This window comes from Mobula birostris, chromosome 2, assembly GCF_030028105.1.
Source record: "Mobula birostris isolate sMobBir1 chromosome 2, sMobBir1.hap1, whole genome shotgun sequence".
Taxonomy (NCBI): Eukaryota; Metazoa; Chordata; class Chondrichthyes; order Myliobatiformes; family Myliobatidae; genus Mobula; species Mobula birostris.
In genome coordinates, this window is record NC_092371.1 from 53,940,285 (window position 1) to 54,012,373 (window position 72,089).

Below are 72,089 nucleotides of genomic sequence, written 5' to 3' on the forward strand. Positions count from 1 at the left end.
GGAGACAACATTCACCTCCCTCCAATCCTCCAGTACCATTCCCGTGGACAACAAGGACATAAAGATCCTAGCCAAATGCTCAGCAATCTCTTCCCTCACCTCATGGAGCACCCTGGGGACTTACCTGTCCTATGTATTTTAACAACTCCAACACTTCCTCTCCCTTAATATAAACATGCTCCAGAACATCAACCTCACTCATATTGTCCTGACAGTCATCAAGTTCCCTCTCATTGGTGAATACCGAAGAGAAGTATTCTTTGAGGACCTCGCTCACTTCCACAGCCTCCAGGCACATCTTCCCACCTTTATCTCTAATCGGTCCTGTCTTCACTCCTGTCATCCTTTTGTTCTTCACATAATTGAAGAATGCCTCGGGGTGTTCTTTTACCTAACTTGCTAAGGCCTTCTCATACCCCCTTCTTGCTCTCCTCAGCCCCTTCATAAGCTCCTTTCTTGCTACCCTATATTTCTCAATAGACCCATCTGGTCCTTGCTTCCTAACCCCCATGTATGCTGCCTTCTTCCACCTGACTAGATTTTCCACCTCACTTGTCACCCATGGTTCCTTCACCCTACCATTCTTTATCTTCCTCACCAGGACAAAGTTATCACTAACATCCTTCAAGAGATCCCTAAACATCGACCACATGTACAGAGTACACTTCCCTGCAAAAACATCATCCCAGTTCACACCCGCAAGTTCTAGCCTTATAGTCTCATAATTTTCCCTTCCCCAATTAAAAATTTTCCTGTCCTCTCTGATTCTATCCTTTTCCATGATAATGTGTAAAGGCTAGGGAGCAGTGGTCACTGTCCCCCAGATGCTCACCCACTGAGAGATCCGTGACCTGACTCAGTTTGTTACCTAATACTAGATCTAGTATGGCATTCCCCCTAGCTGGCCTGTCAACATACTGTGACAGGAATCCGTCCTGGACACACTTAACAAACTCTACCCTGTCTAAACCATTGGAACTAATCAGGTGCCAGTCAATATTATGGAAGTTAAAGTCACCCATGATTACAACCCTATTATTTTTGCACCTTGCCAAAATCTGCCTCCCAATCTGCTCCTCTGTATCTCTGCTGCTACCAGGGGGCCTATAGAATACCCCCAATAGAGTAACGGATCCCTTCCTGTGTCACGTGTAAGAATGTGATTGGACAGAGTTCTGAGCATGCACAGATATGAGAGAATGATCTAGAAAGCATGGCTGTAAGAAATGTGGTTGCTGTTTGCTGTTGTATATAAAGGTTCTAGTTCTTATTCTTCCAGAATATGGTTTGTTCTGAGTAACCCACGGTACGTATAAAGAACACGAGTCAGCAGCTATATCTGAATAAAGTGCCATTGACTAGCAGCATTAACTCTATTTCTTCCTCCACAGATGCTGCCTGATCTGCTGAGTGCTTCCAGCATTTTCTGTCTGTAGGTTGAGATTTAATTTCTACAAAGTTACTAGCCACAAACCAATCCAAATTCTTTCATTGCTGAAGATTTCCTCCATGGTACTTTGAAAGATTGTTCTTTGTGATGCTTTACTGTGCTCCAAATATCCACTGTACACTAAAAGCCTCCATCACATCCAGCATTTGCACAATATTTTGTATTTAGTCCAACTTTCTTATCTTTACAGATAAAGAATTTCTTATCTTTGTTGTTTTCTTGCTGATTAATTCCACTGTATTCATTCTAGTTTACAAATCCCTGCCATGATTTAACATGGGTTACACTTGAATCCTAGGGGGACCAATATCCTGGCGGGGAGATTTGCGAGGGCTACTGAGGTGGCTTTAAACTAGAATTGTTGGGGGGTGGGAATCAAATTAAAGAGATTAGGAGAGAGGAGGCTAGTTCACAACAGGGGGATGGGAACAAGTGCAGAGAGACAGAGGGGTGTAAAATGAGAGTAGAAGCAAAATGTAGTAAGGTGAAAAGTAAAAGTGGCAGGCCGGCAAATCCAGGGCAAAAATCAAAAAGGGCCACTTTTCAGCATAATTGTAAAAGGGCTAAGAGTGTTGTAAAAGCGAGCCTGAAGGCTTTGTGTGTCAATGCAAGGAGCATTCGTAACAAGGTGGATGAATTGAAAGTGCAGATTGTTATTAATGAATATGATATCGTTGGGATCACAGAGACATGGCTTCAGGGTGACCAAGGATGGGAGCTCAACATTCAGGGACATTCAATATTCAGGCAGGATTGACATGAAAGAAAAGGAGGTGGGGTAGCATTGCTGTTTAGAGAGGAGATTAACGCAATAGAAAGGAAGGACATTAGCCGGGAGGATGTGGAATCGATATGGGTAGAGGTGCATAACACGAAGGGGCAGAAAACGCTGGTGGGAGTTGTGTACAGGCCACCTAATGGTAGTAGTGAGGTTGGGGATGGTATTAAACAGGAAGTTAGAAATGTGTGCAATAAAGGAACAGCAGTTATAATGGGTGACTTCAATCTACATACAGATTGGGTGAACCAAATTGGTAAGGGTGCTGAGGAAGAAGATTTCTTGGAATGTATGCGGGATGGTTTTTTGAACCAACATGTCGAGGAACCAACTAGAGAGCAGGCTATTCTAGACTGAGTATTGAGCAATGAGGAAGGGTTAATTAGCAATCTTGTCGTGAGAGGCCCCTTGGGTAAGAGTGACCATAATATGGTGGAATTCTTCATTAAGATGGAGGGTGACATAGTTAATTAAAAAAAAAAGGTTCTGAACTTAAAGAAGGGTAACTTTGAAGGTATGAGACGTGAATTAGCTAAGATAGACTGGCAAATGACACTTAAAGGGTTGACAATGGATATGCAATGGCAAGCATTTAAAGATCGCATGGATGAACTACAACAATTGTTCATCCCAGTTTGGCAAAAGAATAAATCAGGGAAGGTAGTGCACCCGTGGCTGACAAGGGAAATTAGGGATAATATCAATTCCAAAGAAGAAGCATACAAATTAGCCAGAAAAAGTGGTTCACCTGAGGACTGGGAGAAATTCAAGGTCCAGCAGGGGAGGACAAAGGGCTTAATTAGGAAAGGGAAAAAAGATTATGAGAGAAAACTGGCTGGGAACATAAAAACTGACTGTAAAAGCTTTTGCAGATATGTGAAAAGAAAAAGATTGGTTAAGACAAATGTAAGTCCCCTACAGGCAGAAACAGGTGAATTGATTATGGGGAGCAAGGACATAGCAGACCAATTGAATAACTACTTTGGTTCTGTCTTCACTAAGGAGGACATAAGTAACCTTCCGGAAATAGTAGGGGACAGAGGGTCCAGTGAGATGGAGGAACTGAGGGAAATACATGTTAGCAGGAAAGTGGTGTTGGATAAACTGAAGGGATTAAAGGCAGATAAATCCCCAGGGCCAGATGGACTGCATCCCAGAGTGCTTAAGGAAGTAGCCCAAGAAATGGTGGATGCATTAGTGGTAATTTTTCAAAACTCTTTAGATTCTGGACTAGTTCCTGAGGATTGGAGGGTGGCTAATGTAACCCCGCTTTTTAAAAAAGGAGGGAGAGACAAACCGGGGAATTATAGACCGGTTAGCCTAACATCGGTGGTGGGGAAAATGCTAGAGTCAGTTATCAAAGATGTGATAACAGTACATTTGGAAAGCAGTGAAATCATCGGACAAAGTCAGCATGGATTTGTGAAAGGAAAATCATGTCTGACGAATCTCATAGAATTTTTTGAGGATGTAACTAGTAGAGTGGATAGGAGAGAACCAGTGGATGTGGTATATTTGGATTTTCAAAAGGCTTTTGACAAGGCCCCACACAGGAGATTAGTGTGCAAACTTAAAGCACACGGTATTGGGGGTAAGGTATTGATGCAGATAGAGAATTGGTTGGCAGACAGGAAGCAAAGAGTAGGAATAAACGGGACCTTTTCAGAATGGCAGGCAGTGACTAGTGGGGTACCGCAAGGCTCAGTGCTGGGACCCCAGTTGTTTACAATATATATTAATGACTTAGATGAGGGAATTAAATGCAACATCTCCAAGATTGTGGATGACACGAAGCTGGGCAGCAGTGTTAGCTGTGAGGTGGATGCTAAGAGGATGCAGGGTGACTTGGGTAGGTTAGGTGAGTGGGCAAATTCATGGCAGATGCAACTTAATGTGGATAAATGTGAGGTTATCCACTTTGGTGGCAAGAACAGGAAAACAGATTATTATCTGAATGGTGGCGGATTAGGAAAAGGGGAGGTGCAACGAGACCTGGGTGTCATCATACAGCAGTCATTGAAAGTAAGCATGCAGGTACAGCAGGCGGTGAAAAAGGCAAATGGTATGCTGGCATTCATAGCAAGAGGATTCGAGTACAGGAGCAGGGAAGTACTACTGCAGTTGTACAAGGCCTTGGTGAGACCACACCTGGAGTATTGTGTGCAGTTTTGGTCCCCTAATCTGAGGAAAGACATTCTTGCCATAGAGAGAGTACAAAGAAGGTTCACCAGATTGATTCCTGGGATGGCAGGACTTTCATATGATGAAAGACTGGATCGACTAGGCTTATACTCGTTGGAATTTAGAAGATTGAGGGGGGATCTTATTGAAACATATATAATCCTAAAGGGATTGGACAGGCTAGATGCAGGAAGATTGTTCCCGATGTTAGGGAAGTCCAGAACGAGGGGTCACAGTTTGAGGATAAAGGGGAAGCCTTTTAGGACCGAGTTTAGGAAAAACTTCTTCACACAGAGAGTGGTGAATCTGTGGAATTCTCTGCCACAGGAAACAGTTGAGGCCAGTTCATTGGCTATATTTAAGAGGGAGTTAGATATGGCCCTTGTGGCTAAAGGGATCAGGGGGTATGGAGGGAAGGCTGGTACAGGGTTCTGAGTTGGATGATCAGCCATGATCATACTGAATGGCGGTGCAGGCTCGAAGGGCCGAATGGCCTACTCCTGCACCTATTTTCTATGTTTCTATGTTTCTATAATTTTCTTGCAATGAGGTCTCAGTTCAGATCTTCTAAGCTAACAAAGAAATCTTATAGAAACTCTTAAAGCATTTATCTTCTGCTATTAGGAATAATACCTAGGATTGAGCTATTTTGTTGAATTTAAATATCCTTTTCAATTTTGTGTTGAGTCCCAAACTAATATCTTTTGTTTTGCCTGTATGAGCAATATAGTGTCAGTTCAGTCTGTTTTCAATATATTGATTAGACACAAATTAATGGAAGTTACAAAGTAAGTAGAATACAATACTGCAGAATTAAAATACCAAATACCTTAGCAGTAAATACCTCAAATACATTATATGTCTTAAATTTCCTCAGGGGTTGATCTGATCAGCCCCGATTTGCTATGTGCCCTAGAAATGCCTCATAACAAAGCATCTGGTGAATTCAAAGTGTACATAGAGAAAAGTCAGAAATTAATCATTCCAGAAATTTCCCAGCACTGACATATTCTTTAAATAATTGTTTCCTTCAAATTTTAATAATTTAAAAATTAGGTTAAATAAAATTTTAATAATATTTTCTTTAATTACCCCTTCTCCAAGCAATACTGTAATTCCATTTTTAGAGAATGTATGAATTGATTAATGGATGTTAAATCCATACTTTAATTCAACTTGTGTAAATAAAATTTATTCTGCCCCTTAATATGTTTTCTGTCTAGTCATATTTCTATTTGCTTGGTGTTTGCACTAAACAATGAAATCATTGACCGCTCATTATGCTTATTTAAGAAGATATCAGCTGAAACACCTTTCTACTGATTCCCTCTTATGAAACAAATCTTAAGCTACTGGCCTGAGAAAGCTATAGCACCATGCCATGACTCCGAAAAAGTAGTCCACAAGGGTCAAGCAATTTCTGTAGTTCCCATCTTCCCAATATCATATGCATCAGGCATCAGAAGCACAGCTGATAGAACTGCTGCTTCACAACCCCAGTGATTAAGATTCAATTTTCACCTCTAGTACTATCGGTGTACAGTTTACGTGTCTTCCCTATGACTGCATATATTTCTCCCAGACATAACAGTTTCTTCCCACATTCCAAAGATATGTAGTTTGGTCACAGTAAATAATTGCCCCTTGAGTTTGTGCAGTTGGTTGGTAGAGCACAGTGTTGTCTGGTGTTGTGGTGAGAATAAAATAGAATTAGGGCGATAGAATGCTTGATGGTCAGCAAGAACTCAATAGGCCAAAAGATGTTTTTCCCTGCTATTTGATTCTCTGATCCCTTGATAGAATCTTGAATATCCTGTGCTGATGTCGACCAGTGATTAACAAATTCTTAAAGATAGGAAGAAGGTATAAGATAAAATACTGTATGTACTTATTAAAATTAAAAACAAACTTACTCTTTTAAATAGCAAGGAATTTCAAAATATTTATCAGAGATATAACTTGGAGATATAACATTAGTTCTTTAGGGATAAACAGTTTGTTAAACAGTAATAATACTTACTAATTTAGTTACATATTTTCAATAACATGTAACATCTACAGGATCACTTACAGCAGAATTATCTGGTACATGGTTTAAATTATTGTTAGTTTCTAGCTTCTGCTGATTACTTCAAAGAAGACTCCATTATACGAGGGGTGACTGATAAGTTCGTGGCCTAAGGTAGAAAGAGTCAATTTTAGAAAACCTAACACATTTATCTTTCCCACATTTATACACACAGTCCTGCAGTTGTGGAGCATACGGATCCCTTCTTTGTAGAAGTTGGCGTCCTGGACCTCCAGAGTGGTCTCCCACAGCAGGGGTGATTGATAAGTTGGTGGCCTAAGGGAGAAGGAGATGAGTTATTAACTTCAAACCTTCTGCATTTTCAGTCAAAGAGATGAACTGCACGTGCATGTAACGAGAGCTGTATAACTCATCTCCTTCTACCTTAGGCCACGAACTTATCAATCACCCCTGGCTGTGGGCCACCTGGAGGTCCAAGACGCTCTCGTTGCATACACATGCAGTTCAACTCTTTAAGTGATAATGCAGAAGGTTTGAAGTTAATAACTCATCTCCTTCTACTTTAGGCCACAAACTTATCAATCACTCCTGCTGTGGACCACTTCTACAGAGAAGGGATCCGTATGCTCCATGACCGCTGGACTAAGTGTGTAAATGTAGGAGGGGACTATGTTGAAAAATAAATGTGCTAGGTTTTCAAAAATTGACTCCTTCTACTTTAGGCCACAAACTTATCAATCACCCCTCGTACGAATGGAGGAGCAAGGCCTATAGCTTTCTGCAATTAACGAAGCAGTAAATACCTCAGATTTTTGCCAAGTGATGAAATGCTCACAGAATACTCATCACAAGCTGCAGGATTTTTAGGTAAGTTATGCTTTCCAGACAATGGGTTCCTATGTTAATTTCCTAGACTGTTGTAAATCAATTACTGGTAGTTATAGCAGTAGTTGAAAGTAATAAATCTCTTCATCATCCTGGACGAGAATCTTTGGGTGTCCATGGAAAATGTAGCTCAAGACTAATTTGTTGGTAGTGTATGATGAAAAATGCTGAATTGAATAGAGAATTTTTTTTTGGTTATTGAAAGAGGGTCATTCCAATTTAACTCAAAATTTTGCACTAACTATTAGTCTATTTTGTGCATTTGGTAGGAAAATGAAAAGACAACTGTGGCACCTTGCACATAGGTTTTGTGAATGCTGCTTTCAGTCCATAGTTTGCCAATTGTTGTATTCAGATAGCTTTCTTACTTAAAAAAATGTATTTTTAAAACTATTGAACAATGAATTGTTAATTCAATTTTTGTGAATTATTAGTGACCGTTCCAATATTACAGGTTAATTCTGTTAAAGACAATATGAACAAGATTCAATGAAACTGACTGCTTTTCAACAGTTTATTTTAAGGAAGTTTAAAAAATCCTTGCTGCCGCCTAATTATTGTACAGAAACTTAGGAAGTTGCATTTGCAGCCACCCTTTGTCAATATGTTACAGATTACAATAGATACATTGATAAGTACATTAACAACAAAACAATAATTAGGCACTCTTTGATTTGAAAAGGTGATGCAGAAGGAGTATAATATTCACTAGATTAGACAGCATATTTAGGTTAAATTAATGCTATTGCACTGCATTGATGAAATTAAATAGCAGATATTTGTTATTGTCTTCAGTATGATTGGGACAGAAGATTGTTAGAGGAAGTCAATTCCCCCAATCTTTCAATGCTCTGGAAATATCCTATAAAATTCCCTAATATACTAACGAGCTTTTTTCAGTATACTTTTTTTATGAAACAACAGATGAAAGAGCATTTTTTAAGATTCAAGAGATAATAGTGACTCTGAAACAGTAATTTAAGAAAAAAACACATCTTCAGACACTATTTTTCCAGCTTCACTTTAAGTTAAAATTGCCTATACTGAAGACCAATAGTCAAACCCTTAAAATTGTCTTTAAAAAAACTAGCATAACTTCATCATAATATCCATATAAACATGACGATAGTCAATTTCTAGTACTGTTTCAGATGTTCTATTTAGCATAATCCTACCATCTGTAGATAGTATGGTGCTTTATAAGCTTTTAAAGCTTCATTGCAAAATCAATTAACAGACAGAATTTCAATAAAGCATTATCCTCAATATTAGTTGGGACACGGCATTAGGAAAACCTAAGCAGACCTGTGTATGATTCAGGAGGCTAATACCAGTAATGACCAACCTTAGAATCCACTTTTGTACTGTTTTAGGTGATGTGGAGAAATGCAACGATCAGTTGTTTCAATATAGTGTTTAGCATTTCTGAAATATATTTGTTTTAATTGCTGTCCAAAGTTACAAATAAGTTCATCATTTTGTGATCGTCCGATAAACAATACAATTAATTCCATTATTTTTCATTTTTAAATGAATCCAAAAATCCAGAGATAAAAAGATAGAGGATTATGATACCTTCATACAGTCATAGAGTAATACAGCATGGGAAACAGGCCCTTTGGTCACCGTTTCCTAGCCAACTATTGAAATGCTTTTTTTTCTAATCCTACGCTGAGACCCTTTAGGAGTCAAGCTTTTGAACTGCCTGTACGACCTGTCATTTTTGTGGTGTGAACTGAAATCTCAAAGGTGCAGGATGGTCCAATGTAACATGTATGGACTGAATCGGGGCAATGTGGTGCAGGCCCAAGAACACATCAAAATGGGAAGGCCCAAGCTCGAGAGCAAGGATTGACCTGCTGTTTGGACAATTTAAGAGCCAGGCCAGATTAAAAAGGACAAGATGTTGGGACCAGAGGTGAGGGATGGGCTGGTGCTCAGGTCACTGCTACACAAGGTTTACTCAGTTCTCTGCTGAACTGAGGCTGTGGCCTACAGCTAACAGGCTCCTGGATCGGCTGCAGTATTAACTGGCTTCGTGGCTGTGGACTCACTTTTGTGAACTTCAGTTGTGAATGTTATTTGCTTAATTTTTATTGTTTGCATGATTTTTTTATGCACATTGGATGTTTGATGGTCTTTTTAAAATTATTTCTATGGTGTTTCCTTGTTTTGTAGCTGCCTGCAAGGAGATGAATCTCAAGGTTGTATATAGTATACATACTTTGATAATAAGTGTACTTTGAATTTTGATTTTGTTTCTCCATATATAATATCAGGGGAAATTTAGAATGTACATTTAAACTTCCCATCAGCATGTCTTTGGGATGCATAGAAACCCAACGGATCTGGACAAAACATCAGTCAAAATGGCGCCACCTACAGCGGCCGTGTTGCAAGCTCCATACCAACTTTACAGTGTACTGCTAATTTCTGCAATTTCCTTCACATTTCTTGTTCAAGAAGCTGACAGTCACATCAGATATGGTAGACTGACTCTTCTGAACATCGGGAAAATGGCATTTACTCACAATGTGCTGCCTTTTCTACACTGTGAACCCCTGCTTACGTAATCCATGGGAGGCTCATTAATTACACCGCTGCTACCTTGGAAATGGCACCAGAGTTGAGGGAGAAGGGCCGGCATCCTGGTAAGGTTACTCCTGCTAACGTTCAGTCCCTGGACAATAGGCTGTGCAAACTGAGAGCCAGAATTTCTTACCAGTGGGAAACAAAGCAATGTAACCTTTTTGTGCTTCGTGGAGAACTGGCTGACGGAGAAGATCCCGGATCACACCATCGAACCCTCTGGATTCACCCCGTTCCGGGCAGACAGATCTAAAACCCTCTCTGGGAAGAGTAAAGGAGGTGGGGTATGCTTCATGGTCAATAATGCTTGGTGCGACCAACGGAATGTGCATGCCCTCAAATCATTTTGTTCCATAGACCTGGAGTACTTTGTGCTGCTGTGTAAACCTTTCTGTCTACATAGTAGTTCATGGCTGTTATTATCACAGCTGTGTATATTTCACAGCAGGCTGATACCGCCCTGGCTCTCAAGGAACTGTACGAGACCATCAGCACCCTGGAGACTGCACACCCAGAGGCTGCCTTCATCGTTGCCGGAGACTTTAATGGAGTGTCGTTGTCTAAAGTTTCTCTGAAGTTTTGTCAACACGTCCAGGTGAGCACATGTGGAGATAGCATACTCGACCACTGCTACTCTCGCTTCCACAACACTTACAAAGCACTCCTCTGCCCGCCATTTAGAAAGCTGGATCACACCTCCAACTTGCTTCTGCCGATGTACAGGCAGAAGCTGAGACAAGGGGCGTCCATTGTTGGCCCGACTAATCAGTCTCCATGCTACAGGACTGCTTTGATGACATCAACTGGAATGTCTTTCATGACAAGGCTGTCTCCAAGTTCATGGAAGGGGTCATGAGCTTCATCCAGATATGCATCGAGGACGTTGTCCCCAAAAGTTGGTCAGGGTCTACCCAAACTAGAAACCCCAGATCAGCAGTTCTGTGCGAGGAGCACTTACTGCACAAGACAGAGTTTACGTTGCCAGTAACCAACGTAATTCAAGAAATGCAGCTACAATCTACGTAAAGTCATCAAGGCAGCAAAACAACAATATAGGGACAAGATCCAGACGCAACTCTCCACCAACAAAACATGCAGCTTATGGCAAGGTCTGCAAACCTTTGCAGGATTCAAAGCTAAATGCAATGGCACTGCCAACATCGTTGCCTCTCTCCCAGATGAGCTAAATCTTTTTTCACGCTCGGTTCGATGTTGCCAACACTGAGCCCCTGACGAGAGCCGCCAAAGCGATCTGCGCCTGAGTCATCTCTGAGGATGAAGTACGCAGGTGTTTCCAACAAGTGGGCAGTTGCAAGGCTGCAGGACTGGATGGCATCCTAGGGCATGGCACAACTGGCAAGAGTATTCACAAACATTTTTAATCTCTCCCTTTCTCAGTGTAGAGTGCCCTCCTGCTTCAAAACATCCACCATTGTCACTGTACCTAAAAAGACCAAAGTAACATGTCTGTACGGCTGGCGTCCTGTCGCACTCACATCAATAATAAGCAAATGCTTTGAGAGGCTGCTCAAGGACTACATCTGCAGCTTGCTACCATCCACAATGGATTCCATACAATTCACCTACTGACACATTGATCTACAGATGACACAAAAACCTCAGCTCTACACAACGCCCTTACACATCTGGAAAAGAAGGATGTTTATGCGAGAATGCTATTCTTGGACTACAGTTCAGAATTCAACAACATAATTCACTCCAGGATTGACAAGAAACTCAGAGACCTCGGCCTTCACCCTGCCATGTATTGCTGCATCCTGGACTTCCAGTCAGATTGCTGGCAGGTGGCAAGAGTGGGCTCCCTCACCTCTGCCCCTCTGACCTTCAACACAGGTGCCCCTCAGGGCTGTGTCCTAAACCCCCTCCTTTACTCTTTGTATACCCATGACTGTGTTGCCACCCACAGCTCCAGTCTGCTAATTAAATTTGCTGATGATACTACATTGATTGGCCTTATCTCAAATAATAATAAGGCAGCCTACAGAGAAGAAGTCATCACTCTGACACAATGGTGTCAAGAGAACAACCTCTCCCTCAATGTCGCAAAAACAAAGGAGCTGGTTGTGGACTACAGGAGGAATGGAGACAGACTATCTCCTATTGACATCAATGGATCTGGGGTTGAGAGGATGAACAGCTTCAAGTTCCTTGGCATTCACATCACCGAGGATCTCTCGTGGTCTGTACATACTGGCTGTGTGGTGAAAAAAGCACTCACCTCAATAATCCTAAGGACTTTCTACAGGGGCACAATTGGGAACATCCTGACTGGCTGCATCATTGCCTGGTATGGGAACTGTACTTCTCTCAATCACAGGACTCTGCAGAGAGTGGTGCAGACAGCCCAGCACATTTGTAGATGAGCTTCCCACTATTCAGGATATTTACAGAGACAGGTGTATAAAAAGGGCCAGAAAGTTCATTGGGAACCTGAGTCACCCCAACCGCAAACTGTTCCAGCTGCTACCACCTGGGAAACAAGACAGTAGCATGAAAACCAGGACCAATAGGCTCCAGGACAGCTTCTTCCACCAGGCCATCAGACTGATTAATTCACGCTGATACAACTGTATTTCTTTGCTATATTGAGCGTCCTGTTGTACATACTATTTATTACGAATTACTATAAATTGCACATTGCACATTTAGACAGAGACGTAACGTAAAGATTTTTACTCCTCATTTACGTGAAGGATGTAAGAAATAAGGTCAATTCAATTCAATTCATTTCAAAAGCCGTGTGGTCTCTGGGAGTATATAAAGCACTGGAGATCAGGATGGGACCTGGGTCACTGGATCTGTAAAGCAGCAACTCCCTGAGCTGCCAGTGGCAAATTCAGTGAATGTTTAACCACAAATTGGATTTAGCCACGTGTTACAGATCCATTTACACCATCCTAAACTTGGGGTACTTTAATTTCCAAAGTCTGATTAGCTTAATGAATATCACAAGCTCCCTTGAAATCGATAGAAAATTGTACCCAATTTTAAATGGCAATTCAAGGAATGGTTGTAAGTAAGAAATGCTGTAAGTAAACATTTTCAGTGGTGCAGATCTCTGGAATGTAACACTGCGAAGAGAAACTTGAGAAAAAAAGGATCCAGGGACACCGAAGGGCCCTGACCCAGATGGTAACTAGCAAAGCAGCCAACTGACTGTTAGGAGGATTTCTCAACCACCAGCAGAAACCTACACTGTTGGACAGATACAATATCCCACATGGAAGTGATCTGTGTGAGAGACACAAATCACTCACATCACAGGAGATGATTCAAGAACCAATAATAAAATATATCAAACTGACTTTACATTGACTGGTAGTTCTTTGGGCGAGGGAAGCTGCAGGATTAATCAGTAACTCTACGCTCACCAAACTAGTGCCTTTCTTGCAGAACGCATGCTATTATTCCTTGCTGAAATTGCTTGCATGAAAATATTGTAAATGTTATTTGCAAAATCCTCAAAAAACTTGCCTCGAGACTGACACTGCTGCTTATTTCCTCAAGCTTTTTCCCTGTTGTGTAGATGTCAGGGCACTGCAGTTTAAATTCATTAGGCTCTCCTCTAGACATGTCAACCATCAAAGAACTGCTTTCCTTACAAAAATACTTACAACTCTTTTGATCTAAGCATGGAAAAGTTCTGATTAAAATTAAATTTTCCAGCTGAAATCTATAGGGAAAATGCAGGCTGTGCACCCATGTGCTTGTAATCTTACAGCAGTGTCCAAAAAACTGAAGTGTAGCCAATCAGGATATTGGTTGCTGAGGAGTGCTCAGTGACACTACAGACAGCCATGAAGACCCCCAAAATCAGTCATATGTTATTTAATGACACTGATAAATGTAAACTTGTAATACTTCATTAAATAAACTGCTTTTATAACTCAATAAATATAATAAAGCAATGTTATATGATCTGTAATCCCTATATTAAAGATTTTTTACTGATTTCATAGCTTGTTTTTTTTAATAAGCATAAACATATTCACCCCTGGTCACTTGGGCTAAGTGCACAGTGGTAGTAGTTGCATCTTGCATTCTGTTTCTAAAATTCAAGAAAAAAGTTAAAAGGTTGAAAATATGGAGCACTACTTTTGGAAATGAAATAACATCAGATCTTAGAAAAAAAGATTTTCCTATTCATGTTTTTCAAAGGGATCTTTACTAGAATTAATGCAAAATGCTTCTGACAGCTCATGATCTCAGGGTCTATGCTTGGAAAACATCAATAATTCTGATGCTAATGGTGAGCTCCACATTTGCCTAATATGTGTCCTGGATGACACTTTCATCTTGTAACTGCCACACTTTGGGATGGACTGCCAGACATTTATTACATATAAAAACTGAGTGGTGTGAATCTGATACACTATTGTACCAGATATTGCTATTAGTTGAGAGATTACTGCCTTCAATAAAGAAAGTTCCTTTGGTAGCTCTGCCTCTGCTATTTTCCATCACCGGCTACAATACTAAAGATTCTGCAGACACCACAATACAGGCTGGGAGGGTCTACCAGTTTACTGCACTTGTTCAAGGGATGACTTAATGCTTTAATAGAACAGAACAATGACGCCAAGAGATTAATTTATGCACTAACCATTTGACCTGGTTGCCTGAAGATTATTTTGTCCTGTCATTTGACATTTAATTCTGAAGATTTGGAAATCACCATTAAAAAGAAATTTATTATCAAGTACAAAAGATGCACAGCTGTAAACACAATGAGCCAAAGAGCCTCCCCTAAAACTGAATTTTCTATGATTACCAACAACAAACATCTAATAATCAGTAGCTTTTTATTATATTATTAATGTGGTTATTAAAATAAAGCAAATTCTCTACATTATGCACTATTGTTTTCAAGTGAAGTAGCAATTCTCTGCATTTGTGTTCAGTGCTCACAATTTACTCTCTAATTCATTTGAGAAACCAAATATAGATCAAGTGATCACTTTGCAAAATGCTTATGTTTAGTCCACAAGGATATCTCTGAGCTCCTGCCTTCTGCCACTCTTAATCCTCTGCTTTTGCTCTGGCCTCCCTGTTTTGCTCTGCTCTCTACATTTGTTTATTAAGTGATACAGTGCGGATTGGGACCTTCCAACCCAACAAGCCACACCACCCAGCAGCCCACCTATTTAACCCTAGCCTAATCACAGGACAATTTACAATAATCATTTAATCTACTAACTCATACATCTTTGGACTGTGAGAGGAAATCAGAGCATCTGGAGAAAACCTACACAGTCACGGGGAGAACATACAGATGACTTTGAAATTGAACTCCAAACTCCAATGCCACAATAGCGTCATGCTAACTATTACGTTGCCATGGCAGTGATTGCTTCAATAATTCTCAATATAAGCTAGTGAATGGTACTTCTTCTTCCATCTGGACTTGAGCCTTATTATATAATTTAATTACTTCAGATAACGGCTCCTTTCCCTCTCTTTCTCTCCACAAATACAGCACTATCACTTTGTTTCAAATTGTTTGTTTGTTACTTTTCCATTTTCAAATATTGTTTCCAATGTAGTTGTCACCCTGTCAAATTTGGTCTGCACCCTAACACAACCACTCTTCCCTTCTCCACTTGTGTAAATCAATAATCTTGTTTTCTCACTTTTCAAATTCAAATCATGGGTCATCAATCCAAAAGGGTAACTCTGTTATTACCTCCCCTCCTACCTGATATCTTTTGAGCTGCTGAGTGCTTTAGTAGATTTTGCTGGATTTGGATTTCAAACCCCTGCAGCACCTGGTTCCAATGGACATCCAGTTGGTTTTACATTACTGATTCACCATCCCACACCTTATCGCAGTCCACCCACCGAGAGGGACTGTCAATAATCCATTCATTGTTGAGGTCTTCAATGGTATTTCACAGTGTGCTACTCAGACAAAATTGAATGCCAGTAATTTGCAGTTCTATAAGGTTAACGCAGGGAATTATATTGGCATGACAGAAAAAAAAAGAGCTTCTAAAGTTCAAAATGCAGTTCTGCTTTAGCAATACCGTCTACAGCATAGAAATTCTGTGAAGCTAGAATACAAATGAAAATTGCCAAGGTTACATTAATGTCTGTTATTTCAATAAAGCATACAATAGGAATTCACCCACTGTTCCAAGTTGACTCTCATTTCTGTAAAATTGCTTTTGGGTTTTAGCTGCTGAATACAGTTCCTCTGTATAGGTTGAAATATTGTGAGAATAACTTTCACTTAGTCTTAGAAGTGAATTGATATCTGAACAGAATCTGGCTCTGGCTTCTTTTTGGAGAAATAATGCCGCAGTGCTGAACATGCCTTCCTCTTACACTACTTAATAAAGCATTTCAGCTACACTATTAAAACAATTGTTTCTTTTTCCTTCATAATTATTAAAATCTGATTGAATCTCACAATTACAGCTGCTAAACTCATGTCAGTGTTTTTTTTTTGTAATAACAATGTGGAGCGATCAACGTGCCTAGTTTTCTCCCAAGTAACATGCAAACAAAAAACCCGGTGACATCAGTTTTGTTGTTTATCTAACTTACAAGCTGTTCATGCACAGTAATAGATTTAATTACAAGATGATGTCAGCAGTGTCTGAAAGATACTTGTCGCTGTAAATAAGAAGCTAGGGATTTTTAGAAAACAGTTTAAATTGCTTTAAAAGTGATATTCCAAACAATAGTGATTTACATTATCTTGCACAGACAGCTTCGACTTTTATTTCTGTATTTGAAATTATATGAGTTTACTGAAATATGTACTTCAATGTAGGATATTTACCTATGCAATAAAGAATCAATAAAAAAACTACGTTTATAGTGTTGAACAGTGGCAAAATCCCAAGATATAACTGAAGATGATCCAGTGGTTATGTCTGGAATATAGGATGCACCATTTGATAATGGTCTATTCATGGCATGGTGCAATATTTGCCATATTACAATGTCCAAGTGAAATTTATCGCCTTGGAAAACCTTTGGTGAAGGGTGAACTATAATGCTAGAGCTAAAAAGCCCTACGTTGTTACCTTAGGGATTATCCTCCATCATATTCCATTAGATTCTGACAAAGAAAAGGCCCTTGGCAATCTAACGAAGGCTCTAATGTTAAAACATAAAGACCAGTAAAATTATCTTTCATTGTGTTATTGCTGTACTTTAGGAACTGGTCAAAAGCACATTTATGTTAAGTGTTGAATCCAAAATCCTTAGATAACTTGTTTGATGTATTACTTTTAGCTCAAGTTACACTCTAAAAATGTAACTATGCCCCCCTCAAAAAGCAATCTTAAAAGGCGAATATGTTTATTAGCATAAAGATGAGCTTAATCAAATCAGTGCTCAGTACAAATTAGCCATAGGAAATGTAATGAGATGGGAATTAATTAGCAGCATAATGATAATAACTCTGTCTTCTGATCATGTTGTGGTCACGGTGGTCTCAGAAGACCTTCTCTCGGCACTCACAGCCAATCTGTACCACTGAAAGTATCCTTGGACTGCTAACGTATGGATCACAAGTTCTAAGCAATGGACTGGGAAAATGATTGAGCCAAAACAGGATACTTTCATAATTGGACACAGTGCATGTCTTCCCATCCTTCCCATGACTCCTCTTTGCTTGTATAGGGGCTATTTATTGCTCTGCTAACCACGTTTTACTCTATGCCCATAGGAAGAGCTCCGTTATCTCTGCAAAGGTGCAGAGTGGAATTAGAACGACTTTAGATTTAATCATTAAGTCAGCTTGTAAACCTCATAATACCAGTCCTTTGTGGAGTAATTCTCCCTTGCAACAGGAGATTATTGGGGATCGGAAGGAGGTTGCAGTTCATTCAACAGCAACTAGATTCCTCAATGTAGGAAATCTTGAATGTATTTGCTGAATAATTTTATAAAAGTCATTGATATATTAGTGGATTTTTTAACTGAGGAAGATAATGGCCCCACTTTTGTTGGTGAACGTTAGTGACTAAGAAACATGAAAAAAAAGAAAATGGAAGGTTTGTTCATTTTAATGGAACAATCTCATCATTACCTTTTTAATATTTTTCATAATTTAGCAGTCAGTTGTTGTTCTTCTGTTGGGTGGGTATACCAGAGATGGTAGGCTGTAGACTGGGGCTGGATAGAAAGGGTGAGATCGATGTTGGGACTTGGAAGCTTGGGTTGAAGGAGGGGAGTGAAATTGTAGATGGGAACAGAAGGAGGTAATGAATAATAAGTTGTGTGGAAAGGAGAAAGAGGACTCGTAAGAAGAGGAAGAAATTGCAGTGAGAACAGCAACTCTCCAGGAGGAAGAACTATCAGCACAATGTTTGCAAAGGTAAACATGCCAGATTCTCCCAGCCCACATACACAGTGCTGGAAAAGTTCTTTACTTCTGGAGCTTGTAGTTTTGTCTTAGTTTGGATACAAGGTATCCCAGACTTCGGGAAACAGACAACAAGCTGTCGTCTTTGGATCCATCTCTCTCAAATTTCAAGAATAGGATGTCATTTAATTGTCATCATTATTAACCTGCTCTTCTGTGAAGGTGGCATGCAGGTCTCAAGCTCACAGCTATTAGAGTGGAAGCTGACCAGTTCATAGAAATATTAGGCTCAAATGTCACATTTTATGCATTTAATCTCCTTCCTTCTCATTTCATTCTCCCATTGAATCTCCCAAAAGCAGAGTTCAATTCTATCCTTTCCGCATTGATCTGAAGGGTTAAATAATTCACTCCCTTAAATGTGACTTCAGTCACAGAAAATACACAGGAAAGATCATCAACAGAAACTAATTGTTGAGGGTAAATATTTGGGTGTCCAGTATTGTGATCTGAAGTACAAAGTTTTCAAAATTTAATTTTACAGTAACCATAACCAGCTTTGAAAAATCAGTATGAAGGGAAACCTCCACCAGAATAAAAAGTGAGATCTAATACTCCCATCAGCCTCAGATTCAGATTCATTTATGCATCAAACCATACAGTGAAATGTGTCATTTGCATTAACAACCAACACAACCTGAGGATGTGTTGGGAGTAGCCCACAAGATTCAGATGTAATCATGTTCAGACAAACCATGCACTATTAACTATCACAACACGCACAAAATACTGGAGGAACTCCAGTATTGGTCAGGCTGGTCAGGCATCTATGGAAATGAATAAGCAGCCGATGTTTCGGGTCAAGACCCTTCTTCAGGACTGGAAAGGAATTGGGAGGGTGCCAAAATAAAAACGTGGGGCTAGTGGAAGGTGATAGATCATTCTTGAGAGTAAGTGGGTGATAGTTAGGACATATAGAGAGGTAGTTACACCCAAGGTGCAGGACACAGGTGACTGGGTGACAGGTAGGAAGAGGAAAGGGGTTAAGAAGCCAGTGCAGAGTACTCCTGTGGCCATTTCCTTTAATAACAAGTATATCACTATGGATACTGTCGGGGGAGAATGACCTAACAGAGGAAAGCCACAGTGATTGAGTCTCTGGCACTTAATCTGGCCCTGAAACTCGGAAGAGAAGTGGGGAGAAGAGACATGCTCTAGTGATAGGGGATTTGTTAGTTAGGGGAGTAAACAGGAAGTTCTGTCAGCGAGAATGGTCTGTTGCCTACCAGGTGCTAGGTTCCAGGAGATCTCAGATCAGGTCCTCAGCATTCTTAAGTGGGGAGGGTGAACAGCCAGAACTCGTGGTCCATGTAGGTACCAATGACATTGGTAGGCCAAGTGATAAGGTTCTGCACAGGGAGTTCAGAGAGTTCAGGTACTGAGTTAAAGGGCAGGACCTCCAGGGTGGTGGTCTCAGGATTGCTCCCTGTGCCACATGCCAGTGAAGTCAGGACTAGGAAGATTATACAGTTTAGTACATGGCTAAGGAGTTGGTGTAGGAGGCAGGGCATAAGATTTTTGGATCATAGGTCTCACTCCCAGGGAAGATGGGACCTGTACAGAAATGACGGTTTGCACCTGAACCGGAGGGGGACTAATTTGCTGGTGGGAAGGTTTGTTAATGCTGCATGGTGGAGTTCAAACTAGACTTATAGGGAATAGGAACCTGAGTGGCAGAATACTTAGTGGAGAGGTTATGGAGGCAGATATTGGTAAGACCTTCGACTAAGTTAGGAATGAAATGATTGAGCATGGTGTGACTAGTGTCCTGAGCGGCCCATATTTCAATGCAAGAATCGTGGAAGAAGCAAATGATAGTGCTGAAGATGAGGTAGCCGGTTTATAAACAGAGGCAATGTGTAGTGAGGAGAGGCTGTTGATAGGGCAAAATTGCAGTAAACAGGATGAGTTGCAACATAAAAGGCAGAGAAAATTGAAAAGGGCAAATACAGGACTGAAAGTGTTTTATTTGAATGCACACAATATACAGAATAAGGTAAATGAACTTGTCACACAGTTGCAGCTTAGCATGTATGATATTGTAGGCATCACTGAATCACAGCTGAGAGAAAATTATAGATCAGAGTTTAATGTCCAAGGATACACATTGTACCAAAAGGACAGGCTGGAAGGCAAAGGGGATGGCATTGCTCAGTTGCTAAAAAAAATGAAATCAAATCATTAGAAAGAGCTAACATAGGGTCAGAAGGTGTAGAATCATTGTTTTTAGAGCTAAGGAACTGCAAGGGCAAAAAGATCCTGATAGGAGTTGTATACAAACCCCCAAACAGTAGTAAGGATGTGGCCTACAAATTACAACGGGAGATAGAAAATGCATGCCAAAAGGACGATATTACGATAGTCATGAGGGATTTTAATATGCAGGTATATTGGGAAAATCAGGTTGGTGCTGGATTCCAGGATCAGGAATTGCTAGAGTACCTATGAGGTGGCTTTTTAGAGCAACTCGTGGTTGAGCCCATTAGGGGATCAGCCAATAAGGATTGGGTGTTGTGCATCGAACCAAAATTGAACATATATCTAGAACATAGAACATAGAATAGTACAGCATAATACAGGCCCTTTGGCCCACAATGTTGTGCCGACCCTCATACCCTGCCTCCCATATAACCCCCCACCTTGAATTCCTCCATATACCTGTCTAGTAGTCTCTTAAACTTCACTAGTGTATCTGCCTCCACCACCGACTCAGACAGTGCATCCCACTCACCAACCACTCTCTGAGTAAAAAACCTTCCTCTAATATCCCCCTTGAACTTCCCACCCCTTACCTTAAAGCCATGTCCTCTTGTATTGAGCAGTGGTGCCCTGGGGAAGAGGCGCTGGCTATCCACTCTATCTATTCCTCTTATTACCTTGTACACCTCTATCATGTCTCCTCTCATCCTCCTTCTCTCCAAAGAGTAAAGCCCTAGCTCCCTTAAACTCTGATCATAATGCATACTTTCTAAACCAGGCAGCATTCTGGTAAATCTCCCCTGTACCATTTCCAATGCTTCCACATCCTCCCTGTAGTGAGGCGACCAGAACTGGACACAGTACTCCAAGTGTGGCCTAACCAGAGTTTTATAGAGCTGCATCATTACATCGCTACTCTTAAACTCTATCCCTCGACTTATGGAAGCTAACACCCCATAAGCTTTCTTAACTACCCTATCTACCTGTGAGGCAACTTTCAGGGATCTGTGGACATGTACCCCCAGGTTCCTCTGCTCCTCCACACAACCAAGTATCCTACCATTTACTTTGTACCCTGCCTTTTGGAGTTTGTCCTTCCAAAGTGTACCACCTCACACTTTCTCCGGGTTGAACTCCATCTGCCACTTCTCAGCCTACTTCTGCATCCTATCAATGTCTCTCTGCAATCTTTGGCAATCCTCTACACTATCTACAACACCACCAACCTTTGTGTCGTCTGAAAACTTGCCAACCCACCCTTCTACCCCCACATCCAGGTCGCTAATAAAAATCACAAAAAGTAGAGGTCCCAGAACAGATCCTTGTGGGACACCACTAGTCAGAATCCTCCAATCTGAATGTACTCCCTCCACCACGACCCTCTGCTTTCTGTAGGCAAGCCAATTCTGAATCCACCTGGACAAACTTCCCTGGATCCCATGCCTTCTGACTTTCTGAATAAGCCTACCATGTGGAACCTTGTCAAATGCCTTACTAAAATCCATATAGATCACATCCACTGCACTACCCTCAACTATATGCCTGGTCACCTCCTCAAAGAACTCTATCAGGCTTGTTAGACACGATCCGCCCTTCACAAAGCCATGCTGACCGTCCCTGACCAGACCACGATTCTCTAAATGCCTATAGATCCTATCTCTAAGAATCTTTTCCACAGCTTTCCCACCACAGACGTAAGGCTCACTGGTCTATAATTACCTGGACTATCCCTACCACCTTTTTTGAATAAGGGGACAACATTTGCCTCCCTCCAATCCTCCAGTACCATTCCTGTGGACAATGAGGACATAAAGATCCTAGCCAGAGGCTCAGCAATCTCTTCCCTCGCCTTGTGGAGCAGCTTGGGAAATATTCCATCAGGCCCCGGGGACTTATCTATCCTAATGTATTTCAACAACTCCAACACCTCTTCTCCCTTAATATCAACATGCTCCAGAACATCAACCTCACTCATATTGTCCTCACCATCGTCAAGTTCCCTCTCACTGGTGAATACCGAAGAGAAGTATTCATTGAGGACCTCGCTCACTTCCACAGCCTCCAGACACATGTTCCCACCTTTATCTCTAATCGGTCCTACCTTCACTCCTGTCATCCTTTTTTTCTTCACATAATTGAAGAATGTCTTGGGGTTTTCCTTTACCCTACTCGCCAAGGCCTTCTCATGCCCCCTTCTTGCTCTTCTCAGCCCCTTATTAAGCTCCTTTCTTGCTTCCCTATACTCCTCAATAGACCCATCTGATCCTTGCTTCCTAAACCTCATGTATGCTGCCTTCTTCCACCTGACTAGTTTTTCCACCTCACTTGTTCCTTCACCCTACCATTCTTTATCTTCCTCACCAGGACAAATTTATCCCTAACATCCTGCAAGAGATCTCTAAATATCAACCACATGTCCATGGTACATTTCCCTGCAAAAACATCACCCTCAAGTTCTAGCCTTATAGCCTCATAATTTGCCCTTCCCCAATTAAAAGTTTTCCTGTCCTCTCTGATTCTATCCTTTTCCATGATAATGCCAAAGGTCAGGGAGCGGTGGTCACTGTCCCCCAGATGTTCACCCACTGAGAGATCTGTGACCTGACCCGGTTCATTACCTAGTACTAGATCTAGTATGGCATTCCCCCTAGACGGCCTGTCCATATACTGTGACAGGAATCCGTCCTGGACACACTTAACAAACTCTGCCCCACCTAAACCATTAGAACTAATCAGGTGCCAATCTATATTAGGGAAGTTAAAGTCACCCATTATAACAACCCTGTTATTTTTGCACTTTTCCAAAATCTGCATCCCAATCTGCTCCTCTGTATCTCTGCTGCTACCAGGGGGCCTATAGAATATCCCCAATAGAGTAACTGCTCCCTTCCTGTTCCTGACTTCCACCCATACTGACTCAAAAGAGGATCCTGCTACATCACCCACCCTTTCTGTAGCTGTAATAGTATCCCTGACCAGTAATGCCACCCCTCCTCCCCTTTTTACACCCTCTCTATCCCTTTTAAAGCACTGAAATCCAGGAATATTGAGAATCCATTCCTGCCCTGGTGCCAGCCAAGTCTCTGTAATGGCCACTACATCATAATTCCATGTATGTATCTAAGCTCTCAGTTCATCACCTTTGTTCCTGATGCTTCTTGCATTGAGGTACACACATTTCAGCCCTTCTACCTTACTGTCTTTATACTGTTTATTCTGCTTCTCTTTCCTCAAAGCCTCTCTATATGTTAGATCTGGCTTTACTCCATGCACTTCTTTCACTGCTCTATCGCTCTATCCCCCTTGCAAATTAGTTTAAACCCTCCCGAACCATGCTAGCAAACCTACCTGCAAGGATATTGCTCCCCCTTGAGTTCAGGTGCAACCCATCCAATCTGTACAGGTCCTACCTTCCCCAGAAGAGAGCCCGATGATCCAAAAATCTAAAACCCTGCTCCCTGCACCAACTCCTCAGCCACACGTTCAACTGCCATCTCCTCCAATTCTTACCATCACTGTCACGTAGCACTGGCAGCAATCCTGAGAACGCCACCCTTGAGGTCCTGTTCTTCAGCCTTCTGCCTAGTTCCCGAAACTCACACTTCAGGACATCATCCCTCTTGATTAGAGAGCTTAAGGTAAAAGAACAAAGAACACTTAGGCACCAATGATCATAATATAAGACCATAAAATATAAGAGCAGAATTAGGCCATTTGGCCCATTGAGTCTGTTCTGCCATTTCATCATTGCTGATCCGATTTTCTCCTCAGCTCCAATCTTCTGCCTACTCTCCATATCCCTTCATCACTGACCAATCAAAAATCTATCAATACACATAAAGACATGGCCTCCACGGCCACCTATGCCAAAGAATTCCACAGATTCATTTCTCTCTGTTTAAATAAATTCCTCCTCTTCTCTGCTCCAAAAGGATGCCACAGTATTCTCTCACCATAGGAAACACCCTCTCAACATCCACTCTATCAAGGCCTTTCACCATTCAATAGGTTTCAATGAGGTCACCCCTGACTATGTTGACTATGGCCTATTTTATCATGTGCCTCCAAGTACCGTGAGACCAGATCCTTAATAATCAACTCCAGAATCTTCTCAACCACTGAGATTAGACTAACTAGCCTGTAGTTTTCTTTCTTCTGCCTCTCTCCCTTCTTGAATAGTGGAGTGACATTTGCAATTTTCCAGTCTTCTGGAACTATTTCAGAATCTAGTAATTCTTGAAAGATCATTAATAATGCCTCCACAATCTCTTCAGCCACTTCTTTCAGAACCCTGGGGTGAACACCATCTAGTCTTGGTGACTTATCTATCTTTTCAGACCTTGCAGTTTTCCAAGAACCTTCTTTCTAGTGATGGTAACTTCACGCACTTCATGATCTCTGACACCAGGAATTTCCACCATACTGCTGATGTCTTCCACAGTGATGACTGATGCAAAATACTTCTTCAGTTCATCAGCCATTTCCTTTTCCCCTATTATTACCTCTCCAGCATTGTTTTCCAGAAGACCAATATCCACTCTCACCTCTCCTTTACACTTTATGTATCTGAAGAAACTCTCGGTATCCTCTTTAATATTATTTGGCTAGCTTACTATCCTAGCTTTGCTTTCTTAACGGCTTTTTAGTTGCTTTCTGTTGTTTTTTAAAAGCTTCCCAATCCTCTAACTTTCCACTATTTTTTGTCTATTACACGCCCTTTCTTTGGAATTTATGTTGGCTCTGACTTCTCTTAATAGCCACAGTTCTGTCATTTTGCCTTTAGAACAGCTCTTCCTCTTTGGGATGTATATGTCCTGTGCCTTCCAAATTGCTTTCAGAAATTCCAGCCATTGCTGCTCTGCCATCATCTCTGTCAGTATCCTTTTTCAATCAATTTGGCCAACTCCTCTCTCAAGCCTCTGTAATTCACTTTCCTCTACTATAATACTAATACAGCTGATTTCAGCTTCTCCTTCTTAAATTTCAGGGTGCCTTCGATCATATTAAATGGGCCATAGTAGGCATGATTTCCTCAAGGGAAAATCATGCCTGACAAGTCTGTTGGAATTATTTGAAGAAATAACAAGCAATACGGATGAAGGAGAATCGGTTGATTTTGTGTGCTTGGATTTTCAGAAGGCCTTTTCAAGGTGTTATACATGAGTCTGTTTAACAAGCAGCAAGCCCATGGAATTACGGGAAAGATTCTTGCATGGATAAAGCAGTGATTGATTGACAAGAGGCAAAGTGTGGGAATAAATGGTTGGCTGCCGGTGGCTAGTAGTAGTTCTGTGTTGGGACCGATTCTTTTCATGTTATGTGTCAATGATTTGGATGATGGAATTGATAGCTTTATTGCAAAGTTTGCAGATGATATGAAGATAGGTGGGGGAGCAGGTAGTTTTGAGGAAATAGGGAGGGTACAGAAGAACTTAGACATATTGGGAGAATAGGCAAAGAAGTGGCAGATGGAATACATTGTTGGGAATTGATTGATCATGCACTTTGGTGGAAGAAATGAAAGGGTTGACTATTTCCTAAATGAAGAAAAAATACAAAAATCTGAGGTGCAAATGGATTTGAGAGTCTTTTTGCATGATTCCCTAAAAGTTAATTCACAGGTTGAGTCTGTGGTGAGGAAGGCAAATGTGATGTTAGCATTCATTTCAAGAGGGCTGGAACATAAAAACAAGGATGTAATGTTGGGACCTTATTAAGCACTGGTGTGGCCTCACTTGGAGTATTGTGTGCAGTTTTGGGCCCATTATATTAGAAAGGAAATACTGAAACTGGAGAGGGCTCAAAGGAGTTTCATGAAAATGATTCCAGGATTAAATATCTTATCATATGAAGAGTGTTTGATAGCTCTGGGCCTGTATTCACTAGAATTCAGAAGAATGAGGGGTGATCTCATCGAATGTTGAAAGGCCTTGATAGAGTGGATGTGGAGTGGATGGTTCCTATGCTGGGAGAGTCTAAGACCAGAGGACACAGCCTTAGAGTAGAGTGGTGCCTTTTTAGTATAGAGATGAAATGGAATTCTTTAAGCCAGAGAGTAGTAAATCTGTGAAATCATTTGCCACAGGAAGCTATGGAGGCCAAGTCTTTATGTATATTTAAGGCAGAGGTTGATAGATTCTTGATTTGTCAAGGCATGAGGGGATACAGGGAGAAGGCAGGAGATTGAAGCTGAGAGGAAAATTGGATCAGCCATAATGAAATGGCAGAGCAGACTTGTTGGGTCTAATGGCCTAATTCTGCTCCTATATCATATGGTCTGATAAGGTGAAGCCAGGTGGATGGGAAAGGTAAAGGGCTGGAGAAGAGAGAGTCTGATAGGAGGGGAGAGTGGACCAGAGAAGAAAAGGAAAGAGGAGTGGCCCCAGGAGGAAGTGATAGACAGATGAGAAGAGGTAAAATACCAGAGTAGGGAATAGAGGAAGAGGGGAGGGGAAGAAAAAAAAAGTTACCGGACCAGAAGGAGAAATCGGTTTTCATGTCATCGGGTTGGAGACTACCCAGATAGATTATAAGGTGTTGTTCTTCCACCTTGAGGATGGACTGATTATGGCACAAGGTGAGGCCATGGGCCGTGAAGGATTATTAAGTATCCTATGGTTCAATGTAAACTTCATTTTGTTCTAAAGAGAATTTTTTTTTAGAATAATAGTAGAGCAACTTTTCTTTTGTAATAAATGATTCTGGCAAGGCATTTCATGGTAATCATTGTACCTACCCTCCATCTTATTGTTCATCTTACTTGTATTGCTGGTCTTTCCTTCCTCTCCTCCTTCTTACTCCTTCATTTCTTCAATGTTCTGATCAGCTGCTGTGCCTCTTTTACCTTCACTGACTACATAATTAATCAGGATATTTTTGACAATTTCTCTAAGGGAATGATTATAAGTGAGCACTTTAAAATATTAATTTTTTTTTAATTAATCTTTAGGGAAACATTTACTGTTCTGGAAGTTTGATTGATCAGTGAGCTACCTCATGAGTTACCTCTTCAGTCAGTGAAACTATGTACTCCACTACATGGACACCAAAAATATTGTTAAGGTTGAATGCTTATGAATGTCGCATGAAAGTCAAAATATTTTTAAGGATTGAAAATATTATTTGAAATTAAAATTACAAATTTCTACACCATGAAACACTACAAAGTAATTTAAAAGAGCTAATTACATTAAATCAACTCAATTAGATAAACTAACCTTATACTTCAGCATATTTCTGTCACTGTCCTTTCAAATCATTGGCGAACATTAGGTTTACCCAGCAGATTTGCCAGTCTAAAGGCTGAGAAAACCACAGAGGTCTGTAATCTGTGGTTGCCTTGAGGTATCTCACAACAGCAGAGCAACGTTCTAGACAATTTCTTTCATGCAAGAATTCAAATCTTTCACCCATTTAGCTGGGTAAAAGTTATGCCCTCCCATAGCTGATAAATCGGAACCTGGAGTGATCACTGGGTGTATCAAGAAATAGAATTCACTCTGAGTGCCGAACTTCAATGTCCTTTATCAAGGTCAGGTAGGTAACATCACCACTAACCAAACAGCTGAATTCCAACAGCTATTTTCTCCTAGATTGGCCCTGAAGGTGATAGAGATATAACCAACATAAGGGGAAATTCTATCCTCATCAAACATGTTACAAATGCGTCTGTCTATTTCTATTTCTGTGCTGGTAGGAACGTCCACCACACTATACTCATGTAGATAAAGTCCCAGCTTCGTTCTGAGGGCATCCTCCATCTACTTTTGTGACAATACAATATTATTAATTCAGAATAAATATAGCAGCTCCAACTGAGTATCCATGAGGCACCCCTGGCAATGAACAGCAGCGTCAGAATTGTATTCCATTATCGTCTGCAACCTCAGCATCCTGCTTAGTCGTCATTCTAGTATTTCCACTAAAAAGATCAATCAAGTTTAAAAAGAAGAACAGTAGGATGTATGAGAATCAGCAACAAAATGATCTGCCAATCTAACACACTACAATAGTACACTATATTGAGGAAGAAATATGCTATAGACAGATTCAAGTAATGCCATAACCAAGGATCAATCCAAAGGCCTATTGTCATACACATTCTGTCATGACTGATAAAGGACAATTAAGCATAATGGAAGAAAATGAGACTTCATAAATATCAACAGATTGTTAAGTGCCATTTCCAGTACACTAGTGTAAAGGAGAAAAAAATTTTTTACTCTGAATCTGATGCAGCACAAAATAAAACACAGTAAAATAAAGTTTATAATAATAAAAAAACACACTATATAAAAATATGTAAGTAGTTTATATACATGAATTGGTTGTATGTTCATAAAGTTACACTAGGCACAGGAGTGTCTGTACATAAGGAGACAGACAGGAAGTGATAAAGAAATGGGGGTTGGGGTAATGGGTGGAGGTGTGGATCAGCCTTGCTGCAAATGTTTTAGTGTCTGGAAATTTGGTGGTCTCTAACTTCAGTGATAAGAACACCCTACTCTTCAAAGCAAAAGATCCGAAATGTTTGCAATCACTTCTATCCACAAGCATCAAACAAATAATCCATCACAATATCCTCCTGAAGTCCCTAATATCACAGAAATCAATCCAAATAATTTGGTTTATTCCAAGTGATACTACTGGACTTAAAAATGTGTGAAGAGCTCTTCTTTGAAGTCTGATGGGCAGAAATTTTTTACTCTATATTACCAAATTACACCTTAATTAGCTGGTATTAATTAAATATAAAGCATACGGAGAGGCTTTGAAATTATGAAAGGTTTTCTACATAATTGCAAGTGAACTTTCTCCTTCATATATTTTGGGTTTCATTGTATACGCGCCGTTCATGAGTGTGTGTGTGTGTGTGGGGGGGGGGTGGGCAGGGGGAAGGCAGGCTGGCATCAAGATGTGCCCCTTTGCATGCACCAGTTCACTAGTGGTCTAGTAACCATTATGCCACTCTTTCAAATCATGACCTATCTTCTCAACCAAATTTCTGTGGATGACAATGTAACTTTGGGAACAGTTGCTGCATATTATAACCCAGAACATCCAAAACTGCAAGCTTTCCAGCCAAATTCCATGCCTCATTTAAAAATGGCTAAAATTAAAAACACCAAACAGAAATAAACTCACCCCCCCCCTCCATTTTGAGAAATACAATTCATGTAAATTTATGAGATTTTAACAAACTGGCCATAAATTCACGGCAGCTGAAAACAACCTTTATTGACAAGACTACTGCAGGATAGTTTGATTGTCGAAAAAGCTAAGGACATGATGAGGTGGAAGTCAGCAAGGTCTGTGATTCCTCCCTGCTAAACAGATGGCTGAAACAAGGAGACTGGGCATGCTCAGTGCTGCACATATTTCAAGCTGCATCAGCCCAGACAGTTTCTGGACCATGTTTTAATCTTCAGGAAGAAAACCTAGAGGAGAACAATTCCCTCACTATGTTCAGCATCGTTGGTTGGATAGCTTTTGACCAATTCTAAAAGGGACAAGTTTAAATCTTGGATGAGAGTAGACAATGGAAGTGAAGATTGTGTAGTTTTACTTCAAACATTTTTAATGAATTCACAAGTATGCAAAAGCTTTCTAAACACAGGGATTTATTCTTTTTTTTCCTCTATAGAACACTTGTAAATTCAAGCTGTGGTATGAAAACTTAATTAGCATTTAGCAATTTGGCTTCAGCTTACATTATTCAACATCTATTGACATAGGCAAGAGATTAGTGTGAGGCCAAAAATCTCATTTTAATGCAAATTTTATAGACTCCAGTTTATATTTAGAAATATATTTTCATGGATTAATATATTAACAATGCATCATATAATCTCTAATAATGGATAATGCAATTCATTGGATTTGTTTATTTTAGTTTAATTTTTCAACAAACTAATTCTATGTTAAGTAGTATTTGCTTCTGCAGAAGATGGGGAAGAACAATCTAGTGCAGTATGTGATATATATGTTGGAACTGTATTTTCTGTGATAGCAAAGGTGGCTAAGATAATGGTAATTTTTGACCAATTTCATATGAATTTGATATGATACAGATTTATTTGCTAATTAAGAATAAATATTATCAAAATTATAAAAGAAATAATAAGAGATTCAATGTCCACCAGAGTTTGTGGAGAAAGCAACTGATCTAAAGCCAATGACCTGATTTGGTTTGACAGGCTTATTTAATGCTCCTGTATATTTATATCTTTTATTTAGACTTCTTGCTCTTCAGAAAGTTCAAGGAGTGCAAATGAGAGGGGAGAGTCAGGGATGCTGGGGATAACCCTTGTCACCAAGGGGACAATAATCTTAAATACCTCTGTTGCTCCAAAAAATATAGCCGTCTTAATCTCCACAATTAGAGAAGAAAATTGTGCCTCCAGCTGATGCGTTGTTTAATATTTCTCCAGCATAAATTCTCCAAATAAGTCCCCAAGAACATTAATGAGCCAAAGGGTCCTCTTAAAGAGGGCTTCTTCCTGTTCTAATGGCTTGATTTTCAGCCCATAGTCCATACCATATCCTGAATGCATTTTTACTGTCCGGTATTAAGAGGACATTTATCTAAGCTACTTCTTGTGTAAATTGATATCATCACTGAGTGGACTGCGCACTTCAGGTTCTAACACCTGACTTGATGCACTGCAAGATACCAAATACAAATTACAATTAAACGTTCATGCAAATAGAATTTCATGGCACCTGAAAGACTTGTACAGCATTATCAAATGTTGAATGATATTTATAAAAATAGCCCAAAAGAGCCATTCACCTGAAAATGTTCTCAAGCCATATTTGAGAAAGAACAAGCAAAATCATCTTTTTTATATAAGGAAAAGGAAATTTGCCAAAGTTTGTTTTCCAGGGGGCAAGACTATGCAATGATGTGATCCATGAATATTGGCACTGATCCTAAACACAAAATATTCCGCAGATGCTGGGGTCAAAGCAACACTCACAACACACTGGAGGAACTCAGCAGGTCGGGCAGCATCCGTGGAATGACCAATCAATGTTTCGGGTCAGAACCCTTCATCAGGACTGAAGAGGGAAGGGGCAGAGGCCCTATAAAGAAGGTGAAAAACCAGTAAGAGGAAAGATGAAGGGGTGGAGGAGGGGAAGCAGGGACAGGATAGGCAGGAAAGGTGAAGAAGGAATAGGGGAAAGCACAATGGGTTGTAGAAGGAGGTGGAACCATGAGGGAAGTGATAGGCAGCTGGGGAAGGGGCAGAGTGAAGCTGGGATAGAGGAAGGGAGGGGGAGGGAATTACTGGAAGTCAGAGAATTCTATGTTCATACCAAGGGGCTGGAGACTACCCAGATGGTATATGAGGTTTTGTGCAGCCTCCTTTTCATCGGTGAAACCCAACGCAGATTGGGAGACCGCTTCGTCGAGCACCTCCGCTCAGTCTGCAGCAACAGACAGGATCTCCCGGTTGCCTCCCACTTCAACTCTGCTTCACATTCCCATTCAGATATGTCCATACATGGCCTCCTCTACTGCCATAATGAGGCTAAACTCAGGTTGGAGGAGCAAAACTTCATATACTGTCTGGGTAGTCTCCAGCCCCTTGGTATGAACATTGAATTCTCCAACTTCCAGTAATTTCCTCCCCCTTCCTTCCCCCATCCCAGTTTCAGTCTGCCCCCTCCCCCAGCTGCCTATCACCTCCCTCATGGTTCCGCCTCCTTCTACTACCCATTGTGCTTTCCCCTATTCCTTCTTCACTTTTCCTGCCTATCCCTTCCCTGCTTCCCCTCCCCTACCCCTTTATCTTTCCCCTTACTGGTTTTTCACCTTCTTTATAGGGCCTTTGCCCCTTCCCTCTTCAGTCCTGATGAAGGGTTCTGGCCCGAAACGTTGACTGATCATTCCATGGATGCTGCCCGACCTGCTGAGTTCCTCCAGCGTGTTGTGAGTGTTGCTTTGGCACTGATCTTGTCTTTCTCAGCAGCAATCTGCTGGAGGAACTCAATGAGTTGAGGAGCATCTGTAGGGGAAAAAGGAATTTTTGACATTTCTTGTCTAAATTCTGCTCGTGTCTGATGTTTTTTCTCTTTCTGCATTGTTCTTGCTTTAACAGGAGCAAGTCTTAATTCATTAATCTCCAACATTAGTCTTTAAATGTCCCAACTCCGCTAGCTGTGCCACAGTCTCACATAATACTCTACCAGGGGTTAATTGATGCTTTTTTCCAGCATTCAGCCATGCATCAGGGTTCAGCAGTTGCATTTATGTTTGCTTTAATGTCCAATCCATAATGATCCTTGTGACTCCTCAGTCTCTCTAGTCTCTTTGCTCCAGCCTTCAATTATTAATTTGGTGGAGCAAATGACTTCATCATCACTTCGTTGTAATTAGCAGTAATAGGGTCTTCTGTTTTGTATGGAAAAAAAAATCAGACTTGTTCCTGCAAAATTTCATTGCATCATCAAGTAAACCCTGCCCTTGGTTATGATCTCCACAAGGAAAAGCTTCACAGATGAAAATTGAATACAGTCACTTCAGAATACTGCTTCATAAGGTGAACAACTGAGGCAGCCCCCTGTGGGATATTGTATCCATTAAATTGCACTGGGCTTAATTGAAAGGTACCATGTTCATAGTGTCCAAATTGATCGAAGGATATTGTTCAATGACCTCCAAATTACTGCAGTTTGTACCCTTCTGCTTATAATTACCTGGTGGTCACAAGAACAGTCTCACAAAATGACAACCTCCACTTCTTCCACTCCATGGTGAGAACAAAAACATTTGATTTGTTCCTTTGTCAACTGTCCTTGACTTTTTTCCAACTAACTGTTTTACAGGCTTTTAAATTCTTCAGGCCAACACTTTCAACCACTGTATCTTATGTAAATAATTGAGGCAAAACTCATGATGTATTCAATCAGGTAGTCAATCTAAGAACAACCTTGAATAAATCAGACACAGCTTTGAGGACTCTTCACGCTTCCCACTTTACCCTTAACTGACTTCACTTAGATCCTAATAGAGTACATTTCCAATACTGATAGCAAGGTGGGATTGGGAAGGAATTGAAACAGCCCTGAATACTGATGTAGCAGAACTGAAGAAGTTGAGCAGCTGTAATGTTAAAATGCACCGAAGTAACTTCAACACACGAATTAGAAGCAATGGGATATTTAACAGTTAGCATTTGGCATTGCAGAGTTAAAATGTGCAACAATTAAAGCAAGAATAGTACCAAATGGCAATACAGTCCTGGTCTGTCTCCATCAATCCTTGATATCTATAATAAAGCAATTGAACTTTTTCTGTTCTCATGTAGATTAGATCAGGATGATTTTCAGAGCAACCTAATAATTGAAATTGACAATAAAATGTAATGCTGCCTGCTCAAAATGAAACCACTTAAGATCCTGAAAACAAACACACCAATGAAGGTAAACTGAGATATGCATATTATCTTAGCAGCCATCTTGATATTAAGCAAGATGAAAGATGTTTCATTTGATAGAGTGATGGAGAGATTACAGAAAGTTAATCCGGCAACCTTGGATATTGGAGAGTCAATTATCAAGAAATGGAAAGAATATGGCACAGCTGTAAATCTCCCTAGATCAGGCCGTCTTCAAAAACTGAGTGACTGTGCAAGAAGGGGACTAGCGAGGGAGGCCACCAGGAGACCTATGACAACTCTGGAGGAGTTACAACTTCAGTGGTGAGATAGGAGAGACTGTGCATACAACAAATGTTGCCCAGGTGCTTCACCAGTTGCAGCCTTACGGAGAATGACAAAGAAAAAGCCACTGTTGAAAAGAGCTCACAAAAAATCTGACTAGAGTTTGCCAGAAAGCATGTGGGAGACTACGAATACAGCTGTAAGAAGGTTCTATGGTCTGATGAAACCCAAATTGAGCTTTTTGTCTATTAGACTAAATGCTATGTTTGGCATAAACCCAATACTGCTCATCATCATAAACATACCATTCCTACTGTGGAGCATGGTGGTGGCTGCATCATGCTGTGGGGATGCTTCACCACAGCAGGCCCTGGAAAGTTTCCGAAGGTAGACGGTGAAATGAATGCAGCAAAATACAGGGAAATTTCTGGAGGAAAACCTGATGCAGTTTGCAAGAGAACTGTGACTTGGGAGAAGATATGTCTTCCAGAAAGACAATGACCCCAAGGTAAGGTGTTGATGTGGATAGAGAATTGGTTGGCAGACAAGAAGCAAAGAGTGGGAATAAACAGGACCTTTTCAGAATGGCAGGCAGTGACTAGTGGGGTACCACAAGGCTCAGTGCTGGGACCCCAGTTGTTTACAATATATATTAATGACTTGGATGAGGGAATTAAATGCAGCATCTCCAAGTTTGCGGATGACACGAAGCTGGGTGGCAGTGTTAGCTGTGAGGAGGATGCTAAGAGGATGCAGGGTGACTTGGATAGGTTAGGTGAGTGGGCAAATTCATGGCAGATGCAATTTAATGTGGATAAATGTGAAGTTATCCACTTTGGTGGCAAAAACAGGAAAACAGATTATTATCTGAATGGTGGCCGATTAGGAAAAGGGGAGGTACAACAAGACCTGGGTGTCATTATACACCAGTCATTGAAAGTGAGCATGCAGGTACGGCAGGCGGTGAATGTTATGCTGGCATTTATAGCAAGAGGATTCGAGTACAGGAGCAGGGAGGTACTACTGCAGTTGTACAAGGCCTTGGTGAGACCACACCTGGAGTATTGTGTGCAGTTTTGGTCCCCTAATCTGAGGAAAGACATTCTTGCCATAGAGCGAGTACAAAGAAGGTTCACCAGATTGATTCCTGGGATGGCAGGACTTTCATATGATGAAAGACTGGATGAACTAGGCTTATACTCCTTGGAATTTAGAAGATTGAGAGGGTATCTGATTGAAACGTATAAAATCCTAAAGGGATTGGACAGGCTAGATGCAGGAAGATTGTTCCCGATGTTGGGAAAGTCCAGAACCAGGGGTCACAGTTTGAGGATAGAGGGGAAGCCTTTTAGGACCGAGATTAGGAAAAACTTCTTCACACAGGGAGTGGTGAATCTGTGGAATTCTCTGCCACAGGAAATAGTTGAGGCCAGTTCATTGGCTATATTTAAGAGGGAGTTAGATATGGCCCTTGTGGCTAAAGGGATCAGGGGGTATGGAGGGAAGGCTGGTACAGGGTTCTGAGTTGGATGATCAGCCATGATCATACTGAATGGCGGTGCAGGCTCGAAGGACCGAATGGCCTACTCCTGCACCTATTTTCTATGTTTCTATGTTAAGCATAACACCAAAGCTACACAGTTAAAACACAACAACAAATAAAATAAGTTTTATTATAAGAATAAATAAATTAAATAAGGACAGCTGGGGAAGCAAGGGTAGGGATATGAATAGTCAGTTAAACTGCACTTTCTTTCAATGCATGAGCTTTAACCGGTGAGGCAGACATACCCTGAGTGTGGATTTACACTGAGAACTGGCATGTTAATAGCTATTGCAGAAACACAGCTGAGAAAAGGGCAAAACTAGCAGTTCAATATTTGAAGATACAGATACTTCAGCTGTTAAAGATGTACAGGTTATTGAGAAGGGGGTGTTCTTTCTGATAAGGGAAGACATAACAGCAGTACTTAGAAACGACATTCTCATGGTATCGTTCAGTAAGGCCAAATGGGCAGAACTTAGAAACAACAAGTTTATTGAATTTCCAGCATCTGCAGAATTCCTGTTGTTCTCTTTATTGGGGCTGTATTATAGATGTGCTACCCCAATTGTCATTGAGAATTTAAGTAGCAGATGTTCAGAATAATTGCTCATTGTTGTAAGAACAATAGTGTTGTATTAGTGCGAGATTTGAATTTCCCCTCTATTTAGTGGACTACTCAGAACATTAAGGGCCTGAATGGAGTAGGATTTATGAAGTCTGTCTAGGAAAGTTTTCTGTGTCAAAATTTGGAGGGCCCTATTCAAGATAGTGCATAGTAGATGGTGAATATATGGAATGAGCTGTCAGAGGAAGTGGTTGAGGCAGGTACAATAGTATCATTGAAGAAAAACGTAGGAAGGTATATCCAGGGACAGGTTTCATGGGAATTTAGGGTGAATGCAGAAAATTGGAACCAGCTGGGTAGGCACAATGGTCGGCATTGATTAGTTGGGCTGGAGGGTCTGTATTGGTGTGGTATTGCTCCATGACTCTATTACTCTATGAATAAATTTGACTCCAGTTTACAATTTGGGCTCCTTTACATTGTTACATTTATCATTATAATTCCTGCAAAATAGGAATGGGAGATACATCGCTGAGGTTCTGGCAACCAGTATACACACAAAAAAGGGAAATATTCACAAATAGAAATACATTTATGCTTATAGGAATGTGGAGTCCATGTGACACTCTAAGGTTCATAATCAAGTAATAGAATCACCAAAAAAACTGAACTGATCCATTCATGTCTACACACAGAAGACTTGAGCAACACACATGTTTTGTAAGTTTTGGTTCAGATCAACAAGTTCACGATTAATTTTCTGTAATGTAGTCATTAAGCTCAAGGGAATTAACATCAGTGACTTCGGAATTTTCATCGAACAACCTCTAATGATTTTCAGATTATTATCAATAAAAGAACAGCGGTCTACTATAAGACATCGAAAATATTACAATTTATTGTCAAAATTACTAAAATGACAACAGATTACTTAAAATTATAACAGAATGAACATGAAATTATTGACTTTAACTGCAACACTTTAATCCTCTTAAAATGCAGGTGTGGTTCTGACAGTTTGGTGGTCAGCATTATTCATATTCCTCTGCAGTACAGTGTAACAGCTATGTCCATGTTCAATAGCAATGTAATTTGATTGTACCGCAGTATGCCAGGCTGAAATTGGATCACAAGTAGTGGAACTTTAGAGATGAGACTGAAACATAATCCACCTGGTCACTGGTCATAAGGACACCGATGGAACAAGAAGAATAACTTTAAAAGGATTAAAGCATATTTACTGAAAACCAAAGTCTAGAAAAGGAGGACGCAGCAAGACAAATTGGAAAAGATTTCAGGGGACATTGAAAGGACAATTGAATGTGCAGTTAGATGTAGTACACAATTCAATGCAGAGAAATATGAAAGCAATTCATTTTAGCAGCAAATACAAAGAATGGGGAGGACAAGGAAAAATGCGGAAGCTGCAAATCATAAAGATTTCTAACGATTCATGCACTTAGATGTTTGGTATACAGATAGAGCAATCAAATTTGCACTGGCAATCTGACTTTTATGAACGGAACGTAATACACAAGAGAAAATAATAATGTACAGAAACCCACAGACCAATGTTCCCTCTAATTTCCTTTATATCTGCAAGGAACAACCATTGCTCTGAGCAGGAAATTTTTACATGGCCTGAAAACTGCGCAGCACTTTAATAAAAAATAATATTAAAGAAATTTCCAACTGCACAGCAACAAAAGGCTTTTGAACGGGAACATTTCAGTTACTACGTATCTGTGCACCCATGCAGCTCAGAGAGAACAGTGCTACAGAACGTGTACATAAATCAACACTTAAGCTACACAAAGGTCTTCCGACTGAGCTACAGTTTACAGTATTATGACTCCTGAAGTGAGAAACAATGTTTTAGTGAAAGAAAGTTCAGGTATCTTGGGGGACACTTTGTAAAGTTCTTCTCTATGTAAATGGAATGAAAGACTAGGTGGCTGAAGCACTAAGGTAGCACTTGGCCTTTTAATATACAGATTGGAGTCTGTGATCTACTTACTATTCCAGTAGCATTTCCGGACATCTGTTGCCGACATTTTGTTGGGACAAACTGTTTTTCTGGTAGTTGGTATACAATTGCTTGTTGGCATACAAAGCTCAAGGGATCCAGCCCAGGCGAGCAAATTGAAGAATAAAGGCTCTACCTTACTGCTCAAAGAGCCACTTAAGGTGTAGGTTGGTTTGAGAAGAGTGGAAGTGACAGGTGATGTGGGGAAAATCCTCTTCTCAATGCTAGGCATTCTGATACTGCCGATGCAGAACCCTCAACAGCTGGTTTAGTACCTCCTGTTTCTCCAGTCAATTATATCAAGGTGAATCCTGGAAAATCTATTGGGAATGTGATTCAAGAAATGTTGCCGACAGTAGTATTTAATGAGCTTCCGTTTTTTTTTAAATTGGCATCATAGATTCACTGAAAAGTGGTTGCATTTCATTCTACCCTGCAATGTTTCTGTTCTGACTTCAGCATCAGACGTAGTCACTCTACCCCTTGACCTTCTTCCACCTCTTAGTTACATCACAGTAGACCCTTACCACTGGTTTATTTAGCCAGCATTGCTTTACGTTCCATGACATCCATTTTAACAATAAATTGGTCTCGAAAGCTCAGAGGGAAGAAAATTCCACTACTATTGTGTGGAAGACAGTTTCCTGAATTTGATTCTGAATAAATAAGTACTAATTCTGTTCCATCAGTATATCTCTGCCAGAGTAAATACCTTCTCCATACCAACTATATTTAACATGTCTGAACATGCTACATACAGACCACAACAGCAAAAATATTTTACAATAAAAGAAATGTAATATTAGTTTATGCAAGATGTTCTCATAACTTAGAACTCTTCTTAGAATTATTATTTGTATCTCTTCCTTCAGCTAAAGTCTATTCCTAATTAGGTTCTTCATGTTCACTTGGTGATCATCAGTTTTGAAGTATTTAGACGATGCTGGCTCAAGTGTTAATGCTATATCAGAGGTCAGCTAAAAAAACAATAATTTTGAATATTTTCAATTTAAGAAACTGTGCTATTGCTTTTTTCACTGTTCCAGAGGCAGAACATGTTCACACCTTATTGTTCATTTGTGAGCTGCCCACCGTGTGGTGAGTCAGCACTGTTAAACTGCCATGGAGATGAACGTAAGAACACAAGAACATAAGAAATAGGAGCAGGAGTCGGCCATCTGGCCCATCGAGCCTGCTCTGCCATTCAATAAGATCATGGCTGATCTGACCATGAACTCATCTCCACCTACCTGCCTTATCCCCATAACTCTTAATTCTCCTACTATGCAAAAGTCTATCCACTCTTGTCTTAAATATATTTACTGAAGTAGTCTCCACTGCTTCATTGGGCAATAAAGGGAGATGTCATAAATAGGAGGGTGAGCTGAGGAACACAATAGCACCAAGTGAAACCGGGTGAAATGAAGGACATTTTATTCTGATTAACCCTCTTCCCACCTAGTTGGGACCCACACTCTGATTGGTCTGATACTGCAGTGACTATCTGAGCTATCATAACATCTTGTTTGAGGTGGGCAGTGCTCCAATCCTGCAATCCTTCTTAGAGCTGCTGACTGAAAAATAATATGGAATATTCAAAATTAAAATAAATATTTAAAATAAATAAAGTAAGAGTGTCCCCCAGGAATACTTTAAATCATGGAAGATTCCCAACTTGATGCAAAATTGGCTCCATGTTACTTGGAGTGATTGAATAATTAATGAAGTTCATAAGTTAGACTTTTGATCTAACTTCTGTCAGTTTGTCTAAAACATAACGAATCAACATAGAGGAGGGAGATTGAAAATCTAGCTGAGTGGTACCTCAACAGCAACCTCTCTCTCTCTATGGCAGCAAGACCAAGAAGCTGATTATTGACTACAGGAGGCAGAAACTGGAGGGCTATGGGCCTGTCCTCATCAGGGGATCAGAGATGGAAAGGGTCAGCAACTTTAAGTCCTTCAGTGTTATCAATTCAGAGGATCTGTCCTCAGTCCAGCACATAAATGCTATTACAAAGAAAGCACAGCAGCACCTCTTCTTTCTTAGAAGATTGCCAAGAATTGTCATGTCATCTAAAACTTTAACAAACTTCTATAGATGTGCAGTAGAGAGTATACTGATTGGTTTCACCATGGCCTGGTATAGAAACACCAATGTCCTTAAATGGAAAAGTCTACAAGAAGTAGTGGATGCACCCCAGTCTATCATAAGTAAAGTCCTCCCCACCATTCTCCATATCTACAAGGAACTCTGTTGCAGGAAATCTGCATTCATCATCAAGGACCCTACCTTCCAGGTCATGCTTGTTTCTAGCTGCTGCCATTAGGAAGGAGGTACAGGAGCCTTAGGACCCACACCATCAGGTTCAGGAACAGATTTTACACCATAGCCATCAGGCTCTTGAGCCAAAAGGGATAACTTTACTCATTTGAATTTGAATTTATTTACATCTTACATCCATCCCACAATATGAGGAAGTAAAAAATCTTTGCATTATGACTGCGTCGCAATATACAGATATGTGAATTTATAAGTCGAATGGCATGTAGCCTGTCCTGTAGCCTGCTGCAGTAGCGTTTTCCAGATGGAAGCAGTTGAAACAGTTTATGGTTGGGGTGACTGCTGTCCCCAGTGCTCTTCCAGGCTTTCTTTATGTACCTGCTGCATCTTCACTCACCCCAACACTGGACTTTTTTCAAAACCTATGGACTGACTTTCAAGGACTCATCACTTATTTTCTTGATATTTATTGCTTACTTATGTATTATTATTATTATTATTATTATTTATTTTTACAGTTTGTTTCTTTTGCATATTGGTTGTTTTTCTGTCTTGTGCTTGGTTTTTCATTGATTCTATGGTGTTTCTTTGTATGCCTGCAAGAAAGTGAATCTCAGGGTTGTATATGTTGACATGTATGTACCTTGTTAATAAACTTGTTTTGAATTTTGAACTTGTGCAATGCACCTTGGTGACATCGTCACTTATGTGCAGAAACAGTCCATTTCCTAATTTCTTTAAGAGTTGTAAGTGCATGATTTACAGATATAAACTAATCCTTTTTCTGATCCAATTTCTAGGCGAGCTTCTCTGCAGGAAGACCAGGCTAATAATGCACATAAATTCAAAATTGAAGGAAACCATTATGAGTTTTATTGCAGATATGAAATAGATTCCAATGTCTATAAATATTATTACATTCCTGGGGGTCTTTCACCAAACATTGACACTCCAAGGATTTTGGCCTAACATCCGAAGGAGCATGCTAACCAGCTAAAGGAAGAGTATAAAATCATTGTAGGAGTGCTTTTATTAACATTTGCTTATAAATATACTTCTCTGATTCATAATAAATCTGATGTCCAAATAACTAGCTGCACAAAGTGATTTGTGGATTAGAAATTGACTCCTGATTTCTGGTGGGGTATTTAGAGGCTGGAGGTGAAACAAACAATTTTACTGTAATCTGGAATAATTTTGCAAATATAGTTTGATGTTGTGTACTTTACTCAAATATATAACTCTCTTTACTCAGATTGTCATAATACATGCATGGCACAGGTATTATGTAAATATGATTCACCAAACCCATTTCGCAGAGGTTATTCATTTCGGAAATAATTTAGTTGAAAATAATATAGTCAGTTGAAACAGCTAAGGAAAGATCCATCAGTTTAGTTCCTGGTGAATAATGAGGTTGCCCTGGTCTTTCAAATAGGTTTGCAGTAGTGGAGGTGAAATCAGAAGGAAGTGTGTACTCAAAGATATCCTGTCTGACCATGTTGTGACGGTCTACAAAATGAGAATGGACCTCAATATTCTTTAAAAATAAACTATCACAATTAGCAAATATCTAGCTACCTTTGTAGAATGAGCTGATCATATTATTTGTACATTTTTTTTTCTAGGTTGGCTTAAAAAGTAGTAAAGAGGAGGTCATTTTATGAGCCTATTCTGCAGTAGAGTGAGCTAAATTCAGCATATATTTAGAATTTAGTGTGTCATCTGCGACAATTTTAATGATGAACCTAGGGGCCACATTGAGCTGGTTGCAGCTAGACTCAGGCCATACCAACAGAAGTAAAATCACCGGAAAACAAAAACAGAAAATTGTGAAAATACTCAAAGGCTCAGGCCACATCTGTTGGAAAAGAACCAACAATGGTGTGTCAGGACACTTCCTACACATATAATCTGACCTTCTGAGTATTTCTGGCATTTTCTGTTATTATTTTAGATTTCCAGCTTCTGTGAATTATTTTGATTAACTTCGACTATGCATTTGTGCATTCGTGCTGTGAGTTCTGAACTTATTGACTAATTCAGTTAAGTGGGTCCCATGTTTGCCAAGCTTGGCTTTCTAAACACAACAGCTGCCACTTATAAGATCAAATAATTGTATGTAACTTTTCAGCTAACATTGTTTAGCTTCTGGTTGTAAATGGGAGCTAGTTCTTCAGTTCTTAAAATATAAATGGCTAGCATTAATTTGAAAACACAGCCTTGTAATCAAGCTCTGCCTATAGGGTAAGCTGCAAGTTCACAAAACCCAACTTATTGCTACTCAAACGGAGCAGTATAAGATGACGGGTTGTTTAATTTGGCTTGCTTCAAAACAACGACTAAGTTGCTTAGGTCAAGGAAGCTTGGAGACCAGATAGATAATACCATTTAGCATAGAACATAGAACAGTACAGCACAGTACAGGCCCTTCGGCCCACAATGTTGAGCCGACCCTCAAACCCTGCCTCCCATATAACCCCCCACCTTAAAATCCTCCATATACCTGTCTAGTAATCTTTTAAACTTCACTGGTGTATCTGCCTCTACCACTGACTCAGGCAGTGCATTCCATGCACCAACCACTCTCTGAGTAAAAAGCCTTCCTCTAATATCTCCCTTGAACTTCCCACCCCTTACCTTAAAACCATGTCCTCTTGTATTGAGCAGTGGTTCCCTGGGGAAGAGGCACTGGCTATCCACTCTATCTATTCCTCTTATTATCTTGTACACCTCTATCATGTCTCCTCTCATCCTCCTTCTCTCCAAAGAGTAAAGCCCTAGCTCCCTTAATCACTGATCATAATAAATACTCTCGAAACCAGGCAGCATCCTGGTAAATCTCCTCTGTACCCTTTCCAATGCTTCCACATCCTTCCTATAGTGAGGTGACCAGAACTGGACACAGTACTCCAAGTGTGGCCTAACCAGAGTTTTATAGAGCTGCGTCATTACAGGGTGAACTAGAGTCTATTCCTCTCCCTGCAATTTCTGCGATGAATGATTAGATCATCTGCATCATTGCTGTATCTTTTTGTTTTATAGGAATTGCACTTGTGTTTTGGAAATCCTTTGATTTTGGGAATGTTTCTAAATTGGAAATGTTTATAAGATGGAAATCCTCTGTGAGTTTAAAATATGTTTTAAGAATGTTGTTTGAATTTAAACATGTATGACTGAAAATGAATGAATTGTGTATTAAACTCCTCTGTTAGCTGGGCGTATCTTCTCCTTGGTAAGAGGGGGGACCCACCACACAAACAGTGGGTATTGGCAGCTTAGCTCAACATAAAGAATAGATAGGGAAGTAAACTAGTCTTTGAAGATTGGGTAGTCACAGTATCATCTCCCTTTCAAGAGAGTACTCGTGGCTATTTATATCCATTAGAGCTTAAAGTCTTGAGTTTGAGTTTTAAACACAAAATACTCTGCAGATGCTGGGGTCAAAGCTACACTCACAATACTCTGGAGGAACTCAGCAGGTCGGGCAGCATCCGTGGAAACGATGAGTCAACATTTCGGGCCGGAACCCTTCGTCAGGACTGTAGAGGGAAGGGGCAGAGGCCCTATAAAGAAGGTGGGGGGAGGGTGGGAAGGAGAAGGCTGGTAGGTTCCAGGTGAAAAACCAGTAAGGGGAAAGATAAAGGGGTGGGGGAGAGGAAGCCGGGAGGTGATAAGCAGGAAAGGTGAAGAAAGAATAGGGGAAAACACAATGGGTAGTAGAAGGAGGCGGGACCATGAGGGAGATGGTAGGCAGCTGGGGGAGGGGGCAGAGTGACATAGGGATAGGGGAAAGGAGGGGGAGGGAATTACCAGAAGTTGGAGAATTCCATGTTCATACCAAGGGGCTGGAGACTACCTAGACGGTATATGAGGTGTTGCCCCTCCAACCTGAGTTTAGCCTCATCATGGCAGTAGAGGAGGCCATGTATGGACATATCTGAATGGGAGTGGGAAGCAGAGTTGAAGTGGGTGGCTACTGGGAGATCCTGTCTGTTGTGGCGGACGGAGCGGAAGTGCTCGACGAAGCGGTCCCCCAATCTGCGTCGGGTTTCACCGATGTAGAGGAAGCCGCACCGGGACCGGATTCAATAGATGACCCCAACAGACTCACAAGTGAAGTTTTATCTCTCTTGGAAGTACTGTTTGAGGCCCTGAATGGTGGCAAGAGAGGAGGTGTAGGGAAAGGTGTAGCACTTGCACTTACAGGGATAAGTGCTGGGTGGGAGATCCGTGGGGAGGGACGTGTGGACCAGGGAGTCGTGGAGGGACCAATCCCTGCGGAAGGCAGAGAGGGGTAGAGAGGGAAAGATGTGCTTAGTTGTGGGGTCTGCTGAGTTTCTCCAGCGTGTTGAGAGTGTTGAGTTTGAGTTTAGAACTTTGCAGGCAAAAAAACAAATACCATCACATTATTGTCACATGTACCAAGGTACAGTTGAAAGCTCGTTTTGCATACTGTTCATGCAGATCAATTCTTTCCAACAGTGCAGTTAAAACAATAACAGAATGCAGAATAAAGTGCAACAGTTAAAGATAGAGTGCAGTGCAAGCAGAAAATAAGGTACAAGATCCTAAGACTGTAAGATTAAGGTAGAATGTGAGGTCTAGACTCTATCATTGTACTATAGAACTACTCAATGGTCCTATATAATGATATAGAAGCTGTGCTTGACCCTGGTGGTATATGCTCAAAAGAGCTTTGAGATATTCTGTCCACTGGGAGGGGGGAAAAGAGAAAATGTCTTGGGTAAGTTGTGCCTTCGATTAATCAGGAACAAGTCAGGATCTGAGACCCAATTGACATCGAAGGGATTTGTGCAGCTTAAAGTCAAAGAATACAGCAACATTTTATAGTTCAAAACAATGTGCCTTTTATATGATGTTTGTTATTTTGCAATGAACTTTTTGAATTACATACATTTAAAATCATTAAAATCAGTGAAAGCTTTGACAGTTGCAAAGCCCAAACTTAGTTTTGCTTTTGTGCAGCACTTTAGAAACAAGTGTGCCATCTTCATCCACAATCCATTATTATCAGACTTCATCCAGGCTGACTGTGTTGTTCAGTGGGAGAGTCCCACCTGCCCACATTTGGTCCATCTCCCTTCCATGTACTTATCTAGATTGCTTGTACAGTATATTCTACTAATGTGCCTGCCTCAGCCACCATTTTTAGCAGCTCATTACAAATATGCACTGGCATTTGAATGAAAAAGCTGCCTCTCATGTCCCTTTTAAATCTCTCACCTCTAATCTTAACCCCCTTCCTGAGGAAAAGACGATATGGTTTCATTCTGTCTATGCCTCTCATGATCTTATGTACCTCGACCAGATCACCTCTCCATCTCCTATGTTCCGGAGAATAAATTCCTGATTTACGCAATCCCTCCTTTTAACCTAGTACAGAAAACATCCTAGTATATCTGTTCTGCACTCTATTGAGTTTAATAATATCTTTCCTATAACAGGATGAAGAAAACTATACAGGAAACTCCAAGTGCAACCTCTTATATATCTGCACCATAACTTCCCAACTCCTCTATTCAGTGCCCTGACAAATGCAGCTGAAAATACCAAACAATGTCTTCACCACTCTAACAACCTGTGACTCTGCATACCATGAATGATATACCTGCACTCCAAGGACTCTATTCCACAAAACACCCCAGGACCCATACCATTTACTACATTAGTACTACTCTGTCTTTATCTGCCAAAATGCAAAACCTCATGGTTATCTCTGTTATCTGGATTATCACTCAAAAATGTCTACAGTTGTACCATGGAGAGCATTCTGGCAGGCTGCGTCACTGTCTGGTATGGAGGGGATACTGCACTGGACCAAAAGAAGCTGCAGAATATTGCAAATCTAGTCAACTCCATCGTGGGAACTAGCCTACAAAGTACCCAGGACATCTTCAGGGAGTGGTGTCTCAAAAAGGCAACATCCATTATTAAAGACCTCCAGCACCCAGGGCATGCCCTTTTCTCAATGTTACCATCAGGTAGGAGATACAGAAGTCTGAAGCCACACACAGTGATTCAGGAACAGCTTCTTCCCCTCTGCCAACCGATTCCTAAATGGACTTTGAAGCTTTGGACACGACCTCACTTTTTTAATATACAGTATTTCTGATTTTGCATGTTTTTTAAAATCTATTCAATAGACGTAATTGATTTACTTGTTTATTTATTTTATTTTATTTTACTATTTTTTTTCTCTGCAGGATTATGTATTGCATTAAACTGCTGTTGCTAAGTTAACAAATTTCACGTCACATGCCGATGATAATAAACCTGATTCTGATTCTGATTAAAAACCATTTGCCAATATTCAGCCCACAGCTGATGAAGATACCTCTATAATTTTTCATAACCTTCTACCTATTTAAGTATCATTCAGAATTTACTAACCATTTCCTGTAATTTCATATCCACGTAATTTATCCGAAATATACATAGCAATGGTCCAAGATAGTGTGGAGAAAAAACAAAGACAAAAATTGATCTGATTTTGTCAATGGTTGCTGGATGGAAGTATTAGCTATTGAGGATCACAGTAGAGACTCTTTCTATTCTGTATTTTCTTATGTTACCAGATGTCACCAGATTTTAATATTATATAACTAAGATAATATTTTATAACTAAGAGTCAATTGCATAAATATTATAGCATTAAATAATTACTTTGACTGCATTTTACAAATCATTCCATGTGAGATGATATCTTGAGAATATCTGTTGCTGCTATTGTTTTTTTTATTAACGATAGGGTGTCATTTTTCTTGCTTCTGTTTATCCGTGGCCTGGTGTATCAGGTCAGAGAGCAGACTTGTTCCAGTGTTAGTCCAGCGCTGGCCAGATTGTTTACATTCTGCTTCACGTCAGACTCAAGTCATCATCCATATAGTCAAAGGGTGCATGGCAGCTTTCAGAAAGAGTTTTACTCTGTTCAGCTTCTGTGTGTCCTAGAGCTGGTATCGACAGCTCTTAAAAATTACAAATCAAACCATTGCCATCTCATTTCTTGAAGAGGCCGGGTACAAAAGAAGGAAAACATCAGGAGAGGCAGAAGAAGAAGAAGGTGTCTTATTGCTCCAATAAAGTGACTTCGGATCGAGAAACACAAATCACTGAAATTAATAAGGACATTAAAAAGATAAATCATGTAATAGAATTAACTTTTATGATTACATAGATTAGCCCTAACTTTGATTATTGTGTATAATTCTCTACTTGAGAAAAGTAATGTGAGGAACAAATGAAAGGATTACCCCAGAAGTGAGAAGCTATATTGATCAGGAATCAAGAACAAGTAAAGCTGACCCATTGGAAGGAGTGATCTATGGTTCTATGGAAGGGGACTGATGAGTAGAAGTGAAAAATTACTTTCACCTTTGTGGGACAAGCACACATTTAAAAGGTATACATACAAGATAATCACAATAGATCAACTGAGGAACTCCAAAAAAAAGTGGTTGCTTGAAGAAAACGACTAACTACAATAAAAGGATGAAACAAACAGGCTTGAAGCTTTCAGAGTAAGATATTTATTACTTGTGGGAAAATGGAATGCTGGCTTTATATGCACAGGATTAAATTAGAAAGTAGTTAAGTGAGTAAATGCAGCAAAGAAAGTTGGGTTAAATGGTCTGTTTCTCTTCTGTAAACTTAGTGTAAAAATTCACTGGAAGCTTCATTATTGGAGGTGTAACTTTCTAAGGATAGCCTGGTAGTTATTTTCAAATAAGTTCCATTATTCATTCTTTATGACATCAATGAGTTTTGGATTTTGCTATATCGCTTTCAGTACAAATGTTACTAAACTATCAAATCGATGGTATTCAGACCCTGAGTATGTCTATAAAATTAATCTGTACTCAGATGACATATTGCCACAGTTAATCAACCTTTCAAGTTTCCCACCCAGTGAAAATTTCCTAATTAATTACATTGATTCTCTCTGATTGCAAGGTCAACTGAAGGTTTATAATTTTTGTCTTTTGCTGGTTTTGCCTTCTCTTCATTGATCAAAATGTTCACTTTTACTTTAAATGTTTAATTGTTAAGTTGTTAATCATTATCACATCTTTATCTCATAAGGGATTTACTGCTACTATCATTGGCACGTTATTCTCTAAGGGATTTTGAAAGACTGATAATCAAACGTTTACTTCACTGAGGAGGCTGCTGAAGGAGTTTACTTCAAGATTGTTCTCTCATTATTGAAGATTTACAATTTTGAAGTCCTTTCTTTATGAAAATAATGATGGATTCATTTTCTCAGTAAAATCATAATTTAAACTTCTAATCAGTGCTCAGGTTTCTGTCAATTATGTGGCAGCAATTAAATGCATAAATGCATGAAGACATAGTCAAAAGGTCCAGTTGTTGTTCAGACCAAACATCAGAATGAGGAAGAAATGTGATCTACGTGACTTTGACCATGGAATGATTGTTGGTGCCAATGTAGAGTGATTTGAGTATCTTAGAAACTACTAATCTCCTGGGATTTTCACACACAGCAGTCTCTAGAGTATACAGGCACTTGTGTGAAAAACAGAAAACATCCAGTATTGGTGTTTCTGTGAATGAAAACACCTTGTTAATGAGAGAGGTCAGAGAGAATGGCCAGACTGGTTCAAACTGACAGGAAGGTGACAGTAGCTCAAGTAAAAATGCTTTACAAAAGTAGTGTGTTGAGTAGCATTTCTGCATGCACAACACATCGAACCTCAACGTGGATAGGCAACAGCAGCAGAAGACCATCAACATATACTCAATGGACACTTTATTAGGTACAGGAGGTATCAATATAATAACATTAACCAGGCGCTGATTTGGGATTTGAACTTTCTGGATCCTTTCAAACTAACATCACATCAACCACTTGACCATAATGCAAAACTGCAGACAAATACAAAGTAAATAGCAAAGGAAGCACGACAAATTGAAAGCATGCTGTGCTGTAAATCAATGTCTAGAAATTACTTTAGTTCTTCCTTTTAGTGATCACCTTCCATGTTTTCTTACTTCTCCTACTAGTTCTATTTTTTTTCTAACCCTGTGTCTACTTTTTTTGAGGTTCTGTGGATGGTAGATCTCCAGCTCTGGCTTTAAACTGCATTCCCCCTTCCTGAGGACAGTGTTTGGGAAGCTGGTTAACAGGCAATAGCAGAGAGGTTAAGAGAATAGCAAATCCATGCTCCCCAGTTTCCCTTTCTCACTCTGTCACTCCCATTCCTAGAAGACCTAAAGATCTATCCTTCAAGTTCTGCATGCTGAAGGTAACTTGACTGATTTCTGGCATTGTATATGTAACCAGGTGACGTTGGATCTTAATCAGTATCGTTAAAAGTGTACTTAGGCATCCATCCGGATAATGCTAGGATAGTTATCTGTGCCTTTAAGGGAGACGGGGATGTCATTACGCACGCGCGGGATAGTAGGGAGACCATTTTTGTTTCTGCTGAAGACGCTGGTGGGGCATTGGAATCAGGTTCCTCCCAGAGTGTGCTAGGCATGGTGAGGAAAGGTGCACATTAATTACAATATCCATGTGAATTTGTTTGTACTTGTTGATGAATCGAGAATATCAGTAATTTGACATGTTTTACATGTGGATGCTTTAGATTTCCACGAGTGAAGGAAGCGACGCTGGGTACCATGGCTTATACAAAGTTCCTCACCATCCAAGTAGGTCAGTCTTCCTGTAATTTAACTACCAGGCAATACCTTGTAAAAGTTGTGCCAAAGTGTACCTTTTGTCTAACTTTATTGTAATCATGACTGATTGTGCATGCAACCGCGTAACGTGAACGTTTAGTCTCTGTTCAAAAGTTTTTAGATTATGAGAACGCTCAGTCCTCTTTCATTGTCATTTAGAAATGCATACATGCATTAAGAAATGATACAATGTTTCTCCGGAGTGATATCACAGAAAACAGGACAAACCAAAGACTTACACTGACAGACCACATAATTATAACATATAACTACAGCAGTGCAAAACAATACCATAATTTGATGAAGAACAAACCATGGGCATGGTAAAAAAATGTCTCAAAAGTCCTCGAGTCAATCAACTTCTGAGGCCCCGATAGCAGGTGGCAAAAGGGAGAAACTCCCTGCCATAAACCTCCAGGCACTGTCAACTTGCCAATGCCTTGGAAGCAGCCGACCACAGCCGAGACTGAGTCCGCCTGTCTGAAAACTTTGAGCCTCCGATACAGCCTCCCAAGTGCCATCCTCTGCCAAGTGCCTTCAACCTAGCCCCGGCGGCTGAAACAAGCAAAGCTGAGGATTTCGGGGCCTTCTGCTCCAGAGATTCCGATTACCACACAGTTGCAGCGGCCGCGAAGCGGGCATTCAGAAGTTTTCCAGATCTTCAGCAGGTGTGTACGTTTTAGATGAGATGTATTCACTTACATTTTTTGCTGTTATGTACAAGGTGCAGGGAGGGTGGGATTCTAATGTTTGTATTGTGTTTCTTCAGGATTGCCACTGCCATATTAGTACCGTATTAGTTCTGGTATTTTTATACTGCATACACAATTCTGTTCATACACAAGGGTGTGGATCGAAAGTTCAACTGAGATTGTAACTGCAAGAACTGGTTGTAAAATCATTTGTTTTGTTTTGCAGCCCTCTTCTGGCACTTAAGCATCTAAAACAGATAAAGGAATTAAAACCCAAAAAAGTATTTGTTGTCCTGAGCGTGTACTTTTCCCCAGGCTACATATATGTGACTTCAGACTGTTGACATCCTTCTTAGTGTCTGGAATTCTGACATTAGGTATTGTCTGTAGGGAGTTCATGTGCTCTCTCCATTACCTCACGCATTTTCATTGGTTTCCTTTCAGATCCAAAGAATATGCAGACAGATGAAATGGTTACTGTAAATTACCCCTTTATGTAGAGCAATTGCAAACAACTAATCCAAAGAGACTTGATAAGCCTGTGCAGGAGAGGAGACTGGAGAACAGATTTCTCCTCAGGGAGCTGGCATGAACTTAGTGGGTGAAACAGCCTTCTTCTCTGGGCAGCAGAGTGAAGAAGCTGCTTGTGCTATTTCCAGAAATTCACCAATGCCTTACAAAGCCTCAGCATCTCATCCCTGCTCTTATATTCTAGACTTCTTGAAATGAGTGCTAACATTGCATTTGGCTTCCTCACCACCAACACAACCTGCAAGTTAACCTTTTGGGTGTTCTGCCCAAGGACTTCAATGTCCTTTTACATTTCAGATTTTTGGATTTTCTTCCCATTTACAAAATAGTCTACACATCTTTTTCTACTACCAAAGTGCATGACCATGTATTTTCCAACATTATATTTCATTTGCCACTTTCTTGCCCATTCTCCTAATCTTTCTAAGTTTTTATGCAGCCTAGCTGTTTCCTCAATGCTACCTGCCCCTCCACCAATCTTTATTTCATCTGCAAATTTGGCAAAAAAGCCATCTATTCCATCATATTGTTTGCTAGCTTGCTTTCATGTTTTATATTTTCCCTCCTAAAGATTCTTTTAGTTGCTTTCTGTTGGTTTTTAAAAGCTTCTCAATCTTCTGTCTTCCTGCTAAATTTTGCTTTGTTGTATGCCCTCTCTTTTGCCTTTACATTAGCTTTGACTTCACTTGTCAGACATGTTTGTACTATTTTGCCATTTAAGTATTTCTTCGTTTCTAGACTACATCTATCCTGCACCTTCCTCATTTTCCCCAGAAACTCAAGCCATTGCTGCTCTGCTGCCATCCCTGCCAGTATCTCCTTCCAATTTACTTTGGCCAGCCCCTCTCTCAATACCACTGTAATTTCCTTATCTCCACTGAATACTGCTATGTCACTTTCTCCCTATCAAATTTCAAGTTGAGCTCAATTATATTGCATTCACTGTCTCCTAAGTGTTCTTTTACCTTAAGATCCCTAAACATCTCCAGTTCATTACATGACACCCAATCCAGTAAAGCTGATCCCCTAGTAGGCTGAACAACAAACTGCTCTAAAAACAATCTCATAGGTATTCAACAAACTCACTTTCTTGAGATCCATTTCCAACCTGATTATCCCAATCAACCTGCACGTTAAAATCTTCCATAACTATCAATTCCTTGGTTTTACTGATGTTGAGTGAAAAGTTTTTGCTGTAACACCACTCAATCAGCTAATCTATCTCACTTCTGTATGCCTCCTTGTCACCATCTAAAATTCTACCAACAATAGTTGTGTCATCTGCAAATTTATAGATGGTGTTTGTGCCATGTCTAGCTACACAATCCTTGGTGTAGAAAGAATAGAACAGTGGGCTAAGCACACATCCATGAGATGCGCCAGTGTTGATTGTCAGTGAGGAGGAGATGTTATTTTTGATTCAAACAGACTGGTCCCCCATGAGGAAGTCAAAGAACCAGTTGCAGAGGAAGGTACAGAGGCCCAGGGTTTGGGGCTTGTTGATTAAAACTGAGAGTACGATTATGTTGAACGCTGAGCTGTAATCAATAAACATCAGCCTAATGTAGGTATTACTATTGTCTGGATGATACAAAGCCAAGTTGAGAGTCAGTGAGATTGATCCACAGATAATGTTCAGCCTTTAAACAGTGTTTTCAAAAAATGCATTTTCAAATCTTCATTTTAATTGTAACCTTCAAAATGATTGTCGATACCTTCAATTTCATCATAGTCCTAACTTGTTAAAGTAGTGAAATTGTTTCATATACTCTCCTATCTGTTTCAGGCATTTCTAAGCCTGAACACCTGAAGCCGCAGTGAGTAATGCAGTTCTGAATTGCCTTACTGCTTATTTTCGCCAACTATCAGTGGGAAAAAAAATCACAGCTTTTGAACACAAACACACACAACTGACGCTATTTTAAAACTGTTCCCTCTAAGCACAGTGTAGTGTCTAACGCCCATGTGATGTGAACACAACCCACGGTAGTTACAAAATGTTCGGCACAGTCTTCTGCCCCAATTAGGTGGCATATACACTTATACACAGTGGCTTCCAGTTCATTGTATTTTATATATATATCGATAGATAGATATAGATATATAGACATTAGATATATATGCATTACTTAAATGCTTGTTTGCTATTAAATATTATATTTTTTTATTTTATTCATGACACTACCTGTCTAATAGTGCATGAACTCCTTTCTAAACTTGGAGACAAAATGAAGTTTTCAGTATCAGTACATTTCTAATGGAATGTGGAATTGATTCAGGAGATCCTTACCGCGACTTTTGGGATGAAGTTCATAATCCTTGCATGTAAAATTTTAAAAAAAGCCACTCTCTGTCTTGCATGGGAAAATAAATACAATACAAAATATATAAGCATATAGATGACAATTGAAAGGGAATCATGTCAAATATGAGTATGATGGATCTTGTTTCAAATAGACATAACATATGGCTTTGTGCAATACATCTTCTCCTTGTCTATCAAGTAGTTTTTCAGCATGCTGGCTGAAGCTGTGCTGCTATTTATTTTTCAGAGTTATTGGTGACGGTATTTCACAGCTGCTGTATTTTAGCGACCATTCTGTCGCAAGCCCTCTTCATCCAGACTCATACACTTTCTAATCAGTTTACTAGGAATATAATGTATTTGAAAATAAAGGAAGAAATTGTAACCAGATATTCATGTTGTACATTTCAGAAAATATTGAAGTAAATGAGCTGGTTGCCACCGATTACACCACACTGAATCATCAATAAAACACATCACAGAAAGCTGTGTTTCTATTTTTGTCATTTTTTAAATTCCCAGATCATCAGTCCATGCAAGCTTTCATCTGTGGGAAAGAATCTGGTGAGAATCCTGCAACGCCAGTACATCTTCAACTATTATGTTTAATCAGGTTGACCCAATGTGAATCTCTAGAAGGCAAGGTTGCGAATTTATGTGATCCCCGAATGTCTATGTAGCAGTGATTCAATGCTCAATGGGCATGGAGGGTTCTGTTTAGTCTTGCCTACAATTAATGAACTATAGTTTCCAATTAAAATCGTTTTTTGCCGTTTTACAACTTATGTGTGAATATTCACAAAGAATAATCTGGATGGTGTCCATATTTCCTTCTTTCACTAATAATTAATGGTCGGTTTACTGAATCTGGGTTCCTAGCCGGGAGCCAATGACAGTGTCTTCCAAGAATCTGCACGTATTCTGCCTGTAGTTTTCTGATCTTCATTGCTGGTGGTGAAGTGCTGTTTCAGGAGCCTATATTGATAAAATCATTTCTTAGGTGTAAAGATTATTCATACCTTTGCCTTTTTAGTTCTGCACTGTGGAATAGAAACTAAAGTTACAAGAAACTCCATTGTTTGTATCATCAGTGGCAGTACTATTCATACTGCGATACCTCAGCTACTCCATAAAAAGGTTAACTTTGCACATCTGTATTCCCAGCATGAAGTTCCACTTGACCTAATGAAATAGCATTACCTTTTCTCTTAACCATAATCACAGCTAGGTAGTTTCAATACTAAGGAAAAAAATTCACATAACTTGCTTGTGCTTTCTCTGATCCCTGAGTAGTATAATTAAAACTTACTGTATTTAAAATGAGAGATTAAATAATAGTAGATAAATATAAGTTATAAAAATTGTTTAATACCAAAATTCAGAGATTCATAAGTAGCAAAGCATTGGTTTTGTGATCCTGGACATAGTCAAAGAGATTTATTTGAATTTATGCTGTGCAATTCGCAAAAAAAATACCATCAATGTTATATGCAGCACCAATAGTTAAAAGGAAATTGCCTTATAAACTCACGAGAGAGCATAGGTCATCAACCTTTTACTGTTGATGTTTCTGTAGCAGGTAATACGAGGTCGAGTTGCTAACTCGACGCTCAACCCAGCACGGATGGAAAGCGTGCCTGGGGAGCCGGCTGGGTTCGAACTCTGGAGCCTTCGCTCCAAAGTCTGGCGCTGATGCCACTACGCCACCAGCCGGCTAACCAATGGTTATATTAGTGCTAATTTTTGGAAGGTAAAATGTCACTAACACCAATGTTTCAATGTTGACTTCCTCAAAGGCATAGAGTCAGTGTGGATCAATGGTAATATCTCCTCCTCACTGGCAATCGACACAGGTGCACCTCAGAGATGCGTGCTTATCCACTGTTCTCCTCTATCAACTCTCATGACTGTGTATCTATGCAAACACCATTTATAAATTCAGAGATGCCACCATTATTGTTGCTAAAATCTCTGATGGCAATGAGGAAGTGTATAGGAATGAGACAGATCAGCTGGTTGAGTGGTGTCACAAAAGCAAGTTGCACACAACACCAGCAAGACCGAGGAATTGATTGTGGACTTCAGAAAGGGGGAGTCAGGAGAACATGCACCAATCCTCTTTGAGGTGTCAGCAGTGGAAAGGGTGAGCAGCTTCATGTTCCTGGATACCAACATCTCAGGAGATCTGTCCTAGGCCTAACACATTGATACAGTCATGAAGAAGGTTCACCAGTGACCTTATCTCCATTGGAGTTTGAGGAAATTTGGTATGTCACCAAACACTCCTGCAAATTTCTATAGATGCATGGTGAAAAACATTCTGACTCTTTGCGCAGGATTGCAAGAGGCTGCAGAAGGTTGTGGAATCAGCCAGCTCCAACATGGGCATAACCCTTTCCACCATTGAGAACATCTTCAAGAGCAGGTGCCTCAGGAATATGGCATCCATCATTAATGATGTTCACTGCCCAGGAGATGGCATCTTCTCATTATTTCCATCCGAGGAGTTATAGGAGCTGGAAGACCCACACTCACTGATTCAGGAACAACTTCTTACCCTCCACAATCAGATTTCTGTACAGTCCATGAACTCATGAACACGACATCATTATTCCTTTTTTTGTGCACTATTTATTTATTTTGTAGCTTACAGTAATTTTATGTCTTTGCATTACACTGCTGCTGCAGAATACACTTCATGTTATATAGGATGCCAATAATAAACTTAATTCTGATTCATATTCAGATCAATTCAAGATTACACCACTGTAGGCACTTGTGCTCTGCAGCATACTGAGTGATTAGGCATGGAAAGTTTTAAATGACCCTAAGCAAGTCCTTAACCCTGCTGTTCAGAAAAAAAAAAGTGTTTTTGCTCTGTACTAACTTTGGTAAGTACAACATCACAAATGACCTTACTGCTACTGAGAGCGAAGAGAAAAGGACAGAGGAAAGCTTAGAAATACCTGTAGCTTTAACTTTAATCTCTTGTAGCGTCTGTAGAAATAATTAACCTTGCAAGAAGTTAAATCAGAATGATATATAATTATTTCACAGCATCTTGGATAGATTGGAATTTAATATCAGTGGCATAGGTTTGTTAATGTGGCTTATAAATTTATTTTATTTCTTCTCAACTGTTGGAATTAAGGAAAAGTATACTTAAATATCTGATTTAGAACTCTTGATTGTCATAATGTCCTGGATTGTGTCACTAACATAAAAAGAAAACAAAAATACACCGGAGTTGCTAGAACCAAGACTTAAATATAGACAAGAGCTCTGCTAACCATAGGACATGTTACATGATGACCATAGGACATGATGAACATCTTATCTGTTCTAAGTTATGTGTATAATTTGGGTTCTCCCTGCATATTCTGAAATGTCAGCAGCCAAAAGGATCACCAAATAAATGTGAACTTATAAGGGAAGAGAAGATGAAAGATAAAGCTAATACCTTCTTCTCAAGGAATAGTAACATATAATATGGTGATATGCTATCGTAGCGGTTAGTGTAATGTTATTACAGCACCATTGACATGGGTTGAATTCCACTACTGTCTGTAAGAAGTTTGTACGTTCTCCCTCCCCATAACCACATGGGTTTCCTTCGGGTGCCACGGTTTCCACCCACATTCCAAAGGCAAACAGATTAGCAAGAGTTAGTAAGTTATGGGCATGCTATGTTGGTGCCAGAATCATGGTGATGCATGGGGGTTGTCTCCAGCAGATTGTCAGACTGTGTTGGTCGTCGACGTAAACAAGACATGTCTGTATGTTTCGATGTAGATGTAGATGTGACAAACACACCTAATCTTTATCTTTGTACTTATAAACCCATGAATACTGTCCATTTGGAGATAGCTGGGAACTGTGGAGGAGTGTTAAAAGATTACAGTTTTTATTGTTTTATTTACTCATGGCGTGTAGACGTCTCACTCAATCTCAGCAATTATTGTCTGTCTCTAATTGTCCATGAATAGGTCTGAGCTTACATAATAGAGTGCAGAGTGTGGCGTGCTCAGAGTTGGAAAAAATCAGTAGTGAAGCAGATGGGTTTTTTGATGATCTGACAGTCCATGGTTACTGTTAATGTGATTTATTTTTTATTTAATTATGTGAATTTAATTTTCCCAACTGCTACACTGGCTTCAAACGGATGCCCCTGCATTATGGTCCAGACCTACAGCTGCTAGTCCAGTAAGTTACCTACTACAGTTAGACACACAAAATGCTGGAGTAAATCAGCAGGTCAGGCAGCATCCATAGAAGTGACTAAACAGTCGATGTTTTGGGCCGAAACCCTTCTTCAAGACTGAAATGGAAGGGCGAAGATGCCAGAATGAAAAGGTGGAGGGAGAGGAATGATGCTAGCTAGAAGGTGATAGGTGAAGCCAAGTCAGTGGGAACTATAAAAGGCTGGGAAGAAGGAATCTGATAAGAGAGGAGCGGACCATAGGAGAAAGGGAAGGAGGAGGGGAGCCAGGTGGGATGTGATAGGCAGGTGAGGAGAGGTAAAAGGTCAGAGTGAGCAGGAGAAGAAGAAGAGGGGAGGAGGAAGGGAAGGTTTTTCTGCTGGAAGGCGAAATCAAGGGTGGCCTCGATCTTGGCACAAGAGAAGGGCATGGACCAACATGCTGGAATGGGAATGGGAGTGATTGACTACTGGGAGGTTCCACTTTTAGCGGATGGAGTGAAGGTGCTCAGCAAAGCGGTCCCCCAAATTATGACGCCTCTCAGCAATGTAGAGGAGGCCGCATCAGGAGCATCGGACACAGCAGAATTGGGGGTGAAGTGTTGCTTCACCTGGAAGGACTGATTGGGGCCCTGAAAGTGAGTGAGGGAGGAGGCGGCCCAACATTGCCACCTATGTACTTGTGCATATAACAATAAACTCAACTTTGACTTTGTAGTTCACAAACTGCAACGGCTTTGTCACTTGCAAATTTAAAAATTGTGACTCGCACCTCCGAATCTAGGTCACTAATACAGATGTAAAAAGGCACAGGCTCAGCAACTAATTTCTGTTCTCTTTAGAAATCTGAAAAAAAAACTATTCAACAATTATTCTCTGCTGTCTTTTACTTATCCAATTTCATGGGCATTTTATCAGCCTCCTTTTTATGATGTGTGCTTCACCTTTGCTGATAAGTGAGTTATGTTGCAACTTATTAAATACCTAATTGAATGCTATGCACACCATATCAACTGCATTACTCTCATTAGCACTATCTCTCATCCAAAAATTCTGTCAGTTTGATTAAATATAATTTTCCCTTAACGAAAGCATGCTTTAATTAACCCTATCCAGATCAATGATTCAAAAAGTTTTCCTACTATCCAGCTAAACGGAACTGGCCTGTAGTCACTATGCTTATCTTTACTGCCTTTTCTGAACATTTGTATTCTTCAGTCCTCTGACACTACACCCATATACAAAGAGCATTGGACGATTAGACACTACCCTGAAAATCTTAGGATGTGTCTTGCCTTATCTCCATTGATCTCCTGATTTTCATATTATTTTTTAACATGTGTGATGTATTACTCTACACCTTAGACTCTAACTCTTTGCAGTATATAGCATCCACATATACGTGAAGGCAGTTCATCTGCACTGTTGCAAGGATGACCAGAAATCAGAATTATAAAATGGTTTTGTCATTGATGCCCACATCATGCAAGTGAATAAATATAAAGTCTCTCATATATTAAGTACAATCCCTTAAATCTAAAATCATTGGTGAGTATTCTGTAAGCTAACTTTAGTTCTGGAATGTCCTTTTACATCGGACATTCCAGAATTGAATACAACACCTAAAACTGTGATCTAACCATTGCTTTGCTTTAGTATATTACCATCTCATTAAATATTTGTTCACTTGCCCTTTTTCTAAAGCCCAGGATCCCATTAGCCATTGTAATATGTGTATTTACTTGCAATTGCCTGCCTAGAGACACTTCAGACCCACTGTTCATTGAAGTCCTTTCAGTGTTCTTCCATTAAATGGATGCTCCCATCTTTTGCCTTTTCTTCAAAACATATCAAATCACACTTGCCTATGTTAAATTTCATCTGCCACCTGTCTGTCAAGTCCACTAACACATCAATGTTAATAACAGAAAAGCTGAGATTGAAATCTTCTTGAATTAGCAGTGCATGACAGATAAAGAATATTTTAGGCTGATATTGTGGAAGTGATGTGCGGCTTGTATTTAACTGTCAGCAAAATTCGGGTATATCATAGTCAAAAACTATTTCTCTGTGTAATAATGGTTTGTTCCACTTGCAGTGATATAATAATATTCAAAGAGATCTCTCGATTTTTGATCTAACCTGTGGTTTGGAAATCAGTCTTCTTTACCTTCTAGTTTGTAGATGCAAATGAAATAAAGAGGCAACATTTCCCATTGGACAAAGGGACCTTATGTCAAAATTTAGGAGACAACCTCTTCAAATTAAAGTCCAAATTTTGATTGTGCTTTCCTCTCTGATTTTGTTGAATGGTTCTCTGTTGTAAATTCTGCCTTCCCCTCCATATAGGAGCCAGTCAGTTCTAGAGTAACCCACAAATATCTCTAGAATTGAAGTCAAAGCATTTAGCAGAATGAGATATTTTAATGATGCATTTAACATTGGTATCTCTTATAGTCTTTCTGTTGTTTTGTAGATGCATGCAGCTGCTCATTGAGAACAGCAAACTGACCTCTTCTTCACAAACAAGAGAAAATCTACAGATTCTGGAAATCCAAGCAATGCACAAAAAATGCTGAAGAAACTCAGGAGGCCACGAAGCATTTCTGAAAAAGAGCAGTGGAGATTTCAGGCTGACACCCTTCATCAGGACTCCTATACCAAGTAGTTTTCAGTAATGTGGGGCCATAAATTTCATGCTCCTGATCATTTAGTTCATAAGTGAAGTTTCAGCTAACTGCTAACATTTGCCTACCTCAGGTGACTTCACAACACCGAACAACTATTGCAAGTATGTTCTGAAGCAGATTAAGGAGAATATTGCACTGAAAACAATATGCCAATGAGGTGTGTGTACTTCGGAGCAGGAAATAACAAGAAGGCAAGAAGACTGTCATTTGGAAGGAGATGGAAGTACACGATATTTCAAAGAGTTTGCAACAACATGAATTAGCCCAGGCAAGGTTGTAAATATTCTATAATTGATTAACCATATTTGGAAAAGAAGTAAGTACTTTTATTTATGTGAAGCAACAAGTTAGTTCATTGTTTGAATTAACTACACACATAATATAAAAATTATACTGAAGAGATTGGCAAAGGTATAAGTAATAATGAAATGGATATAATGAACACATTCATTAAGTCGAGAACAATGACTGCATTTTCAGGTATTGCTCCTCTCTCTTCAACCTTGTTATTTATTTGTATTTTATTTTTCCCATGACAGATTTCACTTTATTAAGCAGGTTCCAAATCATAGAGGAATGGACATTTCAGGCGGCCTGTGTTTGGTCTCCTCACAATTAATTATAAATATCAACTATTTTTAATATAAAATGTTGGCTGTCAAACATGGAAAATTGATGGAATATTGCATCAAGGAATGTCTTTTTGAAATAAAAAAAATAAGGTGACAGACACCTATTAATTAAATGTTCTCTGTTTAAAATTAGTAGCCAAAATGACTATTTTATGGTCTTCTTAACTTAGAGTTTTGTTTTGAGCTTTCATGTGTTTTATTCAACTTTTCCAGATGATGGGCATTCAAAAGTTTGCAAGTTTTAACAATATTTTCCAAAGGCATTCCTTGAAGCTATTGCTTAAGATGTGGGGCTGATATGACATAATTACTTTTTTTTCCAGAGGCCTGGCGGAAATTCTTCCCTCAACAAAGACACATCATGTAGTCATTGATCATATTTGTTCTTTGTGGAGCATTATTGTGGCCAGTTGTTTGTTTGTTTGTCTGTATAACAACAGTGATGGTGCTGCAAGTTAATTGAGTGATTATGTAGCTTTCTGGAAAACTGCAGAAATGCAATCTGATGAAACATAAATCAATTTCTCCTTTCACACCCTGTAGTCCAGCGACCTGCTCTAGGTTTCAATGTGTTGCTCTTCAAATGGCACTTCGTGTCTGAATGTGGTCAGGGAATTATTTTCCAATTTTCTTCACATAGTTCCACAGCAACATGGTTTTAAAGATGGGTTGCCTGTTGAGAGTAGAGTCAAGCTGGAAATGTGTAGTTTTGCAGAACAAAGCACTTGTCATAATAGTGCCAGATAAATAAAAATGTTCTGGGGCTCTAATAATAGCTTGGACTCAAGCAGCATTCAAATTTAACACCAAAGTCATAGATTGGCAACATAAGCTCCACTCCTTGATGATAGGGATGCCTTCCAAACATCATTTTTTTAATGTTCTGATATCTTAGCTACTTAGCATAGATGATTATCATTCATTGGGGTAGATTTTCAGCTTGCCCCTGGGATATTGAAGATTGGTTGGTTGCTATGGAAACCAAACAATCTTTGATGAAAAGCAGAAAGTTTCCTTTAATGGCTGAGCATAAAGGTTAGTTTTACATGCTGGGAAAAGATTTAACCTAGCATTATTTCCTTTGAAAACTTAACCCGATTTTAACCAAAAGTTAATTTTGAAGATTTGTGTAATATTGCGAAATAATATGATAATTTTAATAACCCAGATATAAAGAATATTTGAAATCCAATTGCTTGGTTATCATGATTCAGCTATTTAAATTCTCCGTGATAAATCTAATGACTTACTCACTTTATTTGGCTTAGCTTAAAGCTACAACATCTAGGTGCCCAGAAAAATCTAAAGCCAGTGGAGCAGGAAGTCTGTGGTAGTCATCAACACATCATTTTACATGACAGAGTTAAGACTCTGAGCACTCACGTGCGAAAGAATTTCAATTAGAGAAAGGCTGAAATATGTAAGTGGATATGTTATAATTGAAATATATTTTACACACAGTTGCACAAAGTTTAGATTTTGACTTATGCAAGGGCAGCTGATGTTAATAACAGAGTCTTTTAACTCAGGCTTGAATAAGCAAAAAACCCTTCCTCAGTGCAAAGAGTATAATGGGCTAAAGGCTATTAGAAATAGGCAGAAGAAACATTTCATTCTTTGTAATAACCTAGTCATAATGAAAGATATATAACACTTACAATCAATCCTTTCCATGATGTCTAATATACTGTATATCCAAAATTAATTAAAAGGCAAAAATCAAAAATGGAGATCAGAGGAAATCATAATTATTTACAAAGATAATTGATTGGTTTAGAATCAGCAACTGAAGCCTTAACTGGTATACCTTCCTGGAATTTCTCCCTGGGAATGATTTTAAGTCCAGCATGAAGCCAGTACATGCAAACGCGAGGAAATCTGCAGATGCTGGAATTTCAAGCAACACCCTTAGAAGTTGCTGGTGAATGCAGCAGGCCAAGCAGCATCTATAAGAAGAGGTACAGTTGACATTTCGGGCCGAGACCCTTCGTCAGGACTAACTGAAAGAAGAGATAGTAAGATTTGAAAGTGGGAGGGGGAGGGGGAGATCCAAAATGATAGGAGAAGACAGGAGGGGAGGGATGAAGCCAAGAGCTGGAAAGTTGATTGGCAAAAGGGATATGAAAGGATCATGGGATGGGAGGTCTAGGGAGAAAGAAAAGGGGGAGGGGGGAAGCCCAGAGGATGGGCAAGGGGTATAGTGAGAGGGACAGAGGGAGAAAAAGAGAGAGAGAAAAAATTATATATATATATATATATATATATATAAAATAATAAATAAATAGTGGATGGGGTATGAAGGGGAGGTGGGGCATTAACGGAAGTTAGAGAAGTCAATGTTCATGCCATCAAGTTGGAGGCTACCCAGACGGAATATAAGGTGTTGTTCCTCCAACCTGAGTGTGGCTTCATCTTGACAGTAGAGGAAGCCGTGGAAAGACATATCAGAATGAGAATGGGACGTGGAATTAAAATGTGTGGCCACTGGGAGATCCTGCTTTCTCTGGCGGACAGAGCGTAGGTGTCCAACGAAACGGTCTCCCAGTCTGCCTCGGGTCTCGCCAATATATAGAGGGCCACATTGGGAGCACCAGGCGAGGTATATCACCCCAGCCGACTCACAGGTGAAGTGTCGCCTCACCTGGAAGGACTGTCTGGGGCCCTGAATGGTGGTAAGGGAGGAGGTGTACGGGTATGTGTAGCACTTGTTCTGCTAACAAGGATAAGTGCCAGGAGGGAGATCGGTGGGAAGGAATGGTGGGGACGAATGGACAAGGGAGTCACGTAGGGAGCGATCCCTGTGGAAAGCAGAGAGGAGGGGAGGGAAAGATGTGCTTAGTGGTGGTATCCTGTTGGAGGTGGCGGAATCAACAGAGTCAACAAACTCATTCATAAGGCCAGTGATGTTGTGGGGATGGAACTGGACTCTCTGACGGTGGTGTCTGAAAAGAGGATGCTGTCCAAGTTGCATGCCATCTTGGACAATGTCTCCCATCCACTACATAATGAACTGGTTGGGCACAGGAGTACATTCATTCAGAGACTCATTCCACCGAGATGCAACACTGAGCCTCATAGGAAGTCATTCCTGCCTGTGGCCATCAAACTTTACAACTCCTCCCTTGGAGGGTTAGACACCCTGAGCCAATAGGCTGGTCCTGGACTTATTTCCTGGCATAATTTACATATTATTATTTAATTATTTATAGTTTTATTTTGCTATATTTATACTCTATTCTTGGTTGGTGCATCTGTAACGAATCCCAATTTCCCTCGGGATCAATAAAGTACGACTAGACTATGACTATGACTATAAGTTACGGAGAATTATATGCTGGACCCGAAGGCTGGTGGGGTGGTAGGTGAGGACAAGGGGAACCTTATTCCTGTCCCCCACTTTTCCTTCGCTACATCGACGACTGCATTGGCGCTGCTTCCTGCATGCATGCTGAGCTCGTTGACTTTATTAACTTTGCCTCCAACTTTCACCCTGCTCTCAAGTTTACCTGGTCCATTTCCAACACCTCCCTCCCCTTTCTGGATCTTTCTCTCTCTATCTCTGGAGACAGCTTATCTACTGATGTCTACTATAAGCCTACAGACCCTCACAGCTACCTGGACTATTCCTCTTCTCACCCTGTCTCTTGCAAAAACGCCATCCCCTTCTCGCAATTCCTCCGTCTCCACCGCATCTGCTCTCAGGACGAGGCTTTTCATTCCAGGATGAGGGAGATGTCTTCCTTTTTTAAAGAAAGGGGCTTCCCTTCCTCCACCATCAACTCTGCTCTCAAACGCATCTCCCCCATTTCACGCACGTCTGCTCTCACTCCATCGTCCCGCCACCCCACTAGGAATAGGGTTCCCCTTGTCCTCACCTACCACCCCACCAGCCTCCGGGTCCAACATATAATTCCCCGTAACTTCTGCCACCTCCAATGGGATCCCACCACTAAGCACATCTTTCCCTCCCCAACTCTCTCTGCTTTCCACAGGGATCGCTCCCTACGTGACTCCCTTGTCCATTCGTCCCCCCCATCCCTCCCCACCGATCTCCCTCCCGGCACTTACCTTTGTAAACGGAACAAGTGCTACACATGCCCCTACGCTTCCTCCCTCACCACCATTCAGGGCCCCAGACAGTCCTTCCAGGTGAGGCGACACTTCACCTGTGAGTCGGCTGTGGTGATATACTGCGTCCGGTGCTCCCGATGTGGCCTTCTATTTATTGGCAAGACCAGACGCAGGCTGGGAGACCATTTCGCTGAACACCTATGCTCTGTCCGCCAGAGAAAGCAGGATCTCCCAGTGGCCACATATTTTAGTTCCACATCCCATTCCCATTCTGACATGTCTATCCACAGCCTCCTCTACTGTGAAGATGAAGTCACACTCAGGTTGGAGGAACAGCACCTTATATTCCGTCTGGGTAGCTTCCAACCTGATGGCATGAACATTGACTTCTTTAACTTCCGTTAATGCCCCACCTCCCCCTCGTACCCCATACTTTATTTATTTATATACACACATTCTTTTACTCTCTCTCCTTTCCTCCCTCTGTCTCCCTCACTATACCCCTTGCCCATCCTCTGGTTTCCCCCTCTCCCCCTTTTCTTTCTCTCTAGGCCTCCTGTCCCATGATCCTCTCATATCCCCTTTGCCAATCACCTGTCCAGCTCTTGGCTGCATCCCTCCCCCTCCTGTCTTCTCCTATCATTTTGGATCTCCCCCTCCCCCTCCCACTTTCAAATCTCTTACTAACTCTTCTGTCAGTTAGTCCTGATGAAGGGTCTCGGCCTGAAACGTCGACTGCACCTCTTCCTATAGGTGTTGCCTGGCCTGTTGCATTCACCAGCAACTTTTAAGTGTGTTGCTTAAAGCCAGTACAAGTAGGTATCAATCCCTAAAAACAAGCTATCAGCCCAGAATCAGCAACTAAATCCAGCTATAAATAGCATTTGTATTGGAGGCATAGGGAAGTGAGAAGGAGTTGGTGATTTGATGTGGTTGTGTTGGACTGCGAAGTGTTTCATAAAGTTCCCATACATAGTTAGGGAAAGCCTTAGGGTTATTATACATGGCTTTATGGAAAATAAACCTGCACATCACCAAAGCCTATGGGGTTATAATTATAGAGCTGTGTGATAGCTGCAGGAAATACAATGGCTCCATTTCAACTGTTCCTTATTATTTCCAATTAATGAGGGAAAGGTACAGCTGCACAACATATCCATTAGTTACTATTTTAAAAATAGTTTATGCATCAAACTCTTGGAATTTCAACTAAAATTATTTTCATCTGCACAGAGATTCCTGCTATCTTTCCAGCTGGATTAAAAAATTATAAACCTAGATGTTGCAGTCAGCTGCACCTACTTTCTGCTGGTGTATAGGTGAAATTTTCACTTCTTCATGGAACTTCCTGGGCAAAGCCAATGTAAAGTAACATCTGTCTGCCAGATTCTACAGTGAGGTAATGCCCTTGTTTCAGAAACACTGACACATTGTGGGGGGGGGGGGCACAAAATAGTGGGGTGAGGGTTGAGAGACAATTAAGGTTGCTGGTAAAATCCTCTTCCAAGAAATTGTGGAGAAAGCTGTGAGAGATAATTAATCTTTATCCCTTGTTTATCCAGCTTTCAAGTTGTCAAACAATTAAATGTTTCTGACAATAAAAGTACTAAACATAAATCTAATGTTTAGAGTATTGAATATTAATAAAAAGAATCTCAAGCAATTAAAATCATTCAAGTAAATTCAAAAAGAATCTAAAATATAAAAGCCCTGGGAATAACTTAAACTATCACAGTTAATAATTTCTATTGAAATTAATGGGGTACATTTTCCTGTGTTGTATATGTAGTAGCAGTATAAATTATCCCAGATTCCTACCTCACGCGTAAACTTCTCAAGAACCATAGTTAAAAAAAAGAGCTGTGGAATTCAAGTTTCATTGCTAAAGCAGAAAGCAGCAAACAAACATCATCAAATTACTTGGCTTCATCAATAAATGATAAAGAATAAATCTGACATCTCAGAAATCTGGGTATAATTTCTATGTGGACCACTGATTTTGTCTAAAATGGGAAATCTACCTTATTAAAGAAGTGTATATTCTACTTAGAAAGTCTAAAGTGCAAATATTGTTCTATGCATTGACAATTATGGATTTATGCTAAAGGAGTCAAATTTTGAAAGGAAAATTCAAGAAAACTAAGTTGAATACAATTTTTCCTCAAAATGCAAAAATGCACATTTAATGTCCTTATATTTAATTATCCTTATATAAATAAATTAACTTTTATGAATTTTAGCTAATTATATATAATAATTGCTTCGTATTTATCTACATATTTTAAGAAACTATATATATATATATATCAAAAATATCAATGGCATATGGTGACTATAACTGAGTGGAAGTTAGTCCTCAAAGACTCAAAGACTCAAATATTCTTTTTGCTTATTTGCCGGTTCTTCTGGCAGAGTGCTACACAAGAAAGAACTGCTGTGTTGGACAAAAAAAACATTTTATTATTCTTTTCTGTTTGCTCTGTACTTGTGATGGTATTGACTATAAAGCTTACTTCTGCATTCTTCGACTGAAGCAGCTAGAAAAAGTCATCACAGAATCTGCGGCGTCTGAGTCTGCGATAGATGAAAGCAAATAAAGATAAGTGCAGACTACTAATTTTATTTGAACACTATCATCTAGTTTTCGGGTAGAAATAAAAACAAAATTTTGAAAACTTCTAATGAATACTTGAAACAGAAAATAAAGCAATGTGAAGTGCACAAAATAAAACATTCTCTTATCCTTCGCTGGCAACTGATGGAACCAAAGAAAACACAGGACTAAGGAAAAGAATTAAAATCATTATATACCAGTTCATTTAAATATATGGTGAATAAATCAATCCTTGCTAATCATTCGTTCCACTTGAGATTTAAATAATTTAAATATCAGAGGCTATAAGTACATGCTGAAGAAACACTGGAATGTTTGACAAGTGACATTGAGATTCCTTCTGCCTTTTAGAATAGGTGTCTGGATTCCCATGATACAATGGAAAGGGCAGCTAGGAGATCACCTTGTGTTTTGTGCAAGGCCACCAGAAATAGATGAACAGGTTCTTTGTTTAGTGTCAAAAGTTTAGTTTCCATATTAATCTACTTGAACCTGTATAAGTCAAACATATAATTCACAATGCACAAAATGCCTTTGAATCTTCACAGACTATGTTAAGGTGCTGTATGAATGCAAGTCCGTTCTTAATTGCAGGGCTACAGCAGGTGCATCCTTCTGACTGCCTACCCTCCTTTCACCTTTCATCAATCAATATCAATGTTATCATCAACAGAAGAATTCTTAACTTTTGGAAATGGCCACAAGAAGAAGATCCTTAATTGTGTAAGCAGATGAACAATAATTACCTTTTACACAGGAGCTCAAAAATGTGTTTGGAATGGTGTGTAATCTTTCAGTATAAAAAGGTTGAATCAACAGTAAACTTGTTTTAAAAATTACCCAAAAACTGAATGTTACTTTGCAGAATTATGGACTCATTGTAGAATCATTCAGCGAATTCCATCTGCAGATTCTCTTTTATTTTTTTCAGAATGAATTGGAAGTGTTGGTCAATTAGTTATTTATACAGTGGAACATGATTAGCAATCACCATTTGGAAATACCAAACAACAAAACAATCATTGACCCCTATAATTAGGCTTACAAGTCTGTAGAATTCATTACCAATTAGATATGTTTTTTTTCTTTTTATTGGACTAGTGCTGTCTTTAAGGTCCATTGCTAATTATGTACTGTCTTATTAAGTATCCACTAAACAAATCAGTCCCGTGACATATACTTATAAAATCACTGATATTTATTTAATAATGTACAGTAAATTCCAATTAGTAATTGCACAACTATTCACAATGCAACAAACTACACCGACATCAATTACTCGGCATTTTAATGATTACTTTACGAACGTTGGAAGTATGCTACCTTTCACGTAAGTCAGTATCCTAATTCAAGCACAGAAAATATATTACATATTCTGTGTTATAATTCTTTTTTTCTCAAATCGCTAGCTTCAAATTACTGGAGTTTCATGTTTTAATTTACAGTACAAAAAAGTTTTGCCATAAACTAGTTCACCAGAGCCTATGTTTTATTGTCCAGTGTTTGAAATACCAATTGATATGACTTACTTCATCATGATCGCACCGCAAGGAGGAGTGTGATGTTTTATTGTGACCTCATTATTTTGATGCAGCCTAGAAAATTATAAATCTCACAGCACTGCTTGTAACATGTAAAAGGGACAATGAAAAATTGATCTTCTTTGGGTGGCAGTATAATCATAAGGAAATGAGCATTGTACATCAATGATATTGGCTTAAAAGTTCACATTGATTGTTTTGACCTTTTTTGTCAGCTCAAACCCTACTTAAAGCTGCAGTGTGCCTGCATGTCAGCCATTACAGTTCCTTTCAACAACGAGCAGAAATGTTTGCAAATGTGACTACACCAGCAATTCACAAGCATTTAAATTCATGTACTATATGCTTTCACATTAATAATTAATCTCCCACTATCCCACCATCACATTCCAACAGCAAATTCTGCTCTCTGCAAAAGCTGCATTTGATTTTGCTGTCACTTATAATTAATAATTGTTTACATTTCGTGGCAGAACACCATTCCTATTCACATTTTCTTCATGCACAGAATATTGAAACGGGATTTAATGTACAAAGGCGCAAAGCTATCACTGCATATGCATTAAAAACTTGCGATATGTGGAAGGTAGCTGATTAGACTTGGAATAGCATAGGGTGTTTCAGTGAACATACTGTACAATTGTGCAAAATTAGGAAAATAGGAAATGCACTGAGCTTGTGAAAATAAACTGGCAGGCCTACTGGGAGCCTCTCACACAATTGTAATACATCTTTCCCATTATACTGTGAGGTAAAATAACACTGCCGCTGTTCCACTGGAAATGTACTTTACAGAAGCTTATTTCAGATAAAGAAAAACATATCATAGAAATGCTGTTCGCATTCGATGTTTCAGCAGTTTGCTGCTCAGATTTCATTAAAGCTAAAGCAGGAAACAATGCCACAGCTACGTATATTCACTTACCCTGTCAATCATTGGTACTCTGCAGTTCAGTTGTATGTATAAACACAATCTGTAACCTGTGAAATTCTAATACTATCAGGGCAAAAACTAGAAAAAAATATGGAAACGATTTCAAAAACTCATTTCTTTCGAGGCTTGAAATTTCATGTTGTTGTAATTTTATAGAAAAGTCACCTTGATCCTGAAAATGGAATACTTCTACATTTTTCCTCCATGCTGATATTTTAAGTTCTTGGAATAAAACTCACTTCATGCTGATGCACTGCCCTTTGGTGCATGTGATGCTTGATAAACTTGCGCACAGGTTTTGTCAAAAGTTTGAGTCTGATGAAAGAAGATAGGTATGAATACTGATATTTAATTCAACCTCACTGACTGTGCAAAGCACTATCTATTTAAAAGAAAATGTTCATGGTGCAAAAATTATATTAAAATCTTAGGGAGAGAAATCAAAGAAAAATGCATGGTTCTGTCCAACAATAATCTGTTAGAGCCAGCATTACAATGCACGTAGAAACAAGAGGCAAAGTAAAAGTGAACTACAAAAACATCAGAATTCAATGGTCTTCTGCTTTTTTAAAATTTTGCTTGTGTCAGCTGGGAGTCTCTGTGCACTAAGACATGTCACATGCTCAACGCCAAGCAATTTTTAGTCAACTGCTTTCAGGTTTCTATTAACACAAAATATTAATGTTTGAACAAACAAAAGTGTAACTGAAAAATGAAGACATTTAATTGCATGCAAAAGTGAAAAATTAAAGATGGAAATGAAAATAACTTACTAAATAAATATAAACAGAGAAAAGATAATAATTCTGTGAAAAGCAAGCTCGTGCTTTCATTGATGCTTAAATTCCAGTGAAAATCCAGTCAGATTGCAAAAGTTTAACTACGTAAAAATCACATCTTGTGAAATTGCATAAAATATTAAAATACTCTGTGTCCATAAAGCAAAGCTACAAAAAGGATTGAAAAATACAGCTTAAATTTGCAGAACACTTATTTGCAAAATCCAAATGCAAAATATGCTGCCCTTAAAATGCACATTGTTTACTGAACATATTTTATGTGCACATTCCTATACACTTCTTTTCCACATGAAATATAGCTAGGCTAATTGAAATCAGTTTTATGCACTCTCAGAGTTAACTTTGACACCTAGACATTTAAGAAAGTTACATGGCAAAAATTTATGTCTAAAAAAAAATTCCATCTGCATTGCCTGAAGATTTAAAAAGAAACATCTGGGTGCCAATTTCCATCTGTGTGCATTCTCTTGGGCAAAGGAGGTACCTTCTCACCTTTGAACTTGAGCAATACTTTTATGTGATACCCGTGAAATAGTTTGCAGTGTGCCCACAACCTGCTTTAAATACAGAGGTGAACATTATAATGGTTATTTCATTTTAAAAGAATGTAGACAAATCTTTGTAGGTTCCCCATGATCTATAAGTGCAAGTAGATAAACAGCAGCAAACCCTAGTATTCAAAACAGAGGGACAAGTATCATACACCCTTAACAGCATCATTTTCCAGATCAACTTCAATTGTAGCATGGAATCAGCAA